The sequence below is a fragment of the Nicotiana tabacum genome, chromosome 3 (assembly GCF_000715075.1).
Source record: "Nicotiana tabacum cultivar K326 chromosome 3, ASM71507v2, whole genome shotgun sequence".
Lineage (NCBI taxonomy): Eukaryota > Viridiplantae > Streptophyta > Magnoliopsida > Solanales > Solanaceae > Nicotiana > Nicotiana tabacum.
The window spans coordinates 211304702-211375885 of NC_134082.1; the positions used below are offsets into that span (position 1 = coordinate 211304702).

Genomic DNA, 71184 nt, shown 5'->3' on the forward strand with positions numbered 1-71184 from the left:
ACCCATAAATACGCTAACGACCGGAAATCTCACAAATAGATGATCATTCAATCCAACTGTAGGCGGTGGGACTCTCCCACTTAGCTTGAAGCCACAATTACACGACTCGGGAATTCGCTAGGATTCTTTATCTCTTATTGACATAACCATGCGCAATCAACCGCCAAAATTCTCGGAATCTTTCTGTAAAACCCCTCTTTATACTCTGAATCACCAACCACATTCGCACTACCGATCTCTTTGTTGTATAACCAATAGAATTCTTCGCAGAAGCTTCGCCAACCGTGCGACCACCGATCTGCTCACTAGAGATAACCCACTTATGGAATTTACGTGTCGACATTTTCCAACGCTGCTGCACGGGGTACAATCACTACGACATCAATAACCCATCCTAAGTCCGAGCTCACTCTATAGCTACACAAGTCCATTCACCCCTCGTGGACATCAATTAAATGTGCAGCAACATCCTTCTAATTCAAAGTTATGTTGTATCCTTCTTCATTTCAAGCAGCTCCTTTCCGTTATATCAAATCTCCTGCCGCATAATAGCCCATACTTCAAATTAAATCCGTAGACCCCAATCACCAATCACTAAAATTCCCAAATCATTCCAAACTCTCCTTAATGAGCATAGTCATCCTACCACAAAGCCCATATTCAACTCCACCACTCTCCCACTTTGGCGGAACTCACCCATTTAATCGACTACTCGACCTTTGCTTCTTATACCTGGCCTTCTAGAAAATTTAACCACCGCCTGACACTCCCCACATGTCCTTCCTCGTCCTTTGTTGCTTAGTTGTTGCCTTAAATAACTAAACCCACAAATCGTTACTAACTTTAAACCTTTCCGAAGATCATCTTTCTCGGGCCGCCAACATTAAAAACACCGATTCCTTCCTGAACCACAGCACCCCGCGATATCTAACAATCGTTTCTCCAATATTATTTCACAATATCTTACCCTAAAGGCGAATTGCAAAAGACCATAACACCGACGAACTTAACACATACAATCGAGGATGAAGACACTACATCGCAGATGAAAATTCCTCCACGCTCGAAAATACCAAGTCTCGTTACTTCCTCTACCCAAACCTGTACATTCATAGGCCAATTGCTTTTCCTCCACCGAAAATAAAAATAAGGTACTGAATCTCAGAACCATGCACTGTGTAAACCTCATTTCAAGTCATTCACTGCCCCGACACATGGTCATGCATCCTACCATCACGTCACTACTGTGCGATAATCATTCATGAACATCAAAGCGACCTGTGCATGGACTCAAAGCTCTTAGAAGTGCAGATACTGAGCTGAAATGACAAGATATCCTTCCGCAAGGCGACGACAATAGCCCACTCAACTATACCGGGAGAAACATCCTGAACTACATCTGTAGTACCAATACGATTTTTTTTTCAATTCTCGATTTATAACAAGCGCTTTGTGTCGCATAAGATTGGGTAGGAAGGAAACATGGGCATAAGCCTCAAGAAATCAAATGGCACGATGAGGAATCAAGAAGGGAAGTGCTCCTAACAATCTTGTAGCCTCTCGAAGATAAGTACAGACGTCTCCGTACCGATCCGCAAGACTATACTAGACTCGCTCATGACTCGTGAGACCTAAGGGAACCTAGTGCTCCGATACCATATTGTCACGACCCAAAATCCACTAAGGGTCATGAGGGCGCTGGACACCGCTGTCAGGCAAGCCAACCAAAATATTTAATTTAATTCTCGTTTTAATAATTTTGAAAACTATGATTTTTCTTCAATTTCACTAGTAAAAGATAATAATTTCAAATCAAATATGAATGTTAAGAAGTTAATACAAGATACCCCATAATCATCCCAGAACCCGGTGTCACAAGTACATGAGTAATTTCTAGGAAATAATGTAATACAACAACCGGCCGGAATACAATATTGGACAGAAAGTAAATACAGTAATCTGAAAGAGACTCTGCTGGCTGCGGGTCGTCTCGAGAAGTGAAACTCACTTAAGTCTCAGTATCAACCATGCTGCTACGCCAACTAGGCCACTAGAGATGCATGTGCCTGTGCAACAAAAATGTACGGCAAATGTAGTATGAGTACGAAAACAACGTGTACCCAATGAGTATCCCGTCTAATCTCGAAGAAGAACAGACGAGTAGTCGACTTCGACACTTACTAGTGGTCCAATAATAATAGTTGTAAAAAAAAGGGAGGAGATCATGAATTTTTATAAAGCAATTATAAACTCATAAAGCCGGATAATAGGTAAACAACTTCTCAAATAATAATGGATTCCAAAGATTTACTTTTCATCATCTTTTATCAATTTATCTCCGGCCAGGAAAGGCAATTATCAACGTTTATAAATCTCAGACAAATAATACAATCATGCGCATATCATGTCGAGGTCGTACGACCCAATCCAACATAAATGTAAAATGTGCATTGCCGAGGGTCGAACGACACGAATCATAGATGCATCTATTACCCCGCTCGCGAATTATACATGCGACGCGGTCAACATAAATAAACAAACACCCTGCTCACGAATCATACAAGCGACGCAGGTACACATAGAAATACATGCTCAAACAGCAAATTAAGAATTTATCGGGGAACGTTTATCCAAATAAAAGCCAATTCTCTTTTAGCGATTTAAGAAAATGAAGTTTAATCCTTTTAGAAATTCATTTACCAATTCGATAAGATTTAAGCAATTCAACTGCCAACAAGATTACAGATATTCCAAGTATAACATGCTTTTGGGTCCTAGACTACCCGGACTTACACATAATAGTAGCTACGCACAGACTCTCGTCACCTCGTGCGTACGTAGCCCCCACAAATAGGAGCACATAATCAATTATATAACCTATGGGGACAATTCCCTCTTACAAGGTTAGAAAAGGAGACTCACCTCGCTTCGAAGATCCATAATCGGCATTCCACGCCCTTCCAAAGACTCGATTCGATGCTAAATGCTCCAAAACAAGCCAATAATTATGCAAATTCATTAATATATGTTCAATTACTCATTATAATCTAATTTATAACAATTCCTAACCCCAATCGAAAAATTAACAAAATTGCTCTCGGGCCCACATGCCCGGATTTCGAAATTTCTCGAAGATAAAGTTTACCCATGAACTCATGAACTCAAATATATAATTTTCTCCTAATTTCATACCCAAAATCGTGATCAAAATCCAAGAATATCAATTTTCTATGTTTTCCCTCAACCCCAAATTTCTACCAATTTTCATGCTCAAATCCCTAACAAAACCAGGTATTTAACCCACATGGGGTGAAATTAACTTACCTCGTGTTTGATGATGAAATCTCTCTCTTGAAACCCTCCAAAAATCGTCCAAACAAGAGTAAAATGGCCAAGACCCCCGATTTTTGAAGAACCTTACTGTTTCCAGCAATTCCGCACCTGCGGTCACACGACCACTTCTGCGGTTCCGCAGGTGCGGCCCCTCTACCGCTCATGTGGTTTCTCTCCGGGCTCCCATTTCCGTTTCTGTGCCTCGACTCCCGCAGATGCGGTCCCGCTTTTGCGGCGAGATGACCGCATCTGTGGTCCTTACAAAATCGCATATGCGGCTCTCCTGGCCGCTTCTACGGCTCCGCACCTGCGGCCCAAGCCCCGCAGGTGCAGTTACACCAGAAGACAGCTGCTGCACTTCCTCTTCCAATTTCCAAAATTGATCCGTTAACCATCCGGAATCCACCCGAGGCCCCCGGAACCCCAACCAATCATACCAACCAGTCCCAAAACACATTACGTACTTGCTCGAGGCCTCAAATCATATCAAACAACACTAAAGTCATTAATCGACCCACAATCCAAGCTTAAGGAACTTTAGAATTTTAAACTTCTACATCGATGACGAAACCTATCAAATCACGTCCGATTGACCTCAGATTTTGCACACAAGTCATATTTGACATTACGGACCTACTCCAACTTACGGAATTGGATTCTGACCTGGATATCAAAAATTCCACTTCCCGTCAAACTTCTCAAAAATCTTCAAATTACTATCTTTAGCCAAATGGCTTCAAAATGACCTACGGACCTCCGAATTCACTTTCGATGCGCTCCCAATACCAGAATCACCATACAGAGCTATTCCCATACTCGAAATCTCAAACGGACATTGATAATCCTGAAATGCACTTCAATCCAAACTTATGAGATTCTTCCAAAAATACTACCTTCCACAATAGCCGCCGAAACGTTCCCGGGTCTTCCAAAACCCATTCCGGACATATGCCCAAGTCCGAAATCATCGTACGAACCTGCTGGAACCTTCGAATCCCGATTCCGAGGTTGTTTACTCAAAAATCCAACCCTGGTCAATTCTTTCAACTTAAAGCTTCCGAAATGAGAATTCTCTTTCCAAATCAACTCCGAACTTTCCGGAATTCAATTCCGACCGTGCGCACAAGTCATAATACCTGAAGTGAAGCTGCTCATGGCCTCAAACTGCTGAACGATGCGCTAGAGCTCAAAACGACCGCTCGGGTCATTACATATTTTTATTCTTCTAGCTGAAATTTAAGCTGCTACAAGTTTATATTGGCAATGAAGGATGAGATTTAAAAGTTTTAGTTAGAAATCTCATGATCCTTGAGAAGAAATATAAAACAGAAAATCTATCAAGTCCCTAGTTGTCAAGGTTGCATTAAAATTGATTGAAATAGTCTATCAAAGTTGTAATTTAACTTGATTCCTATTAGCAAACAGAATGATAGAGGCAGAATGACGATCAATTTCTCCTTCATTTCATTCATATAAAAGTGAGTTCCACACTGACTATGGAAACTCTTACCATCTTTAGGGCTTCAGGCAAGTAATACTCTCGATGTAGTTAATAACTCCTGAATTCACACTGTTTTTGGAAACCCTCACCATCCACCATAATGAGACAAGTGTGTGCTTCGCCTCACTTAAGTTACACTTGAGTACAAGCTAGGCAGAAAGGCGTGTGCCTCATTGCTTATAAGTTTTATCTTTTTCACGAGTATAAGTATAAGTCAGTAGCGAAGCTAGATTTTTTTTAAGGTATTCAAACTTAAAAAAAGTAAAATAAATTCATGACAAAGAATATTCAATATATGTTATATACCTCTAAAACCTAATATTTTACCTATATACCTAGTATTATTTTCCGACGAAGGGTGGTGACCACCCTTACCCTAATGTAGCTTCGCCTATGAGTATAACTACCAAATACTTAAGTTTTAGTTGCCAAGGAACATGGGAATATGTGGGTGTTTCCAATTTAGCCTCTACCATAAAAGGTCAACAGGTCGCTGGTAAGAAATACGGCCTATTGCTAAATAACTATTTTTTTCTTTGGGGAAAATTGAAAGACCTCCAAAGAAAAGGTAAAAAATCCAACTGTCTTCGCATAATCATCAACTATAATATACTGAAATAATGATTAAGTAGAATATAAATTACAAGATCAAAAACCACTTACTATCGACCATTCCTCTTAATTTTAGTACTCAGTGTACTTACTTACCGCATTTAATTTGTACATAATGTGTTCGTAACTTATTAATTACCAAGAAATGCGCATCAATTTTAAGTCACATAATTTTAATATTCAATATAAAAATCACATAATTTTAATATTCAATATAAAAATCACATAATTTTAATATTCAATATAAAAATCACATAATTTTAATATTCAATATAAAAATCACATAATTTTAATATTCAATATAAAAATCACATAATTTTAATATTCAATATAAAAATCACATAATTTTAAGTCAAGGTTAAAATCTTGTTCGGTTCCTAATAAAATCATTTTTCAAAAGAACCACACTCCACATAAGTCTCACATTTACCATCTTCAATCAACTTTAACTATTTTGATTTTAAAAGCAAGTAACCCGGAGCTTTCGTATATTATATTTTATTAAAGATTAAACATGTCATAAACACCCATGTGCTTTGAAAGTCAGGAAAGTCAAATTAAACAATATTTAATCTAAAATTAAAATAAAAATTACACTATATAGCCACTCCAAAAAGAATATTCGTATTTGTTTGATTATTTGGCTAGCAAATGTAATAATTTTGATTGACTGGTCAAATATACAACTTGCCCAAATAAAAACATAATTTTCTAACCAAAAAATATTGAGAAATTTTTCAGAAACCACTATTGTTTAGTGACTATTAACTTTCTATACCTACCATATACATAATTACTTCCTATAGCTATTATTCAGTTGTTACGATAGCGTATTCGCTGTATTCACGTTGATGTATTCACGAATACAACATCAAAAAACGCCTAAAAACCAGGGCAGTCCAGCTATATGCGCATGTATTCACATGTATTCGCGCCATGTATTCATGAATGCAGCAGCAAAAAGCGCCTAAAATCAGGGCAGCCCAGCTGTACGCGCATGTATTCATATATATATTCGCGCTGTTGTATTCATGAATACAACAACAAAAAGCGCCTAAAATTAGGGCAGTCCAGATGTACGCACATGTATTCGCTCCATGTATTCATGAATACAATAAAGTTAATCACCTTAAAAATAGGTATGTCCAGCTATCTAATAACAGAAATAATATCAATTAACTGATGCACTCCTAATATAATTCAACAAAATCAATTTTAACATGCCTCATTATCAACCCAATTAATTAGAATATTTTTTTTAGTTGTATATAACTTTTGTATTTAGTGTGTTTCATTTTTTTTACTGTTGCACTTATTAGATTCAATGTTTGTATTTACTGTATTTACTATTTTTATATTCAATGTATTTATATGTATTTGTATTAACAATATTTTAGTTATTCCTAATACATGTTATTACTGTTGTATTTAGTATATTTCATTGATTGTATTAACTGTATTTCTTTTTGTATTCAGTGTATTTTATTGTATTTTAAAATTAAATGTATTGACTGTTTATATTCTGTTCTATTTTAATATTCAGTGTATTTCAATATTTATATCTGTATTCATGCATGGATACAGATGTATTCAACTGTATTGAAAAAATACAAACCTTCAAAATACATAAACAAGCAAAAAAAAAATATTTATGCAAAAATATAATATATTTATATCATTGTATGTGACTAAATAGCAAAAGGAGAAGAAAGTTTGCCGGAAATGACATTTTTCGGCCAAGCAAAATATTGTACACATTGTACTAAAGCTAAAAATGGAGACGAACAAAAACCCCAGCCCTCGAATCTTCACAGGCGTAAAAAATATTGTAGTATCCGTGTAGAGTAATCCATTGCAATATCCGGCATAGAAGAAAGCTGCAGTGGCCCTCTTGTTTCAAAGTTGTTGAATCAACCATTGAAGAGAAAATTTGAAGTTTTCTGCTGAAAACCTAACAATGATGAAGATTTTTTTTTAAAGTAAAAAGAAAAAGAAGAAGCTTGAACCGGCCAAAAACCCAAAAACTTTAACACATACAATGAATTTTCGGAGCAAAAACGTTGAAAGTGAGAGAGAGAATCGTTCTTCAAAAATCGCGAATACAATCTTGTTGTGAGAGAGAGAAAGAATAAATATTTTGTTATGATTTTGAGAGAGAATAACTGAAAGAATGAGAGAGAAAAATGGTATATAGCATATTTAATGCCTTAATGGTAGTGTATACCATAAATACCTATTTTGCTATAAAAAATAAAAGATAGTTATAGAAAATAATATTTTAAAAGAGTTTTGATTTATAATAAATAGGGTGTAAACCTTTTTTATAAGAGGTAAAATTTCCAAAAATATTTTGGTTATTTCAGGAAACGAGTTTCCCGAAGGCAAGCCCAGTTTCATTCTAGTTTGGGGTTTTATCACTTTTAGCCCGTGCCAGAAACTATTTACATTGGATATCCAAAAAAGTGTACAAATTTTGTATTATATATATATATATATATATATATATATATATATATATATATATCATTTTGAGAATGGCTATACAATATGAGAAACTTACACAAATGTCCCAAATAAGTTTCAACTTACCAACTTTTAGCCATTAATCATAGACTTATCAAAACTAGCCAAACACATATAAAAATTGAAAAACCAAATAAATAAGGTTCGTTCTCTCAAAGAATCATATGCAAAAATCTCCTTCCACATTTTTAAGCGTGATTAGCAACATTAGATGCAAGTCAGAAAAGAATTTCATGGATTAAGTAGCAAATAAGGTGATGAAATACAAAAAAAAGATACAATATTAAAAAAATCTAAGCAAAAAATGAACTTTTTCAATGGGTATAGTTGAAATTCATTGAAAACATATAGATAAGTCAATATACAAAATTTGATGAAGATTGTAGGTGATTTGGACGGATTTTGTATCAAAATTTGTAACTAAATTGAGTTCAAAAAATTCTTCTGCGACACCTGTATCAAACATGTATCACGCATGTATTTCACATATAGATATACATGGATATACATGTGATACACAATTGATACAACTATGATACACTAATGATACACATATCATTTTTTTCATGTTCAGTTTTTACTTCGAATTTTCAATTCAAACCACCTCAAAACTTCACCAAATTATTCCAAAACCGAGATTCAAGCTCCTTAAAATGTACCCAATCTATTATAATAACACCCACAAAAAAAAAGTAAAAACTTGATCTTTTTTTGTTATAAATAGCTAATTGGCTAATATTAGTAATATTTTATGATTTGGCCAATTTTTATAATGAGCTACTTATAAATGGACATAGGTGGTAGTTTCCCATACAATGTCACTTCAGATTAGGCCCAAGTAAATCGACGTTTCAGATTAAGCCCATATAGAGCCCACAATTAGGAACCGGATTCAAAACGTCCACCGAGAAGCGACAGCGACTTTGTCATCTTCAATTCATTTCTCAGAGGCAACTTCGTAAGAAACCCAAATAGGTAAACAAAGCAAACCAAAGCTTTCACTTCAATTCCATATCTACAAGTATAAATTCGATCAACTACTAATCGTCCACAAATTTGCGAACACTTTATATTTTTACATGATATAAACACATCAGATGAATACATCGCAGTACATGGATAAACAGATCATGGATCTATCCAATTCACAGAACAACAATAATGACTTCATCGATCTTGTTAATCCTCAAGTGGACCATCACATTAGCGGCGATCCGAAGAAAGAAGATATTGTTCCCAGTTACGAATTTCATCCAATTCGCCCAATTGGATCGTCATCGCCCAAGTCTAACGTTGATTCTAGTAATGTTGGGGCTGCAGCTAGGGCTTGGAATTCTGCTGATTCCAAAAACAATACTGAGAGTAGCATCAGAGTAATCCCTAATGCCTTCTCTATATCTATTTGCAATTTTGCATGCATACATTTATTTGTTATAAATTCTGAGGCGGATCTAAGATTTGACTTACTGGGTACAGACTATTGCAACAACGGTTTGTTTATGTGGGCTAATTAGTTAGTTAGTTAGTGTGTGTATTCAGATTCAGAATTTGAACTTTATGGGTTCGAGTTTGGGATTCTACCACAATTCATTTGATTTAATGTGTTTGAAATACTAATTTAGTGGACACATATAGAAGTCCGAGCCATGGTTACATATATAGGTGAATTTGCTATTATAGTTCAAAATGGTCTCTGCTGCTATAGAATTGATCAGCTCAAATGTGTGGAAGGATTTATGTGTCGTTATATCTTGCATTATGACGTATAAAGCTAAAGTAATGCAAGGTAATTTGTATTAAGAGTTGTTGCAAACAAGGAAACTTATTAGGCATATTCAGTATCTAACCAAGAAGGATAAGTGAATTGCAGGGTAAGGGGAGGGGGAAGGGAGGGATTATTGCATTCCTAAGCTGGCCTATTATGGCAAGTGCCCTGTTGTGCATCAATTTCTACACTCTACTACGATTAAAGAAGTTCTAATTTAGTTGAAGAAGAATCAACTAAGTTACTCAGCATATAACACCAACGCTTTTAGTAGCCCTGTTTTTTCCTCATGAAAGAAATCTGGCCTGTTGATCCTTTTTCTCTCTAGAATCTCTTTTGATGTTTTATGTATCTCTAATTATACAATACTAGCGAGAAAAGTTCATTTTTGTGGCTTCTCTTAGCATGTGCCCACTGTGCTCCTCCTATCTGGATTCCCACGACACAGAGCAGGCTAGTCAGTGTTTCTGACTTTTAATTTGTCTATTGCCAAGATGTAGATTCTCAATTAGTATTTTTGGTAAGAGAAGTTAATGCTTGGGGCTTCTCCTTACATGCTATTTGCATGTGCGTAACTAGTTACCATGGGACTTTTGAGCAGGGGGTCAAATCGGCAGCTTGGGTCAAATTTGGATGGGTTTAGACAAGTTGAGTCAATCAATGTGCCATTGTCGAGCCCAGTGTTTTTGAGAACGCGAAGCGCAAAAAAGCGACAAGGGCTCGCCTCGCTTCAAAAGCGAAGCGCACGCTTTATTAAAGTGAAGCGCAATTCTTAAAAAGCATAATGTAAAATTATAAATAATCAAAAACTTCAATTTAAATACTTAAAAGTAGGTACTAGGTACCACCAAATCATCCACAAACCATAGGACAAGCAAAATCAAAGCTACTAAATTACTATAATCAACATCTTATTCTTCTACTCTTCTTCTTCTTCTTCAAGATTGTCAAAATCTTGAATTCCTCTATTATCTTCATATTGCTCGTCATCTTCTTCTTCCCCCTCCTCTTCATGATCACTTTCATCTTCATCAATTAGGGATAGGGATCGACTTGTAGTAGCCACACTTTTTCCCTTCCTAATAGAGCTTGAACTTGGAGTATATCTCCTTAAATCATAAGGATTCTCCCCAACTCCACTACCAACCGCAACATCACCCCAAGTGAAATCGGAGTCGCCTTCAAATACTTCTTCATCTTCACAATTTTCGGGGACTCCGGTTAGCCACTCATTAGCCTCATCAATATTATCCAAAAGAATTGGATCTATTATATTGCGGTGGTTGTAGCGACGCCCCAATGCTCTATTGTATTTTATGAACACTAGATTATGGAGGCGCTTCAATGTTAGTCGATTCCTCTTCTTTGTATGAATCTGCAAAAAAGATGTGTCAACTAATTAGTAGGAGTTTGGACAATTGAGATATAATTTACTGTATCTCAAAACACGAAATAATTCTTTTTATTTCTCACGTGTTCAAAAACACTCCAGTTCCTTTCACATCCGAATGAGCTACAAGTTAAGCTTAGAACTTTGATGGCGAAAGCCTGTAACTCCGGAGTCTCTACACCATATTAGTCCCACCATTCAACTATAGAAGTCAAAAAAATGTTCAAGAGTTAATAAGTATAAAAAATACATTGAAGTTAGAGCTATAAAATATAGAAACACTTGGTCACCTGGCGACTTTGTCGTTCTTTGTTTAATAGCAAGTCGGAGCTTAAAAGGTCCTTCAGCTGCCTTGTAAGTAGCAAGCTGATCTACTATCTTTTCTTGCAAGTCTTCATCTGGGGTCAACTTGATAACAAGTTGATGGAATCCTATCCACACTTCTTTAAAAGAGTGATGGGTTCAGAATAAGTCCAGCTGCATGCAAAGGTCTATGAAGTTGCTCATTCCATCTTGCATCAATGATATGAAAGACCTTTGCATATTTCTGCTCATCACTGAATGATGCTTGAATAGCCTCCTTGGCCCTATTCATAGCTTCATAGAGGTAGTTCATTGGTGGTTTTTTCTCCCCATCCACCAAACGGAGTACTTTAACCAAAGGGCAACCAATTTTAAGAGTATGAAGGACATTATTCCAAAAAGAATAAGAAATAATGCGTGCAACCTCTTTCCCCGCACTTTCCTTTGCAAATTTACTCTTGCTCCATTCCTCTGAAGTGACCATCTTTCTTAAATTGTCTTTTTGCAAGTGGATACTATGCAAAGTCAAGAAAGCAGTGGCGAACCTTGTCTTATCCGGTTTCACCAAATTTTTTTGCATGGTGAATCTTCTCATCATATTCAATAACAAGGGCCGCTGAGAAATATAAGAATGTACCCTAACGCCCTGACCAAAAATTGTAGAGAAGGGTTTTTCCTTGAAAATGTCCCCGAACATAAGTTGATACAATGAGCCGCACATGGAGTCCAATAGATATTCTTGTACGCTCCTTCAATCATGCCACCCGCTTTCACATTTTCACTTGCATTATCAGTGACCACTTGAACAACTTTGCTTGGACCAATCTTTTCGATGGTGTTCTGAAACAAGGTGAACATTTTGATGTGGTCAGTGGATGAGTCGCTAGCATCAATGGACTCAAGAAACAAACTTCCCCGGGGAGAATTCACCAACACATTAATAATCATTTTTCCGTTCTTGCTGTCCACTTATCCATCATAATGGAGCAGCCGTACTTGTTCCACACAACTTTATGCTCCTCAACAATTTTACTAGTCTCCTCCACTTCCTTATTTAGATAAGGACCTCTTATTTCATGGTAAGTGGGAGGCTTCATTCCAGGTCCGTATTGACCAACGACCTCAATAAAGTCTCCAAAAGTGTCATAGTTGACACAATTGAAGGGGAGCCCAGCATCATAGACCCATCGTGCAAAAGCTCTAACTGCACGATCCCTCAAAATGTCTTTAGAAATTTTTTGTACATCTTTTCCACCGCCCTTTGCTTCCGGCTTCTTTGAGAAGTAGCAATCTATAGGACCTTTAGTCGATGATCCATGGCTTGACCCATCTCTTCCCCGTTTTGTTGGAAGTGACAATTCTTCAATATCATCATCATCAAGATTGGTTGATGAACCATTTGATTTTTTTGCTCCTTCTTCTTCTCAACAAAATTCTTTATTTCTTCCCTCACCTCCGGTGGACATTTCGGACAACTTGTGACGTTTCTATCGCCACCAATTAGATGGTATTTAAAGCGATAAATTCCACCCGTTGTAATCTTGTTGCAAAACTTGCATACAACATTTGTATTCTTCTCATTAACTCTCTAGCCATATCGCCAAGCCGGGTCTTTCTCTTTCAAACTTTGAGACATTTATATAAACTGAAATATACATTTAATCAATAAGCAAAAACATAAAAATACATATAATATATATAATAATTAATTATATAAACTGAAATATACATTTAAAAAATCACATAAACTAAGAATAATACATATATATAATTAATTTTATATGCTGAAATATAATAATAATTTAATTTTATATGCTGAAATATAATAATAAATGAAATACATATAATAATTAAATATATATGCTGAAATATACACAAACGAAAAGGAAAAAGAAAGAAAAAATGGTTCCTTACTCTGTTCTGGACTGGAGAAACAGAGAGAGAAAGAAAGAAGAAGAAGAAGAAGAATGAAAAAATAACGTGAAGAACTGAAGAAGAAAGGAGAAGAAAGAAAAAAGAAAAAAACGAGAAGAACTGAAGAAGAAAGGAGAAGAAATTACCTGGGTCGAGTCGCGAGAAGAACTGAAGAAGGGAGAAGTGTTCGAGCCTTCGAGGTCGACTGGTCGAGCGACTGAAGAAGATGGAACCCTAGCTTTTGTTTTGAGCCTCTGTTTTTGTTCGAGCCTCTGTTCGTGAAGGGGATTGAGGTTTTTTGTCGATTTAGGGTCTGTTTTGTCTCAGACCCAATGTTTTTTTTTTTTAAAAAAAGAACCCCCTGTGCTTTTTTCACAAAAGTGATCGCTTCATCGCTTTCTCTGCTTCCTTGCTTCATCGCTTTTTCCGGTGAAGCATGCGCTTCTGAAGATCGAGTCGCCTCAAGGAGCTGGAAGCGACACTGTGTCGCGTTGCGTCGTTTCGCGCTTTAAGCGACGAAGCACACACTTTTCTGTACATTGGTCGAGCCCACACAAACTTTTGCCTATTTCTTCACAGGACCGACTATCTTTCAACAAACCCGATAGATAGTATTTTGAAACAAATTTTTACATGAGGAACAAGAACCACAAAGAGAAATCGCTAAGCAGACTAGGAACAGAAGAAAAACAAGTTGAATCCACTAATCAACTGTTGTCGGGCTTGGTCGTGGTCGTAGCTCCATCCCTGGTAGAGAGGTAGATCCAAGAATTTAAGAAGATGGATGCACTGCTTCCGACTACAGAAGTTGGACTAGAGAAGAAAGACGGAAAATAGCAATTTTTCCCAGAAAAAAATGGGTTTTACGACAAACATGTAAAGATTTTATATTTTTCAATACTTAACACCATTTATAGATAACTGATTAGTAACATAGGTAAGATGACAAGTGAACTTGTGAAAAAGAAAGAAAAAAATAAAAGAGAAGAAAAGATCATCTTAGAGAAAGACCACAAATGTTATATCACTATTAGTTTAATGGTACCTTACAACACTTTTACATTATTAAAATATGAAGGCCCAAGCATAATATTCTACTAGTTTATAAGAGCTGTATTTTGAAAACGGTAAAGAAATAAGTCATGTTAAGAGGTTTCAACCCCTTTACGCAAATGCAGGTTGTTAATTCCTTGACCAACCACACGTCTTTGTTTAGTGCACCACATGCCTTTGTTTTATTGGGTTCCCAAGGATAGTATTGATGTGATCTATGAGAATCGTGTACAACATAGTATAGAACTTGGGGACTGAGCATGGGTTCACAGGAACCCAAAGCTTGAACGTGGATCCGCAACTGCCGGGTAGCGTGAGAAGGAGAGAAGAGAAGGTGCGACATATATATGTGTGTGTGTAGATAGATAGATTATTGCTATTTTCATTTTTCACGGGTTCTCTGGGGTTAGATCTTCAATATCCTAACGAGTCGACTTGGGTCGTCATAATAGTTCAAATTGATCCAACTTTTTAGACGGATAGCCCAAGCTATCCAGTTAATATTATTTTACTTGCTCAACACCATATGTGAATTCTACACCATTTTTCAGTTAATGGGGTTCTTTTGTATTTACGTTTCTACTTCTGTGCAGAATTATGGTTCTCTTGACTCGACTGAAGCTGCCAAAGTTAATATTATTTTACTTGCTCAACACCATATGTGAATTCTACACCATTTTTTTCAGTTAATGGGGTTCTTTTGTATTTACGTTTCTACTTCTGTGCAGAATTATGGTTCTCTTGACTCGACTGAAGCTGCCAAAGCTATTGTGGAGAAAGATTTGAGCAGTGTTTATTCATCTTTGTTATCGGAAATTGATCACACAGTTAAGAAGTATGCCGATAATCTTCTGCATGCAATGGAGGGAGTAAGTGCTCGGCTATCACAATTAGAAACTAGAAGTCGCCAGATTGATAACTCTGTTGATGAACTTAAGTTGTCTGTTGGTAACAACCACGGAGTCACTGATGGAAAATTGAGACAGTTGGAAAATATACTCAGACAGGTATCTGCAGTTCTTAGATTTATCATCTTGTTTCAATTAAGTTGCTCTTGATTTGGCACCAAAATGAAATATATCAAACTGCTCTAGAGTTGGGTATGTGTATGCTGCTTCTATGTTTCTTTCGTTGTTGAATAGACTAACTAGTATCTTTAGCACTTTTCAGTAGTTGTCCTTAGAATGAGAAATGCAAGCGAAGTGCCCCTTTTACCCTTGTTTCAAGACCACGGTCTTCGTGTCTTTATGTTATTTCCTCTTACCTCATCTATTTTTACCTATGCTGAGTACTGCAATATAGTTATACTTCTGACTTCTGGTATATACACTATGAATTGTTTCCTCAGAGGTTTAATTGTCTCTTTGTTTAATGACAGTGCAAGGACACCTTGATCCATGTATATAGATCTATTTATTTAAAAAAAAACATGTTTTTAAATCTAAAACTTTTAGATGCTGGAGAACCTTGGTACAACTCAATGACATGCGGGGAAAAGGGAGTGCTCATTAAGCACTGCATATCAATTACTACAAATTAAGTTGCATTGGGAGGTTGTGAATCGTTCTCTATTTGCTTCAGGTGATGATTTCAGTTCTGGAAGTCATTTGTGCCCTTGCTAGCTTTCTCCTTTGTGATATCAATTCACCCTGGCTTGTAGTGGGATGATCATTTTGAAGTCTTTGGTAAAAACTAATTTATCAAAATTTTGGAAAAAGCACGCATAATATTTAGGATATCATTCTGGTGGCGTGATGAACGGTATTATCATAAGGCTGATTGGTGATTATTTGGTGAGATAATTTTTCCATCTTGTCTGCTTTGCGCTTGACCCAGACCCCGCTATGTGGGATTATACTGGGAATGTTGTTGTTGCATCTGCTTTGCGCCAGAGAATGATGAAAAATTTGATATCCCATCAGTAAAGGATGAATTTTTATGTTTAATCTGGCGTGATGTATTCTTTTCCTTTTTGTTCTATCATGATGGTTGGAGGAATGTCTTAAATTAAGTCTGGCCTTGTATGTCTTCTCCCTCTCTCCCCTCCCCCCCTTCCCCCTCCCCCCACCCCAACCCTCATTTTTTTTTTTTTTTTTTGGTGTTATCAAGATGGATTGTTAGCTGCTTGTTTTATTAATTATCATGTAGGTGCAAGATGGTGTTCAGGTGATAAGAGATAAACAGGAAATAATGGATGCTCAGCTGCAGCTCATGAAATCGCAAGCTCCAAAGGTTGAGCAGGAAGCAGAAACCCACAATACTACACATAAGGATTCATCCCAACCTACAGCATCTGCTCCTCTTCAATCCCACCAGCAATTTCCTCATGTTGCTCTTACACAACCACCTTCTACCGTACCTCCTCCAAATGCTCCTCCGCCCCCTCCTCAACAGAATCCGCCATACCAAGTTCAACTTCAGAACCAGTTTCCTCAGAATCCAATTCCCTCCCATCCTCAGTCAGAAGCTTATTATCCCCCGGCTGGTCAAGCACCGGAAAACTTAAGTCAGCAGTACCAACTGCCTGCACCACAGCAGCATCAGACTCCACCACCACCTCCACATCAGCAATATCAGTCTACCCCTCCGCCAATGTACTCTCAGCCACCTCCACCTGCTCAACCACAACCCCCTCATTCCTCTGTTAATCCCTCACAACCTCAACCTCTAGTAGGCCATCATCGTGAAGAGACACCTTTTGTACCATCCCAGAATTATCCACCACCAAGCATCCGCCAACCTCCTCATCCATCAAGTGGAGCCCCTCCATCCCAGCAGTTATATGCAGCTCCCCCTAATATGTTTGAGCCCCCACCTAGCAGACCTGGTCCCGGATATTCTGGTGTATATCCAACATCCTCTGTGCATGGAGAACCTTATCCTTATAGCAGTTCCCCAGGTCAGTATGGCAGTGGCTCCTCAATGAAACCACCACAAGTTAACTTACCTGCAATGGGCCAGAGTGGTGGAAGTGGCTATCAGCAGCTCCCCACTGCAAGGATATTACCTCAAGCACTACCTACGGCTTCTGCTGTTAGTAGTGGGTCTAGTTCTCCCAGTACTGGTAATAGGGTTCCTATTGATGATGTTGTTGACAAAGTGACGAACATGGGATTTTCAAGAGACCAAGTAAGGGCAACGGTGCGGAGGTTGACTGAGAGTGGACAGGCTGTCGATTTGAATACAGTGTTGGACAAGTTGATGAATGATGGAGACGTTCAGCCACCACGAGGCTGGTTTGGTCGGTAGCATGTATCCTCTTGTTCAAGTTCCTGTATAGAAATCTGAGTTCAATGTCTAAATTTGCAAAAATTACTTTGCTTGGATTTAAGCGGCATTCTTTACTGGTTTAACGTTCTGCTTCTGACTGCTGAAACTTTATTCTTGTGCTCGCGAGACAGATTTGTTAATGTGTTTTGCTTTTTCCTTTCTTTTTTCTTGTACAGGACCTAAAAATTACTTTCATTTCCTTCTGCTCAACTGTGTTTCACTTTGTATCATACCCAATTTTTCTTCTTTTTAATTCTTATTTCAGTTCCTGCATGTTTCTTGTTTTTAATAATTCGAATAACAATAATTACACACCCAGCACTTTCTTTAGAACAGTAACTCAAATTGTAGTACGAGCTTATGATATAGGTTTAAGTTCGATCCCCCTCTTAGTTCATTAATTTGAACCTTTCTTTTCTAACATCTAAAAATCCATGACAATAAGAAAAAAAAAACATTTAATTGTAAATTGGGTTCCTTCATTTAACGATAAGTAATGCGAAATTTATTAGCCGTCTTTTCTTTTTGGGATGCTACATTCTTTGTTATCATCATTCTTGAATGAAACTAATCTATTCTATGTTAATACCTGTTTGGTAGCACGGTTGGTAGCATAGGTTATATCCAAGGCAATAGCTTGAAATATATTATTACAATAAGTTGGACTTCTAATTTCTGAATATACTTAGTGGGCGTTTGGACAGGTAAAATTCCTAAAAAAGTGAAAAACAAATTCAAGTAAAAATGGTATTTGAAAATTAGAGTTGTGCTTTGACATGAATATAATTTTGGATTGTTTTTGAAGTTTTGTGAGTGATATAAGTGAATTTTGAAAAATAGTTTTTTGGAGTTTTTCAAATTTTCGAAAAATTCCAAAATTCATCTTCAAGTGAAATTTGAAAATTTTATGGCCAAATACTGATTTCCAAAAAAGTGAATTTTTTTTATTGACATAAGAATTTTTTCACTTTTTTTAGAAATCAGTGTTTTGCCATAAAATTTTCAATTTTCACTTGAAGATGAGTTTTGGAATTTTTTGAAAATTTTTAAAACTCCAAAAAATTATTTTTCAAAATTTTCACTCAAATCATTCGCAAAACTTCAAAACTAACCTAAAATTATATTCATGTCCTAATACAACTCTAATTTTCAATTACCATTTTCACTTGAATTTTTTTCCCACCTTTTTTAAAATTTTACAATTCTTATATCCTAACGCCCACTTGTTCACACGTTTATTAACCAAAATGTTAGTTTAGTTAGAATTGAGAAAAATATATTGTTAAACAAAAATATTCTTTTTTGCCTTTAGATTGGTGGTATTAGCACCTTATTCCTATTATTTTGAAGATTCATATCAACATTCTAATAATAAATTAATAAATAGGTGCAAGAGTTAATCAATTTTGGGAAAGTAATAACAAACTGTTTCCCTTTTTTTTTTTTTTTTGTTGATATTTGAAGCAATTTATTAAGTATGTAGCCACGTGGCATCCCCCCCCCCCTCCCCCACACACAAAAAGAAGTAAGATCAGATTAATTCACAATCTCACCAAATAAGATAAACATAATATATTACTGTCACTATTTTGCAAATGAAGAAAACATAGGGGGTTGTACTGTGACCTCAAAACCCTCATTCTCAGGTTTTCTTTGTAGAAAACGAAGAAGAAGACAGAATAATTAAAAAAGGAAAACAGAAATAATAACAGATACATAAATATATTGCGGCCATTATTGAAGCCACACGAAGTATCTCATCGGCGATGTATACAACTTTTAGAAATTCAGACCGGTTAATCGAAACCCTAAAAGGCTCATGTTTAGAGGTTCGGTTCTTTTATCTTTTCTTTTCTTCATTAATTTATTATATTTGGAGCTTAGATGTTGTAATCCAGCTTGATATTCTTTTAATAATTTGATAAGTAATCGTAATTGAGTGACTGTGTTGCATTCGATTTAGTGATTGATTTTTATCTTTATTCGTTTTTACCATTTTGATACTTAAGACTGGAATGATTAGAGCTGGTTCATTTTAAAGAGCTTGCTTCCACTACGTTTTTAGCCAAAGGATTAACCCCCCCCCCCCCCCCAACCAACCAAAAAAACTACCATATTTTTTTGGCTCATCTGCAAATGATTTAATTGGCATTTTATGCCTGTTTCGATTGGCTTGGTTTGTTGCGTTTATCATTAGTCGACACCAAGCTTGATGTTTGCACATATTAGGCCAGGAGTTTTCACGCGCCTTCCCAGGATTCCACGAATGTGCCGTGTGTTAATGTGTCTAGGTTCCTAAAATACAATGACTTTATTGCCAGTACATTACTTCCACCAACTCGTGGTATTTGGATGCTGAAATTTTTTAGGAAAGAATCCAGTATTATCCAATGCAACAATAACTATTATGTCTCAATCCCAAACTCACCAGGTAAATGAGCTAAAGGTGCAAGGTGGAACTATTCTGTTTGTTTAGCTAGTTTAATTGTCGAGTGCTGAATGACAAAAGTATTAACACGGCTTTATCTTTCTTAGAGTTCTGTAGGCTTTGCCAGAGCTTGGTTTGATACACAGCTGGACGTAATTTAGGGTATTTTGTACTTGAGTCATTTTTTTTGAGAAGGTAACATATTCCATTTTAACTTTATTATTGGCTGCTAATGTCGTGGTCTGGAATTATATGCCTGTCCCATTATGAAAAATAATATGATTACTGTACTCACTATTGAATTGATTGAGCTGTGTGCAATCATTGGGAGGTCCATGAAATAATGATTCTATTGGATTGGATAAAGACATGTCAAAATGAGTTAGAAAACTGCGATGTAGTGGGTGTAACCATTGTAGCTCATATTGGGGATTGAGTTAGCTAACTAGCAGAACACCCTCACCTTCCACCATGTGGGAAGAGAGTTCAAATCCCATAAACAGCATTGGCTTCAAGCCTCCCTGATATAGTAATAAAAAAATTAAAAGAGAAAATCTTAGCATGTTCTATCCAATGATTTATGTTGTTTCACCAGTTTTAAAAACTCTACGTGCAAAGTATGTTGAAGATATATATGATTGTTGAGGATGCCCCCAGGGCTTTGGTCTAGCGGGTGATATGTGGGTCAGGCACACTTGCCAAATTTGTCTCGATACGCTTTCTTTTTGACACGGTGCTCTGAGCATGATCTGGGTATATAATTCAACGTCTTTGAATGGCCAAAACTTCAATATGTTTAACATTCAGGTAACTGCTAATGACTGAAGACTAAATGTTTTTGTTCTCATGGTGAAAGAAAGCTTCCATAGTTTATGAATATCATGTCCACCTTGGTATTCTTGCCTAGGAAGAAAACATTCATTAGTCTTTGAATCGAACTTGCAAGTCTGTGCATTCAGTTACATGGATGTCCTTTGACAGTCTTTTGGAACTATGCACATGCACCAGGTATCGCGTGATAGCTGATTGTGTCATTTTCTTTTTGGATGGATGTCGTGATAGTTCTTAAAACTATGCTCGTGCATCAGGTATAGCATGATAGCTGGTTGCTTCGTTATCTTTGTTAGATGGATGTCATGTGATAGTTTCTTGAAACTATCATTAGTAGCTTCAAGAAACTACTATCGCGTGATAGATGCACATGCACCAGGTATCGCGTGATAGCTGATTGTGTCATTTTCTTTTTGGATGGATGTCGTGATAGTTCTTAAAACTATGCTCGTGCATCAGGTATAGCATGATAGCTGGTTGCTTTGTTATCTTTGTTAGATGGATGTCATGTGATAGTTTCTTGAAACTATGCACATGCATCAGGTATCACATGATATCTGGTAGTGTCATTAGTAGCTTCTACAGCTCGAAGAAGCTCAATGTCATGTCATTTGGGGTATGTTTTATTACTCTTTTTCTGGGTTATCCTCTTCTCCAGATTGTTTGGATGAAGTAGGAAGAAACTTCTATAGGTTTCATGTGATTCAAGCCAACTAGTTCCTGATGCAGGAAAGTCCTACTTGTATTTTCTGTGCCTTCATGGAATTATGAAATACATCTTCTCATTTTCAGCGTGAACTGCAATTATTTATACCTTCCCCTTTGTTGATCCCCCCTTTTCAGGCAGTAGTAACTTTGTAGGTGATGATGGCAATCGAACTAGTTTGATTATCTCATGTAGATGAGGTAAAAGTTTCTATACAAGCAAGGTTGTCGACTCATGGAGCTTAAAGTTTCATCTCCAAAGCTGGTATTTTCAACTTCTGATTGCAATAGTGATCCCGAGGAGAAAGAAATTAGTGAAGATGATGATGATGATCGTAATCATAAACATCGTAGAAAGGATACACGTTCACAATCTACAGAGACAGAAGCTCTTGACCCAGCTTTAAGGAGACCATTCAGGAAACGGAACAAGCCGTTTGAAAATGGACATCCTTACCAGGAAGGAGATTCTCACTCGAGTGATACTAGGTTTGGGAAAAGACGAGGAATGGGTTCTTTTTCCAGGACACCTTCAGATTCATATCAGATGATGAGGCTAAATCAGTCCCTGTCTGGTCATGCTGGTCCTGGTAGGGGTCGAGGAAGAGAATCTGGTGCTTGGGGTCCGTGTGAATCTAGGTTCAGCACTATTGATATTGCGTCTCAATTTGTTCCACAAGGCCCTATTAATCCTCTTCTTTATACTGGAAGGGGGCCGCAAAATGTTTCCAGTGGACAGGGTGCGCCTTGGAATGCGTTTGGAATAGTTCCAGCAATACCTAATGGTGGTCTTGATACACTTCATACCCTTGGTTTACAGGGAACGCTTAGAACGTCCTTGAATCCTGCCATGACTATGGGCATTCCAAGGCAAAGGTGTAGAGACTTTGAGGAGCGTGGTTTTTGCCTAAGAGGAGATATGTGCCCTCTGGAGCATGGAGTAAATCGCATCGTTGTTGAAGATGTTCAGGTAGGCGTCTCAGCTGACAAATATTTGTATTTATCTTGTTCATTAAATTCAATGTCCTTAGGCACATTGATTCTGACTTTTTGTTTTCCAAATTGCAGAGCCTTTCTAAGTTTAATCTTCCTGTTTCACTTCCCGGTGCTCATATGGTGGGACCAGCTACTGCACAAGGATCTTTACCTGCAATAGGCCCCTCAAGCTCATTGGCTAATAAAGCTTTACATAACAAAAGTATCAACCCTCCAGTGATTGATAATGGATTAGGTTTGACTGATACTTTTGGTGGTGGTTCTGTGGCTGGGGGAGCTGATTTCTATGATCCTGATCAGCCTCTATGGTCAAATGATCATCCTGAAAATTCAGCAGCACTTGTGGATGTAAATCGGTCTAAAATTGATGATACAGGGCCGATGCTGGATGCAGACTCCTCTGATCAGGATCAGGTTGCGGTTTGTGATGGCTTTAAACTTGAGCGTCTAGATAGAGATGCTGGAGCAGCTTCAGGATCTCAAAGTGTGTGGGAAAGAACCAGTAGGTCTAAACATAAGTTGCAATCATTCAACAGCACTCAGGGTGTAAACCGTCATGGTAAGCAAACAAATGTAGATACCATAGACCCGCAAATGATGGAATCATCTTCAGAGCCCCAAAGTAGTTCTGGACTCAATATGCGAAAACCATCTCAAAAGGCACTCCGTACTCTATTTGTAAGTGGGATTCCGCAGAAAGACAACAAACCAGAAGCTCTTCTTTCACACTTTCAAAAATTCGGGGAGGTTATCGACATTTACATCCCGATGAATGGTGAACGAGCTTTTGTTCAATTTTCTAAGAGGGAAGAAGCTGAGGCTGCTTTAAAAGCACCAGATGCTGTGATGGGCAACCGCTTTATAAAGCTTTTCTGGGCAAACAGGGATAGCATTATGGATAATGGAGCAAGTGGTCCTAGTAATTTTCCATTAGCTCCCCGCGGTGGGACACCCAGTACGGTTCCACCCCATCTATTGGTTCCTCATAAAAGGAAAGACAATCTGCAGACTGTAGCCCGAAAAACTGCTGAACATGGTACTGTTGCTCCGTTAGCCACCTCTGATCTGCCCAAGCCTGTGGCTCAGAATGGTCTCAAAACTACACCACCTTTGAAGAGAAAACTGGAAACTTTAGAACTTCTGAAGGAAGAAATGCGCAAGAAGCAGGAGATGCTTGAGCAAAAGCGTAATGAGTTCCGACGCAAGTTGGATAAACTTGAGAAGCAAGTAATGGCCTCTTCTTAATATCAAAATAATAATAATTATTGTTTAAGCTTATAATCTCGCAATTACGGCTGCTTTACTTTTATGCTCGTCTTGTGAACTTAAAAATGTACCATTACATTCTCAGCCGGCATTTTTGCTGGTGTTGTCTGATTAGGTTCCTCATTGTTAATTTAGATGAGAAGTGGAAATTGGGGATCAATTTGGCTGCAGAATTTCGCTGTTATATCTTCCAAATAAAGTAATTGCTTGTGTAACATCAAATTGATCTTATATCTGCGGTAGTTTATTTGTTTACCTCCCAGTGTATGGTGATACAACTTCATTGATCTTTTTTTTTTTTTTTTTTTGTGTGGTTAATATTGGTCCGAAATGAGTTAGGTTAAATGGAGCTACACAGTCCGTGAAGATTCATATAGTCAGATCCCAACTTGCTTTGGATTCCCTTAGTAGTTGTTGTAAATATAACTTCTTTATTGTAAAAGCAACTGGCAGTTGAAACCCCCTTTTCTTCTGCGTCCTTTGTTATGCAGGCTGTGGGTGTGAAAGATGAAGCAGCGCCAGATCAGGCTATGAACAAACCAAAGGGAGGAGGAACAGTTTCCAACTCTGGTAAAGTGGAAAATTCAAGTCCCGTAGAACCTAGTAACACTGTGTCATCACCACCATCTGAAGCAACACCAGATAGTAGATCTACAGAGAATGCCGAACGCACTTGTTCAAAATCATCTTCGACTGTTGCACCGCGTGAAGCTTCGAACTTGAAGCAGTCAATTCGTCCATTGGCACCGGTGGGCGCACCTTTTATCTCAAATAGATACAAACTAGATAACCGGCCCACCGCATTCAAGATCCTTCCACCTCTACCAAGTGCTCTGGCAAACGTAATCTCTCTAACTCACTTCAGATAATTGCTATTTGTAAGAGATTCTTTCACAAGAGAAAAAGAATGCGGATATGCCTTTCTTTGTTTTCCCTATGCTGTTATGCTTTTTCCCTGACATGTTCTTTCACGTTTTAGACTTGAAATATGTAATATCAGCAAGAGTTTATTCTTTCCACACATATATGTTTTGCTGACTCTTCCAAAGCAAAGGTGTAAGGGTGTAAAACTATGCATATCTCTGCTATAACCTTGTGCTTCTTGTAATGAGGTGTGTTAGGTTGATGGTTTTCAATCTTTATAAATTAATAGTTTTAATTTGTTTTTAATGTACTCATAACTCACATGACTAAAGCAAGAGCACAGGGGGCTGCTGTTTGTTCGCATATTTTCACATCTTTGTTTTTCTGGAATTGGATATGTTTTATCCCCTTTGTCTAGTAAATGGTTCAGGTTAATTTGTAGATTCATTTGCTCTGGTTCCTGTATTCTCATTTATATATTGTAAATAATTTTCTATTTTTAGGTTGACGTCCTGAAGGAGCACTTTTCTACTTTTGGTGATCCTCCTTCTGTTGAGCTGGAGGATTTGGAACCTCAAGATTGTAATAATGGCTCAGAGGTGCAAAATACATCTGCTAGAATATCTTTCCGATCACGTCGTTCTGCTGAAAGAGCATTTCTGAATGGTAAATCCTGGCAAGGCCAAATTCTGCAGCTTATGTGGGTGCAATCCAGTAATCCTGCAAAGGATGTTGGTGTTGGAGAAAATGTTACTCCAGCTTCAAAGCAGCCTTCAGATGCTAATGGGCAATCCAATGCAAAAAATGGCGTGGTTGGTGTACCGGAAGGAAGTGTGGCAGGGAACCATGAACCTGACAATCAAGGAAGAAGAGAAGATGAATGAGATTCAAATCAAGCTCAGCTTCTGCGTCTGGTTAACAGTTAGCTCAATGTGATTGATCATGATGATGGCCTGATTTTAGGAGTTGTACAGCGAGATAAATTTTTAAACCATTTATATGTAATTTTAGGAGTTATTAGTAATCAACAAATTTCAGTTTCAATTTTGCTTTCACATTATCTGCAAAAGTAAAGAAGAATTTTTTGATTCTAAACCAGCTGTCCTGTTTGTAAGCTGTACTGAATTCTCTTTAGTAACTGGATGCTCAGACAGAGTCTAGGATTTACTGCAGTTCTTAAAAGAAAAGAAAAACAGAATTATGAAGATGAGATAGTGCCAGTCATTGTTGGCGTTTTACTTATTTCAAGTGACTTCCCACTGCAGCTTTCTACCAGAATTTGAGTTTCTAGTTCACAAATGTATGAGTTGAGGTGTTCAAATAGGAAAATTTGTTGAGGTGTTCAAATAGGAAAGTTATAAGTTCGTTTACCAAATTGGCAATTGGATTGTAAATTTAAGTGGCCAGGAGGCTATTCTGCCAATTATCATTTTTTTAAAAAATTATTAGGTGTATTGTTATTATCATTGTCATTTTTAGAAAGTCCAGGGAGTTAAACTGGGTAAGAGCATTTATTTATTTTCAAGCCATTTCTCATTCTTTACGGCGCTCAAACCCGAAACATCCTCACAATTTTGAGAAAATGACAATAATAGTCCCTTATTTTTGGAAGTAAGTTTACGGTGATCCTTTAAATATGCCCTTACCTGTTTTAGCCCTTTAAATTTGACAAAACTTAACAGTTTTGGTCCACATCTATTTTTTAAGTTAAATTTAACATTCCCATCACATGAGCCTCACGCGAGCCTCAAAATTAAGAAAATCGGCTCTCTCCCAATTTTTTCACGCACCTTACTTTCTTTTCCCCATATTTCTCTTAATAGCCTAGCTGTAATATGAAGCTAAAATCAATAAAAGAGTCAGGAAAACAAAATAGTCTACCTCTTCCTCTTAATCATGCCAATAACAAATGTCTGAAGGCATATTATTAAAGTATCTTCTCTTTCTTTAAAACGCACATGTTTGAATATTTGAATTTATGGTCTATCAGAGCCATCTGAGAACTTTTTGTAGCGAAGGAAACTAAGGATACATTTCAACCAGTAAATTTGTGATATTACTAGACCAGAAAGTTTTCTCCTTGATAGTGCACTCAACAACCCAATCTAGCAGCAATGACCACATATTTCTGTCACCAATAATACCAATTTAATAGAGTTTATTAAACCAATCAGTTTTAATAATTTTTCAAGAATAGTTTTTTGATGAGTGCCCTTCCTATATGCATCTCTCATACTTTGTCATGTGAGAGCTTTCAAGGAAGTGGGGAGAACTGTTAAAGTTAACTTTAAAAATGGATGGAGACCAAAACTGTTAAGTTTTGTCAAACTGAAAGGACTAGAACTAGTAGGGGCATATTTAAAGGTCCATAATAAACCTATTCCCAAAGATAAGGGACCATTTTTGTCATTTTCTCTCACAGTTCTATCCAAAAAGAACTTCGTTATCTTCTTTTGCCATTTTACGAGTGTTATCGTCTCGCGTGAAATGGCGGCATCTTCTCCTCTGATTTTGCATTCCTCGGCCTCCTCTTTCTACAGCGAATTTCCGGCCCATTCAATTCGATTGCCGGCCGTAAATGCTAAGGTTTTAGCCCTGCCCAATAAATTGACGGTGAAAGCCTCATCAGGAATAGTATTGGTGGAGAAAAGTGAAGCTGAAAAGGTTAATCGCCTGAAAACAAATTACCTCGAAAAGATTGTTCCAATGTTGAAGGAGGAATTCAATTACACCAATATTCACCAGGTATACTTACTTCTTACTCTTCTAATGTTACTCTGTTTTCTTTTTCTTTATGATTGGATTTAGAGTTGAAATACTGAGAAATAATTTGTTCTAGTTTATTCGGCACTAATATCATTTTCTGAGTAAAATATTTAAGTGCTTTGACTTAGCACAATTATTTAGTGTTACTTTGATATGGTATGTGGAATAATTGACTTGTAGGTTCCGAAGGTTGAAAAGATTGTGGTAAATTGTGGTATTGGAGATGCTGCACAAAATTCAAAGGGTTTGGATGCCGCAATGAATGATTTGGCACTAATTACTGGGCAAAGGCCAGTGAAGACGAGGGCTAAGAATGCTATTGCTACTTTCAAAATTAGAGAAGGTCAACCGCTTGGAATTGCTGTTACACTTCGAGGAAATGTATGTTGGCCTTTCTATTCTGCTTTTTAGCATTGCAATTTTTTTTTAAATTCCTTCTTTTAGCTAAAATTCACTTGCAATTCCATTTGTTCTATATGATATTATGTGATTTATATCTGGGTAGTTAGCGGACGAACATCCGTAATGTAATTATCTTACCAAAACATGTATAGGGAATTTAGGTGCAAGACTTGAGTTTTTGGGGTAAAGCCTTCTAAGATAAAGGAAAAGCAAGAAATAAGTCGTGCCTTTCAAATTTTGATCTATAATTTGTATGTCAAGTTTAATTTGATCTAATCCTAAATAAATATGATTTGTCACAGAGTAATCCTAAGCCATCATCAGCTAATTCCAGGCTAAACCTGGTTAGCATTTGCTAAACGATAGTGTATAATGTGGAAAGGGACCAGGCAACAAAAGAGAAGGACTAAATGAAAAGATGTTTTTCTTGGTCCGCCACACTATCAGACCTTTTGACCTATATCCCTAGGCATTCGTTTCTTCCTTTTGGAGGGGGAGATCTTCCTCCACAAAACTGAAAATGAAGCAGCAAAAAATACTGATTTTCACCCTAAAGCTAATTGATGCTCTAATGTGCTTTAATACGGAATTGCAAATTGGAGGAATATTCATTGTGTTGAAGCTTGTGAATCTGCTTCCATTTCTTCACACTCCAGGCATGTAGCGGCTGGCCTGTTAATGGCAGGTGGTAATTTGTGTTCTGATGCATTAAATTTGACCCTTTGAAAGAATTCTATCAATGGCCAATTTTGCTGGAGGAAGTTATTCAAAAGAAATCAAAGAAAGCCAGTGATATCTCTTCATTTAGTTGTTATTCTCCTATTGTGCCTGCCATCTTCTTTTGCCAACCCTCATCTGGGCCAAACTCTTTCACGCTACATTTGCAAATTGGACATAACGCAGCAGGCCCTTAATTTCAAGGCAAACAAGTTGGGTTTCTTTTAGCAGGAAGAGATGTAGAAATACTGCTTAGTTGAGCCATAGATGCAGGAATAAGAGGAATAACTTGAGGGGAAAGTTTAGTGGAATAGGGACTTGCTAAAAGAATCTTGTTAGGTAAGCAGAGTTTCAGAGAAGAAGGAAAAAGGTTGGCAGAAAAAGCGGAGAGGAACAGGTGAGATAACAAATAAATATCAAATCTCAATGAAATCTTTATTCGGAAATTGCTAAAACTATATGGTTTCATGACTCATGTGGGAGTTAACTGGGAGATATAGTAAACACTAACTAGTTAACACTTGGAGACCAAGCTAAACCTTTGACTTAGAAATCATGCTGCCTTATAGTTGCTGCCAGTCGAACATGGTGGCCAAGTTTTGAGTGGTTGTCAGAATTTCTTGTTGTTCAAGTTTCTATTTCATGAGCTGCTACCTGCAATAAAATGCCACTATACTACAAACTCAATCCCTAAAAAATCCAGAAAGAGTAAACAATAAAAGTAATGACCACTAAAAAGAAGGTAAAGAATTTTTTCCGGGTAAATAAAATAATCTTAAGTAATTTCTCTTGCACCTGTCAACTATTGTTGCAATATGTTTTACATCAGGGCAAATGGTTAGTATGTGAAGAGATGGTGCTAAGGTTATGGGAAATTTCCATTAGCTTGTTTTTTCGGGGGTGGGAGGGTGGGGCTGGGGTTGAGCGAGGTAGTGAGGGAATCTGGGATGGGTAAGGGTGCTGGCGATAGTGGAAATAGAGATGGGTAAGTATTTCGAGTGGATTGGAATTGATGGCTTCTCCCTTTTGCTGTAATGAGCTTGAGGACTAGTCATATTCGTTTTAGATGATCTTAGGACAGATGAAATATTAGGCACCCAGTCAAATTTTAAGCTTTACAACGGTGACCTTAAGTACCGTTGATTCTTTTGAACTTTTTGCACAAATGGAAGAGTTCAAAGATATAAAAATCACCTGTTAGTGTCAACCTCATATTAGCCGCTGGCATTTTTTATGCTAGCTATAGACCCTAGTCAGTACTGTGCTTGAAAGATCTTTGTGCATGCAAAACATTTGCATGGTGTTTGGGGTATTTTAGTAGTTTCTAAAAAAAGGTTTGCAATAACTATTTCTGCAAAAAGTTTTTGTTTGGTGACAAATTTGCAAAAAAGGTTCACTTTTTTTGTTTTTGGATATTTGATTTCCAAAAAGTTTTTGCAATAAAATTTTCCAATTAAAAATAAAAACTCCCATTGTTAAATATTTTTTTTTTTTTTTTGCAAAAACTCGCATACACGCCAGCTTGATCTTGATTGCAGAAAAACTAATTTTGTTGAAGTGACTTCAGCAAAACTTGAATTGCAATGATCAATGGCTGAAGTGAAATTCACATGGTCTGAACTTGGACAATCCATTTGCTGCTCTACCATCATATGTTATTTGCTTTTGTGCTGCAAACTCACATCTACTTCTTCTTGATAGGTGATGTTTTCTTTCCTTGACCGGTTAATTAATCTTGGGCTTCCTCGAACGAGGGACTTTCAAGGTGTAAACCCCAATAGCTTTGATGGTCATGGAAATTATAGCATTGGCTTTCGTGAACAGAGTGTCTTCCCAGAGCTAAGTTATGATGCTCTTGGTAAGCCAAGAGGAATGGATGTTTGCATAACAACAACAGCTGAGACAGATAAAGAGGCACATAGATTACTGGCCCTCATGGGTATGCCATTTAGAGAAGGTGCTGTTGGGCAGACAAATGTTATGCGAAAGAAAAAGCTTAGAGCTCACCATTTTGACTCAAAGGCAAAGCAAAGGTCTAGGAGATGAGGTTTATCCAATTTCATAATTGAGTTGATTTGTTGCATTTTTGCTCTTCCAGCATGGGTTTCGGCTTTTTTTAGTGTACAATTGGAATGGAAAAATCTGTACTTGCACATTTACTATCATGTTGGTGATATCTTGAAGATACATGATTTATGTTTTTCTCTTCATATTCCCACATCTTTTATGTGATTTCAGCAGTCACTGGTAGATGACTCCAATCTCATTGCTTTTAGTAATTCTTTTTTGTTATCAATTTTGAAATGTTACGGTAACTTTTGAATAACTCATTGAGTTAGGTTTTAACTAATTTAACTTAAAATTTTGCACTGTTTCATTTTCTTACTCTTCTCATGATGGATTGTACTTAAATACTAGTTCCTACTATTAGAAGCGGGAGTAAGCAGGACTTTGTCGTCCTGGTGCGGCTCAAAAGGTCAGTTTTACCCCTCTGTTTAGTTTACATTATTTCCTAGCTGAACGTAAATTGGGCCACTTTAGAGTCCTTTTAGGACTTAGGTAAAGAAAAGGTGGTGTTTGCCTTTTGCAATTCCTCTGTCTTCTTTCGGTCTCTCTGGGTTCTCCGATTTTTCTCTGCTTTCTTTGTTTCTGCTTATGAATTTATTGAGTTCTGTTGTTTCTATCATGGTCCGAAAACCAGTGGCAATGTAACGAGTATGGACATACAGTGGAACTTCACGGGAAGCCCATGTTTGTTTTTTTCCGGTGATGGTCACCCATGTGGAAGATAAATATGTCTACTATCTATAAAAGACTGGAACTTATAAGAAGACCGTCGAGTTTGACTGAGGGGGTTATTAAACTATTGTGGTCGATTTTGACGATAATTTTTTTTTTTCCCGACGGAGAAAAGTTATACAGTTTGAGTATCTTCTTAGCTTTCAGATGGCCTTTTTTGGTTTGAGAGTTTTAAAAAAGTATGCTAGAACTAAGGTAAGGTGCACTGAGTGTACTTCTGTCTTTTGCTTGTATTTGTTTCCCATGTGATTATAGTATCTTTCTGCACTTAGGATTGCCTTCAAAAGTTGTAAAGAGTTATTTTTTTAAAAGAGTCTTTGTGATTGTTCCAGAAGAAATGAAAGAACAGATATGGTAGAGCTAGGACAGTTATTGTATGAGGTTTACCCAATGCTAGATGCAGAGGCGCGTAATATCAATATGAACATCATGATCTGGGTAAATTTCAGTTTCAAATTTGCTTTCACATTATCTGCAAATGTAAAGAGGAATTTTCTGATTGTAAAGCAGCAGTACTGTTTGTTAAGCTGTACTGAATTCTCTTTAGTAACTGGATGCTCAGACAGAGTCTAGGACTTACTACAGCTCTGAAAAATAAAAAATAAAAGAAACACAACTATGCAGGTGAGATAGTGCTAGTCATTTTTGGCATTTTATTTTTTTGAAGTGACTTCCCACTCTTACGTTGTCATTGCAGCTTTCTGTCAGAATTTGGGTTCCTATGGCCTTTTCCAGGAATGCTTACATTTTGTTTCCACGTCCCTAAGCCTTTGATTGCGTATGTAAAATATTTAGTAATAAAAAAAGGGTCTCATATCGGTCACAATTGACGTGAAATTTGCACTTGTCTTCGCAGCTCTAAATATTATCTCCCCATTTATGCCGGCTGAAGTTGTGCATTGAGCTTTCTTTTGTAGATATTTGATAAATAGTAGCTGACATCTATCAGTCTCTCTAGGATCATATCGCGTCAATATCCCAGACATTGAGATATCATTTAGTCATTCGAAACATATTTGTTGAGAGAGTTGTTGGAAAATAAAGGAAAGGAGATACGAAGCATTTTCTTGTTTGTTTGGAAGGATAAGAAACAGTTAAAAATCATTTCTTTTAATAAAGCTTTAAAACGCTTTTTCACAACTTCTCCATGTATTGAACGCACAAATAGCGCATGGAATATTACTGTTCAATTCATTACATCATCCGACAGTAGTTTGCGTACATCCGTAAATATTGTTTTCCATCTAAGCAGCAATTTCCATGCAAAAGAACGGGCGGGTATGAGCAGTCTAGTGTTCGAGTCGATTGGTCAGACAATGACTATACCTCACTTACCATTTTAGCATTAGCCGCCTATTCTGAGGTTCAGAGACGCATACTGCTTTGCCGTCCATTGAAATGAATTAGTCAGGGGCTCAAAGCAGAGGTAGACTCTTCACATTGCAATTTAACCTTGCGTGTAACTCGTGGGCATCAATATTTGACGGTACCACCATGTTGGCAAGTTGAAGCTGCTTCTCTGGAGGCAGATGGTCTTTCAACGAGACACAAGCTTGATGCATCACTAGTAGGAGAAAGCAGGCTATATCATTTTCACTCGTGTCAATGGGCTGTGTATAAGATAAATAATCACCACCACCTTTTATTTGTTTGTTCCACTCATATATCCGCTCTGTCGACTTCCACAAACAAGAAACAACAGCATCTGCTACTACCATCCATGTGCTATCAGAGAGGAGGGATGTGAGCGTGACTGGCAGGTCGCTTAAAACAGTGAATTTGTTCGCAATTAACACAGGCCTATATACGCAGCAGCTGCCACATAGCAGGCCGATGAACTGCAGAGCCTATAGAAAAGCAGGGAGGAAGCAATCATTAGCTATGCACACATAGAAACTAACAGCTTCTACTACATCAAGAACATGAACGGTAGAAACAGTTCTGGCATAGAAAACGGATTATGGAAGTAACTTGAGTAGGGATACCTAATCTCAGAGTTGAACCTGATCTAGGAGAATGTAACATGATGCAGAGATTCTGAAAGAGGCAAAGGCCTGGAAATATAGCCCAAGTCTACCTCAACGAATTAGTATTATAGCTCTAGTGCTGGCAATTTGACCCATTTTATTCTAACCCGCCCATATTTACACGGGTTGGGTGAGTGACATTTAAAGATGGTCAAATATGGGTTGAGCCCATATTTCACCCGCATAAAAATGGGTAAACCATGGGTAAAGTATGGATTGGTTTCTATTCAACTCTTAACCCAAACGAAGAACTAGTGCGAGAAGCTATTGACCAAAACTTTAGTTCCTACACCTGTCCCGTTACTGAATGACTTTTAATCTTCTTTGACTGTCTTGGGCAAGTGACTTTTGGCCGGTAATTTTTTGTGTGAGAATTTTCAAAAGTTTTTACTACTTTTTAAAATTTTGTTGAATCAAATGAAAACTTCATAATTTTTATTGGCAAATAAAGTAGACTTTTATTTACCAAGTAGGAATGTACAGTTCAAAAGAAACTTCATAATTATAAGAAATAAAATAAAAAATTATCCAGTTCCATCATAATAATATTATTAATATTTTAAAATATGAATTTAGTTACCATTATTTATAAATGTTGAAATACTTAAGATTTTGGTAAAACTTTGTTTGAGAAATATTTCAAGTGAAATTAATAATTTTCACTACAAAGTTTTAACCTTCTTTTTCAAATGAAATTCATAATCAATTAGTACAACTTTTACTTTTAAGTACTCCTATCATTTTTAACTTTTAAAATATTTTCCAACTTTAGTAGAATATTATTAGATCTCCGAAGAGAACAAACTGAAGAAATTAAAATAACAGTGAGAGTATGAAACATCACAAATAACTATCTAAAAGTAAACATATTGAGCCAAAACTTATTTACTACATGAATTTTGTCAACGTCCAACTATTAATCAAAATATCTGAGTCAACTAGAAAGATCTTAACAAATGGAATAGTAGGAATTTTTACTGAACCTCTTTTGTTATTTTATCTAGTGGCTTATTTGCGATGAATATTAGTTTAAACGGGAACAATCAAGTTCTTGATATTTTATTAACTGTTAACGTTACCATATTATTAGTACAAAATTCTACACAAGTTTCATTATTTAATTAGTGTCCCTTAACCAAATACTTTCAATTTCCAATGATAAGGTGGAATGAAAGTAGAGTAACCCAGCAAATAGTACTCATTCATAGTAAATAGCTTCACCGTGTATAACAACTCCAATACCAGTTCAATGCTTTCCTTGTTTGCGTAATTCTTGTGTTAAATATGGGTTTGACCTGTACCCAACCCGTTTTTTACCCATATAAATATGGGTGGGTTGGATTATGACCCATTTTCTATTTAGCCCGTTTTCAACCCGCCTAAATTTTACCTAACCCGCCCGTTTGCCACCACTATATAGCTCCAAATGACATTTCTAACGTTGGGATCTGATCATGCCTATAAATTGATCTACAACAAGGAGTCCCGTTACAGATATTTTGGCTCACAGTAGAGCCTATGCTCACCAAAAACCACCAATTACCAGACACTGTTCACGGACATGCCTTTCTTTTCTCTTTATTGGAGAAGGGAAAAAAATGCACCATGGATATGTATGCAACATGGAAGAAAGTTGAGCCAACATTATGCATGAATATGTTAAACAATTGGAAGATTGACAGACTCACTGAGTTATATAGGGTCTTGGAACAGTTCAATGGAACCAATGCAAGCCAAGACCTTATCACGTGGCAAGGGAATGGGCAGGGAAAGTTCTCAGTTAGGAGTACAGACAAGGAATACAACATTTCTAATAATCAAATAGGATGTTGGCCATGGAAGATGATATAGAAAGTAAAAATTCCATACAAGGTTGCTTGCTTCACATGGTTATTGGCAAAAGATGCAGTCCTAACACAAGACAATTTAACAAAAAGAGGATTCCAACTGTGCTCTAGGTGTTACTTATGTGGGGATCAAGCAGAGACAATCAACCATCTTTTTTTGCATTGAAAATTCACTATTCAGATATGGAGGATTTTCATTAGTCTAAGGGGAATTTCATGGGCAATGCCGGGAAGAATCCTTGATATTCTAGCTACCTGGAATAAAGAGGGAGCACTTTCGAGAGACAGAGAGATGGAGAATTGTCCCAGCTTGCATTTGGTGGACAGTATGGGAAGAGAGAAATTAAAGATGCTTTGAAGATAATTTCAACAACATTCAGAGGATAAAGATGAAATGTGTAGCTCTTTTTTATTTTTGGTGTAAAGGGAATTTTTTTAGAGGATCATGAATCCATCTTAGATGCCCTAGATTCATTGTAAGAAGATCAAGGGTGACCAGTGTCCTTTTTGTTTTGTTTTGTATGGACACCCACATTGTAATTATGGATGACTTCGCAATTTCAGTGAAGTTTTTATATTAATACAAATTGTTACCTTACTCAAAAAAAAAAAAAAAAATTATGCATGAATATGAAGCAAATCATCTTACCGTGGAGGGAAAACTTGTCACACAACTAATTTCCAGTGCCTCAATGAGCCATTGTCTTTTGGCATTCCCTTCAGCATGTTGTACAGTTATTGCAACTTCAGTTAGAGCATCCCAGATATCTGTGCAGAAAGCTTGAAGCACTTAGAGACTACACAAAGCAGTTAGCATAATGCGCTTAAAAGTTGATAAATGAAAGTCCGAAGAATACAATTTTGCTAATTATTACACACATCATCTTCAAAAGTCTTAATAGAGTCTAACCTTGAGATCTGCAGTCCAAAAGATAAGTTTTCAGTTTACCAAGCACTGTCAATGACAGGGAACCACTTTGAACTAGTTTTGCTTTTGCTCGAACCTTTCTCACAGTTTCAAACGAGAGAGAGTCTGCGTTGGCGATGTTCACCTCTGAAACCTACATGGAGCAGAGAAACATATAGGTACTGAACTAGCACATTTCTATAACAATTTTTAAAGGAAAAAATAAAGTACAATTTTGTAACTAAAAAGTGATATACCAATGTAATTGGCACGCGTAAGCAATCAACTAATGTAAAATATGTCTATCATCCACAAGTAGCTTGGAGTGAATTATCTCTTAAATAGAATGGTGACTAATAATACTTGATCACCAAGTACTTCCCTAAAGAAGATATACAAACAGGTCCAACAATTATCATATTCAATATCAGATTTTCAATGATTCCATTTTCAGTTCAGTGAACTACTACAACCCAAAATCTCTTCCAAAAGAATGATATATATATATTAGAAAAAGAGAAGGATGGAGGAGAAGATGTTATTCCACACCTTTAGAAGATCCAATAGCCATTCTTGTTGAGTCTTCTCGAGACATCTAATTGCTTCACACCATTCTTCAAGAATTTTACCCTGACATAGCCCTTCAGTATGAGCTGAAGGCAGTGACGTAAAGAGCAACTCCATGCATTTTTCCATGCTAGATTTATACTCTTGAGTATGATGAGATGATTCATCCAAACACAGCTTAAGTCCCCTCCAGCACGAAATCCTAAATGAGCTTTTCTCTAAGGAGTCACAACTCTCAGAACAAATAGACGTTGACAATAAGTTAGCAACATCTTCAAATAATTTCACGACCCGAGAACCTGAGAAAATTTTAACTAGATCTGCCAAATGTGAAAGCAAAAAGAATTGCAGACGAGGCTCAAGCATCCTCAATCGAGGGATGTCACATTGCTCATCAAGGAAGCTAAGGAGAGGATCGAATTGCTTAGCATGTGATAATGAGAAAAGTAAGCATTCCCCCCTGAGATTTCCTCTCTCAAAACTTATGTCTTGCGTCAACAAGCCAGCAACTTGACCCTCATATCTCATGCACCGTCTGATGATTGCTCCCCAATCCAACGGTGGTAGCCTAGAAGCATGTGAAAGACACCGCAGAACACTAGAAACTGTGTTTACATGTGAAACAGCATCTGTCTAATCTCAAACATAAGAGGAGAAAAGGGTCAAACACATAGCCACTTTCTGTTATTGGCATGCCCCAAAATTTGCAAAGCAGAGCAAAAGGGAATTATCACAAAGTGGCTGAGAACAGCATCAAATGCAAAAGAGAACAGGAATCCTCTTTCCCCGATGTGCTAGTTCCAATATATTAAATGAATCTTCAGCACAAAGAAACTCTTTTGTGCTAGTATTGTTTAAAAGAATAGGAATAAAACTTAGAAGTAGCATACGGTCTGCAAATAATTTGCTTAAGATATGGAGTCACTTCTCCAGGAAGAATCTCACACTTAAAGCTTAAATTATGTGCCAACTAGTTATTCTTAACAAAATAAACTAGTTTCAGAATGAGACTTGTGCTGCTTAGGAAGAACAACAATTATTGCTAGCAAAATAAACCAGTGCTGTAGATATACGCAAAAACAAGTTCACTGCAAGGTTTTACGAGCTGATTGGAAGCTCAAATAAAGCGGCCAATAAAGAATGACAAATCTGTTGAAGCTCGAACAACTAAGAAAGAGAATGACAATTCCCTTACAGTTAATAAGAAGGAAGGGGGTTAGGAATCAAGAACCTAAGAGTACAGAACCAAAGTTTGATGATGAAATGGTTGTGGAGATTTGCCTCAGAAGAACAATCCTTATGGAAGGAGGTAGTTAGAGAAAAATATGGTATGGCAGGAAAATGGACAACAAAGCCTGGGAGAAATCCCTATGGGGTCAGCCTCTGGAAGTCTATCAGGAACCTTTGGCCTAAACTAATAAACAAGTCAAATTTCAGAGTGGGAAATGGTATGAAAATATCTTTCTGGGAAGAGAATTGGTTAGGTCAAGGATCATTGAAACACCTTTTCTCAGACATCTACACACTGAACCAGCAGAAAGAAGCTACAGTAGGTGAGGTTTGGTCAGATCAAGGTTGGAACCTGACTTTTAGAAGACTAATAAATGATTGGGAGATTGACAGATTCATAGAGTTTTACAAAACACTGGAGCAATTCAAAGGAACATCTACCTCTGAAGACTGCATGACATGGCAACGGAATGGGAGACAAAAGTTCTCAGTTAAAGCAGCCTACAAGGAATTCAACATCTCAAATAATCAGATAGGATGCTGGCCATGGAAGTTGATTTGGAAAGTTAAAATTCCCTATAAAGTTGCTTGTTTTTCATGGTTACTGGCGAAAGAGGCAGTTCTAACTCAGGATAATTTGATCAAAAGAGGTTACCAGCTATGTTCTAGATGTTACTTATGTGGGGAGGAGGCAGAGACAATCAATCATCTCTTTTTGCACTGCAGAATCACTTTACAACTATGGAGAATATTCATCAGCTTAAGAGGAATCTTGTGGGCTATGCCAAGAAGAATATCTGAAGTTCTAGCCTGCTGGAACAGAGAAGGGAACCAATCCAGTCTTAAAGAGAGATGGAGAATTGTCCGAACTTGCATTTGGTGGACAATATGGGAAGAAAGAAATCAAAGATGCTTTGAAGATAAGTCGAGCAGTATTCAGAAGATCAAAATGAAGTGTTTAGTTCTTTTCTATTTTTGGTGTAAAGGAGAGTACTTAGAAGATCATGAATCAATTTTTGATGTTTTAGAATCCTTGTGAGATAGACAAAGGATTGGAGAATTTTCTCCTGTATCCCACCTTGTAATTATGGGGGACTACACAACTTTTGTGTAGTCTACTTTATATATATAGAAATATGTTACCTTATCAAAAAAAAAAAGGTGGAAAAAAAAATAGGTTGTGCGTCTCATAACCCATAATGCAAGAAATGCCTACAGAACTCCACAGGAAGAATGCCGCTTAAACATAATAACACTGTCATTGAATAAAAGAATTTTACCCCGAGATAGTTCAGATGCATTAGCCACAAAGACAATTTCATGACAGTGCTGTCCTCGGGAAAACTATGTAAGACAGTCTTCAATCCAGCAGAATCATTCTCTGCGGTGGTTTCATCATTTTGAGGTTCTTTGAACCACAAATGCTGTCTAAGAAAAGAAATTGCCCATGCCGCATGCTGCTGTAACTGATGAGCATCAGAATTTTGCACAACTAGGAATATCTCTTGTACTAGTGAAGTTAACTCAGGCTCAAGAACAGCATTTGTAATTAAAGGACTAGATATATAAGAAGATTCCTGCAGACAACAGAAAAATCATAAGATAAAGAGATGAAACGATACAGGTCCATCTGGTTTTCCAATAGCTTTCATAAGCATTTGAAAAAATATATATGCTTATGTAACCAAGTTTTTCACCTTCTGATCAGAAGCAGCATGTGATGAGCTCAAAGGGTGGGGTTCAACCAGTGTCCCTGCACCTGCTCCTAATGCATTTACAACTCCAAGCATGGCACCCAGATGAACAAGAGGAGGATTGGAGTCAGAGTAACTTTTTCTGAACAACAAAAGCAATTCTTTAATGTGTTCAATTTTCAAAGGGTGCAACCCTTCATTCAAAACCACACCAATAAGGCTTCCTGCCCCCAAACAAGATGCCATCAATAAGCTCTGGTGGAAGGTGTCAAATCTTTTAACAGAGAGTAGCTCAGAGATAAGTTCCTTATAGCAACCCAATAGATATTCCATATCTGCATCATCAGTAAGTTCAAACCTCTGACACATGGCAATTGCAATAGGTACAGAAAGACATGAGCCCACAGATAATAAGATTTCGTGATTTTTGCTCATAGCGGTAATTTCAGTAGGGTGTGGAATCCACGAAATAAGTAAGGATTTCACATTGAGAACTGCATTATGAATCCCAGCTCTGTACATTGCACCAATACAATTACCCAAACCCAATACAAGCCCTGCAATGCCCCACACATCTTCCTCTAAATTCTCGCTGGTCGAACCAAGAAAACCAGAAATCTCTGAATTCAGATTATCTGATTCAAGAGGAAAAGATAGCGATAGAGTTTCAAGAACATCTGCTGAAGAAGGTGTGACTTGACAGATCAACTGGGATAAGGTCCTGATGATCTTTCTCAACAAGTCTGCTTCCTCTATCTTGTATCTCACTTTGCCCAGGTGAGCATTATCATCAGCATCAGCTCTGGCAAGAAGAGCTTGACATGAAAAACCTAATCCAGCTCCACAAGCTCCTTTCACAAGTGTGCTTTTGCTCACAGATGCAACCTGAAATGACCTCATTTTAAGCATGCTTAGGGCAATCTAACTTTTCTACAACTTCCATTGCTGCTTAATCAAGTATTATGTTCCTTCTGTTTCATTCAATTATTATAAACATTGCTAATTGCAAGAAAGATCCTACTTTCCACCGTCATAACAAGAAAAATTACCATTGACTACAATGATACATTTAATTTCTACCGAAACCTCTTATCCTCGAAAAAAATGCATATCCATATTTTTCATATTAAGGAACAACCGGACCTTAAATGCAGATACCAAGCAAATAGAAGCACTCTAATCTAGTATTGATAAGTACCACACGTACAAAAGCACGCATGTCTAATATTTTGATTCCAAACAAATGCAAACGAGTCTGAGAGGTCATAGGCAATAAACTAAAAAATGATTACCATAAAGAGATCAACAAGGCTAATCCAACCGTTTGTGATCAGTGAATATGAAAAATAACAAATGTGAATAACAAATCAACTTCATACCTCAAGCAGTGCATTGATATTCTCAAATTTCTGCTTGTGATCAGTGAGGTGTAGGCAACTTGATATCACACCAAGAGAGATTGCTGCTGACCACTGGCGATACTCATGTTCATGTTGGGACAACCAATCCAGCAAAAACTTCGAGGCGGTCGCTTTAACAACATGCGCAGAAGCGGGCAGCACCTGGAAGAAAGAAACATTGTCAAAGATACAATTAAAGCATACTTTTCCAAATACCAAGCAGCCTACAAAATAATAAAATACTAGTCCCTGAACTGATTTTAGACAAAAGGAATCCATGTCAGACTTCCTACTACTGTACAGCACAATATAAACTGCTGACAAAAGGTCTTATCTGGAATTTGTTCGTATCAAATTGATTTATATTCAGGATTAGCGATGCTGGTTTTAACAGCAAGCTATTTCACAAACGGAGTTTTCTTTTCCCTGACAGGATTATAGCTTGCTTGAAAGTATTACTCACAATCGTTAGTTTTTCCATTCTATCATATCTTTGGCAGTATATGCTAAGTTAATCTGCTTACTTAACATACACAAGCTGAATACTTGTGCCAGGGTAAAATGCACTTATGAGTAGATGGGATCTCATATCACGTTTTAGTCGCAATGAAAATCAATTTCAGGCTATGCTAGTATCTTGCCTTTAAATGACAATCCCTGTAAATACAAATCTCCTCTCAGGCTAACAGTGACCATTGTCTCCCTCCTTCCTCTCGGTCTTCTCGTCTGTACCTCTTATGAACCCATTCTCTATCACAAAACTTCAATCTCCCAAACATTCAAGTTTTTGTATGATAAGCTGAATTTTTGGCTCCTTCATGAGCTATACCCAGCTATCATTCCATCAAGTGTGAGACGATAAGCTGCTCTTCACATTGCATTTAGTTGAAGTACTTCATAAATCATGATGAGAAATACTTACTGAGGTGCCTTCAATCGTCATTCTTAGAGTATACATCAAATCTAACACCACAGATTAGATCAATCGTCCAAGAGGCTGATCCATTACCAAGGCCTTAAAGGATTCAAGAGGAAATGCATAGTAACAAGTATGCTCCCACTTAGAATGGTATTCTGGGCGAAAGGGTATCATCACTTTTGTGCTTACATACCCTTAATTCACGTTCAGCTATTCAAATACAGAAAGTCAATTCAAAATTGTTGCACTAAGAAACTCTTTTCATATTCCTTTCTCTTTGACTTTGGCTAAAAAGTTGTTTCCATCTAATGAAGAAAATTAATCCACTTAATTATTTCATTGCTTTTCAAGAAATTATTTAGCAAAAGACACTCCATCTAATCGATGAGTTGAAAACAAAATCAGACCCTCGAGTAGAATTGTTGTAAAAAGCAATGAGAAAAATAAATTACCAAACAAAGGGATCCAACAGCTAATGCGATATTCTCAGCAGATCGAGGGAGCATTCTCTCTGCAATTGCTATCATACTCTGCATTATAAAATGCAGACATGAAGTTCTATGATGCTGACAAATGAGCCCAAAATCAACAAAACATCAATAAACAAGTCGAGAGTACAAAAATACCTTCAGAATTTCCATACCAGCTTTAGGAGCTTTGTCCAGAACAGCAGTCTGCAACTTAGCATCAAGTAACAAGATATGGGCTCTCATCCACCTCCGCATGAAGGGCTTCCATGATTGCAAAGAAAGAATTGCTATCAATATATTTCTTGATAGTTGAAGAGATGTTGCTATATCGACCAGTGAGGCCTCATATTTAGCTTGTACATCTTGCAAGTCCTGAGCATCAAATAATGCACGTGAAGATTCCTCGCACTCGCAGAACACAAAGAAACAAAATCAGTAGTCCCATGTTTCAGTTATCTTACCTCTGCTGCTCCTGCCTTCCTTGAATCTTTCTTTGTGAAGGAAAGGCAAAAAAGAGCCGCACCAGGTAATTCTTTTTCTCTTCTTTCTTTTCCTTGATTGCCACAGATAAAAAAGGTATTTGAATATGGATGCAAAGAGTGAATAAAATATGATCTGCATTCTACTTTTGACACAATTTATAACACACACCAGATCTTCAGGATAAAGCTCACTTCATTATCAAGATATCTATAGACCCATTCAGATGCTACATGTTAGACTTATTTGCATTTAGTCAAGGAGTCAAATGATCATTTCTATGCGATTAAGGATATTGTAAACAAAGAGTTAGTTATAAAAATATGCTACCTAGGTGCTGTGAGGGGAAAAATACCCCACCAACAAGAAAAGCATATTTGATTCATGGCAAGCCAGATGACAAGCTCCAGAGCAAATAACTGGGCATATAGAGGAACAGTATGCCGGTACCTGAAGCGAAGATGAGACGCGGGAAGACATCTAACAGCTTCTCAATTTTGTTGGCAGACACCCTTTTCTGCTTTACTAATCTTCGACGGGTGCTGCAAAAATAAAAGCAGTAGTTTGGCATCTTTGATAATTTTTTAATCTAAAAAGAAGAAAATAACTACGGTGTGTCTCACGTGTGCTCAAAAGTTAAAATTTTGACTTCAAATCCTTCCACGGCAGTAAGCACTTCAGGGTCAGTCTCGGACACAAGAAACTCCAAATTTTTGTCCTTGAAATCTGGAATACTTCTTTCGAGATGCTCTACCTAAGGATATGCAGATTTTGGGACAACAGTTATGAGATAAGGGAGTTATCAATTAGAAAACTCAAATGAACTGAGCACATGAGACACAAGTTGCTGTAAGTCATGGGAAAGTAACATGATTGCCATATTGATTAAGACGTATCCAGAGTGGTTTTTAAAGATCTTAGCTACTCATTTATAGCCTTAGGGATCGCTTGGGGATAATCACTGTACTATCTCCATTTGTTATTAGATGTCTGGTTAATCGAATAAAATCTAGCTGTAAAGAGTATAATTTAAAACAAGTGTTTGGTTATATATTTGATAAAGATTTGTTTTCGCTAATATCTTTGACCTATTTGCATTACTTTATCCAATTTAATATTTACTTTTATTATCATATGTAATAAAAAATAATTAGCAAACTTTAATTAAAAATTAAAATATAATTCTGTCTATTATCTCAAATAAGAACATTTTATAATGAAATATAAAAAGAGGATATTCTACAGTATCAGATGAATGAATAAATACATATTGAATTCCTCTTCTGGGCACGAAAAATTTGTTCTTAAGCAGCTTCTTAAAAAATCAATCAATACTACAAATATTATTGGAAACAACTGAGAGATAACAAATAAGATATTAACGAAACAAGTTCTAATATAAAGGACATTTTTTTTCATTTACGTACTCTTATTGCTAATATTCTGTTATATTGTTCCACATTAATTTTGGTGTAAAATAATATAGGTATTTTTCCATAATTAACATGGGCATTAGTATGAAAACCAAAAATGGCAACAAAACAGCCGAAAATTAATGTGGAATTTGAGTAGGATTTTTTCCAGTAAACAAGTAACCAAACTGCCCTTCAGATTTGGATGCTTAAATTCTGTGACATGATATCAAAGCTAACCTTTGGTAAAGTGTTCTCATACTCGAGTCTGCATCCAAATCCAGTTTGAACTTCAAAAGAATGTTACAAATATGAGAGACTGTTGGATACATGTAACGCCGCACATTTGAGTATACAAGGACATCCGAAATGGTTCATATATGTTTGGGGTTACTTCACCTATTTCATTAAAGATTTTCGGTTAGATGCTAAGATTCTTTATCAGGCAAGAGCACAATGAACTCAAGGGGCCCAAGCATATTTGAGATTTGTCTATTAGAATATTGGAGTACGTAGCAAGGGCAATTACGAGATCTACCTCATAACAGGCTAATGCCACAAAGGCAGATGCCCGAGCTTTGGACCATAAGGAAGCCTGCCTGAAGTCTTGGGAGGTTCCAATATCCCACAGTATCTTCAACACATTTACTGATGCTTCAGGGTATGCTTGAGCATCCATCGCACCCCATGTCAAAAGAAAACAGAGGCTGACAATTGAGATAGCACGAAAAAGTTTGAAATGATTGTTCATTTTGGTAATAAATATGGAGAGTATATGAGTACATGCAATGCTCATGAATAGAGTAAATGATGAAAAAGGAAGACAGAAGCTAGAAAGAAATGAACAGAACTTTCAAACATGCACCTTCAAATTATACAACAACAACAACAACAATAATAAACCCAATGAAATGCCACAAGTGGGGTCTGAGGAGGGTAGTGTGTATACAGACCTATTCCTACCTTATGAGGGTAGAGAGGTTGTTTTCGGTAGACCCTCGGCTCAGGAACAGAAAAAGGATTAACAAACAGACAATAGCAACAACAATGTAATATGATTATATGACAATGAAAGCAAATGGCCATGTAATAGCAAAGATCTAGCAATAGGAAAATACAAGAATAGTGCCAACACTACCAGTAAGAATGACACACCGTGTACCAACAAGGAACTAGGAATAGTAAACTAGGACTAGTACTAATACTGCTTGTGAGACTAGGAAAAACTCTCGACTACCTATCAACCCACAACCCTAATACTCGACCTCTACACCTTCCTATCGAGGGTCATGCCCTCGGTAATCTGAAGTAGTGTCAGGTCCTGCCTAATCACCTCTCCCCAGTACTTCCTAGGCCTCCCTCTACCCCACTTCTGACCCGCCATGGTCAACCTCTCACACCTCTTAACCGAGGCATCGGTGTCTCTCCAGTTCACATGCCCGAACCATCTCATCCTCGATTCCCATAACTTATCTTCCAAAGAAGCCACGCCCACCTTCACCCTAATAACCTCATTCCTAATCTTATCTTTACTGGTATACGCACATCCATCTCAACATCCTCATTTCCGTTACTTTCATCTTCTGGACATGAGACTTTTTGACTAGCCAACACTTTGCTCCATACAACATAGCCGGTCTAACTACCGCCCCGTAGAACTTGCCGTTAAGACTTGGTGGTACATTCCTATCACACAAAACACCATATGCGAGTCTTCATTTCATCCATCCTGCTCCAATACGATGAGTAACATACTCGTCAATCTCCCCACTACCTTGTATTACAAACCCAAGGTATTTAAAACTATCTCTCTTGGGAATGACTTGTGTATCAAGCTTCACTTCCACATCAGCTTCATGCGTCCCAACACTGAACTTGCACTCCAAGTATTCTGTTTTCGTCCTACTCAACTTGAAACCTTTAGACTCTAGACAAGTTTTACACAAGAAAACTCAAATTTGTAAGTGATCGTACAAGTAATCACAGAGAAAACTTACAACTACCATACAGCAAATATTTGAGTAACTTGTTCATTTCCAGGAGATATAGCAAAACTAATTATCGGAGTTATCATTCTGAGATTTGATCAGTGGAAACAGATTCTGGATAGTCACTTTTCCACGGTTTACTAAATATGTGATAACCTTTACTTGCCTGTGAGCAACCATGGCGTTTGCTGAGTAGTTTAGCACATGCTTTGCAATCACATCCCAGGCGGAATAAAAATCTGAAACAAGTCATGACATAATTGGTGTCCACGCAAATACTAGAAGAGAAATTTGAAAAGGATATTGTATGTGAAAAGAAAGAGGGTCAAAAAGCACACTAGAGTTTATAGGTTGCAAGGACATAGAGAATCAATCAATACCTCTTGACCACATCTAAGGTTTTTACTTTCTCAAAAGAAAGCAATGGAATGACAAATAAAGAAGCAGAAGAACACATGTTATCCTCCAAATTCTAATAAGGAAATATTGCGGGAAAGCTGCATTCAGTCTCTTCCTAGATCTGTCAACACTACATCTTTGATGAGATCTATCATTCCAACACAACAAAAATAGCTAAAACGTACCTATCTTTTCCAGCACACAAATTAGATGCATTATAACAATCTCGGAGACGTTGTGTTAACCAGCAAATCTATTTTCTTTTTCATGGGGAAGTATATTTTCCAGTTCAAAAGAAGGCAATCTTTTTTAGTTGCAGACGCATCTAGGATGGATCTGGAGGGGTTATGTCAAATTACCAACATCTCTTACGAAATTGACCTTTGAAGATATAGCACAAATTTGTAGGTTTACCAATGGCATCAGCTTCACAGAGGTGGCCAAGGCTTTGGAGACCCAGAGACTGAATTAATGGATCTTGTTTCTCGATACAAGCCTGTTAATTGAAACAATATTACTAAGGAGTTTGGAATTACAATGTACTAAATAATCTAACTAGAAGAGCATACCGCAATAGATAAAATAAGGTCCACTCCACGATCAGGATTTCTTCTGCAGATATCACAAATGGAAACAGCCATACTAATGCAGATATCTCTTTGAGATGCAAACCGAGTAAATCTATCTGCAAGTAATACTCCCTAGTTTTCACCAGAAGAAGAAAAACAATGAATATCTGTGCAGCATAATAAGTGTAATCTAACATACTGACATGGGAACTTCAAAAATTAAAATTACAACTTCAGAACTATCTATCATATTTATCTACCTATCTTCAGTTTGAATCAATTTATTACGAGATAGTTCATGGTTCATCAATTTTTATTCAGATAACACAGAGTAACATGTATTTATTCTTCAATCATCAAAGAAAACTTTGACTGATATATTCATTCTAGTCGATAATTTTCTGGTGTCATACCACAGTAGCTGCTAAAACTATTCCTTTTTATAAGATTGGATTATACCATTCCAAGTCACTTTGTCTAAAATTTGATAAAAGAAAACTATGACCAAACCAATAGAAACTCTCGGTCTAGTAGAGGATTTGCAATGAGGAAATAAGTTCATCTGTTAGATGGCTTATATCTTTAGGGATTTTCCAATCACTTCCTGCATTTGGTTACACAGCGCTAGGAGCCTTTCTGTATGATATGTTTTGCTTATTAAAAAAGAGAGATTAACGATTCAAGCTGACTAGGGTAGAGAATGCAATATATATTGAAAATTGGGGCCTCAGGAGAAAAGCTTCTTTATCAGGTAACCAAGTATGCCACAAAGTTAACACCATACAATTAACTTGGCCATGGAAGCATCAAATCATTGAAAAAAATGCAAGAAGATGATAGTTATATAGCCAGTACTTTTTTTTTGTGGGAACAAGTACTACATAGTCAATATATTTTTTGAGTAACTTAAATAAATCTTTTTAGAAAGGGAACCTTGGAGCAATGGTAAAGTTGTCTCCATAATGCTTGCATTAGGGTAGGTTGTCTACATCACACCCCTTGGGTACGGCCCTTCCCCGGACCCTGCGTGAATGCGGGATTCCTTGTGCACCGGGCTGCCCTTTTAAATAAATCTTTCTGTTACATTCTGGACATTTAAGACTTTAAGCACATAATGTGGCACCATAGGCACCAGGATAAAACAGTCTTCAAGGGCAAATCATCCTCTCCTAGCAAGTAATCTATTCATCAACGGTCTAAAGCTACTGTATAGTTGTCCGAGGCAAAGACATTTGTCTCAGAGGCCAAGTATGTGATGAGAGAAAGTAAAGAAATTTCATTTCAGAACTCCCCTTAAGTTTAATTCCTCATGTTTAGTGCATATAACAAGCTCATTACGAGCAAGCAGTGAAAGAAGCACAAATAGTGATAGTTATGAAATGATTATAAGGTTGATAATCTTGCCTGCAAGGTCCCAAAGACACGGTCATTGAGCTCCCAGGTCTTGCAAAGTAGACGAATTGCAGTGGCAAATAGAACGCTATAAGGCAAAAAACATACATCAAGAGTACTATCAGATAAACTTATGAACAGCATATCCCCCCATATTCAGTAGAATGTATACTATCAGAAACCTTAGATCATTAACAAGTATGCTAATATCCTATCATTCTCACCAGCTCTAGTAATAAAAGGCTATAAATAGCAAATAAACTTTGATCAGGAGAAGCACGGCATGTATGCATGTGAGACATAGAGGGTGTTTGGATTGGCTTATAAAAAGTAGCTTTTAAGCTAAAAGCCAAACGTCATAAGTTGGTAATACCCAACTTTTGGCTTTTGGCTTATTTTTGTACTTTTTATGCCTAAAAGTAAGTGCTTTTAAGCACTTTTTATCATTGTCAAACACCACACGAAATAAAAAAGTGCTTAAAAGCCAATAAGCACTTAAAATAAGCCAATCCAAACACCCTCATAACCGATCTCTATCACGTTGTGATGTAATCAACTTACTCACGAATAAACTACCAGTAAAAAAGTAAGAGTAGCAGAAGTCAAGATGGTGCAGCTAGCTGTTACCCTACTTATCAATAGTCACGTACATGGAAAGAAAACTATTAGCTAGATAACTGATGAGTTTCATAACCAATCATTTTATACCCTTAAAAGCAAGCAATGCACAACATAGTGATAATTGACCATAACTCTAAGACCATCAAAGTTCATATATTTCTCATGCAAATAGCTAGTTGCCAATCTTCCACATGAACTGTTTGACGTAATGATAAACAATTTACATACAACATTTTTCATGAGAAAGACAACTTATATGCTGAAAAGAAATGATCAAATAATACAACACATATCCATACTCCATAGGCAATAAGATATATCCACCTGCTAAAAAACAACAGATATCAAAAGAGAGTAATAGTCAGCATACGGTTTCTTATCATTCTGAAGCATAGGCAACAGTGTCTGAATAATGAGAGGTATGATTGCAGGATGAGACGCAAGTAACGGTAGCATTTCCAGAAGTTTTAGCTGCACATTTTTTGAAACAGAAAAGTGAACATCAGTCCTCCAAACTCCAAAATAAAACCAAGCAAAAGATCTCCAATGGTTCCATTTGAAGTTTCCAAGTAATGAGAAGTCACCCACCAGAAAATACAGAAGATTAATAAATATGGCTAATAAATCTTGACGTACCAGAACTTCATGACAATCAGCACCTGTGTTCGTGGAAAATATATGGTTGTAGAACTGAATGACCAGCAACAAAGGGACACCAAGTTTAGGATCCACATTGCTGCTATTAGACAAGATATCAACAGAAGAGCTTCCATATGTTTGATGCGTGAGGAGGACACAGGCAACCGCACTGAATATCATGGGCATATCTGAGGATACAACAGATATTGTAGATTTTTAACCAAATTTTGCAAGTGCAACCTAAATTCAACAGGAAGAGCTTATTAGAAATTAACTGGTTGGAAAGATCTCCTGAGACTGTGAGATGGATAAGGACTTTCTTCTTGCAATAATGTGATGCATGTGGTCGGTTACCAAGGAGCTCCAAGTTTTTGATACATAGTGCTTGTCTTTAATGGAAGTGTCATGACCAGGCACATAATTTGGATAAAAAGAACCAGATAATGGAGATAGGTCCTGAAAAAAACACTCGTTAGAGGGGAAGTACTTAACATACTTCCAATAGGAGCAGCATTAGCGAAAAATAACATGTAAATAAATGCTTCACTTGCCCCTAGACATCACTGAGTCTATGCGACGCTTAAAAATAAGGACAAGAATCTTGCAAAGTTTGATTGATCCATTAAACACTCTATCATTGCTAACATAGAATGTTATTGGAATAAACTGATGGAATATAGTTCTACCTCTTGCAATTCAAGCGTGAAATTAGCTTTATTCTTTTTCCCTCTTCTTTTGTCTTTTTCTTTTTGCGCGTTTGAGATATATATATATATATTTATTTTATTTTATTTTATTTTATTTTTTTTGTGGGGGTTGCTTAGAGGAAGTCTTGTAAGATGATCTAGTAAAAATTGACAAGAAACACATATGTCAATGTCCCTTTCACTTACCAAGTATAGGTGTCATAACTAACAGTACAATTTATATAGGTGTCATAACTAATAGTACAATTTACACACTTTAACAAAGAATATATAATTTTGAGGTCCATGACAATGAAATAAACCTGAAGCCACAAGTGCTGCAAGAGTCTGAAGACTATGTACTTGGGTGTACTAATGGAAGGAAATTTCATTGCATTTGGCTGTCCAGTCTTTTGTGCAATAAGTAGCTTATTCGAAAGCTTTCCCAAAATATGAAGCAAATCGGTTGCAGCTTGTTTTACTATTTTAGATGGAGAAGAAAGAAGGCTGATAGCAGGGAAGATGAATAAGAGCTCTTCATTCAAATCATATGCATCTCTCTGGACATCATGCTCTGCAAAAGTAGTTTAACAATTTTATTTAGCTAGTGGCGAAAAATAAGCAACACAGATAGGTATTATATATATTCTCAAAAGAGAATGTGTTCATAAACTCACTATTTTGCTTTTTGAACTATTTTACACATCTTTAAACATTCAATTGATAGTGAACAGACTTAGGGGATATCTTCTAGGCTACAAGGATAAGAAATAGCACCTTACTACTCAAATATGTATAAAGGAAGGCAATTGTAACATTGTGCATATATATATATATATATATATATATATATATATATATGGAAAAAGGTTACGGCGTTATATGTGTATATATATGTATACATATCCAACCTTTTCCAGAAAATCAACTTATACTAGTAACCATACCATTCTCATATTTCCACTTCAACAGAAATAGGATAAGTTTCACCGCCAAGAACTGTTCGTGTTCAAGTTCAGACTGCACAAGTATCATAAACAAGGACAGAGTAATGGTTGATAATTCAGGCACATAACCGAAACCAAGATCTTTTTGCACAATCAATATGCGCCTTGATACTTCTAAAATGTTCTCAACTGAACTCGTGTGCTTTGGATTCATACACAACATAGCATCCAGTAGCTCCACACCACATAACTGAGCTTCGTGAAGCAGCTGCTAGCATTGATGATCACACTTGCAATTAGTAAGTCTAGACCGCAATATAAATCTTAAAAATGTAATAAAATGTAAATTTATATTAAAAATTCAATAAAATTCAAAAAATGGTAAAGAAAAAGGAAAGACCAGTTAATATACCGATCCCATTTCCACCAATTGTTGCAAGACCACCACATATGCATCTACAATGCATTCAAGGCAGTGTGAAATATTAGTAAAATCCTGCACAATAACCACAGGACTTAAGCACTTAAATACTGATGGCAAAACTTCTACCAGAAAGCAAGCATCCATCGGACGAACAGATACTGTGCCGAGAATAAAAAGGAATCAACACACTTTGCATAATAAATTAATACACTTACTTCTGAATTATTGCATGGAAAGAACTTCAAACGCCCAATGAGGAGCTCAATAATAGGAATGGCCTCCCCAGGAATCGAACAACAAAGTCCAGCTAATGACGATATCAAACTTCTTATAAATGAAGAAACTGATACAGAGGAGGGCATCCTAACAATTGAATAATTCAAGACAGGTACCAAGAATTCACAGGCTTCCACCATTCCCAAATGTTTGCTTTGCACTATAAAAATAATCACTTGTTGCACTAGCTCCGTCTGAACCTCCACGCGACAAGAAAGAACCTGCCCAGCCGTTAAATGATTCGCATCAGATTTGAGATTTTTAAGGCAATAAACTCATCAGACACTAATTGCTCAAAAACTGCCAGAATAAGCACGATTGTTACTATTAACAAATAAGTTTCTTGCTCAGTCAAAGTTTGATGCACCACGCTACCAAACTACTTCCGTCCCAATTTATGATATGATATTTCTTTTTTAGTTTGTCCCAAAAAAGAATGATACATTTCTATATTTAGAAATAATATTTACCTTTAAACTACTCATGTTACCCTTAATGAAATGATTTATAACCACACATGTATCTATGACTTGTTTTAGACCACGAAAGCCTGTTTTCTTTCTAAATTACCCAGTCAAAAACGACGACATTAATTGGGAAGGAATGAGTAACACCTATCCCGTTTAGTACTCCAGGTGCCTCTACTGTGTGTAAAATGTATCCTCAAGCACAATTAGTGATCCATTCTAAGCTCTGCGATTAATTGAACTTAGCCCTAGCACCGCGGACGGAAGACTCAAAATTTAAAACTGCAAAGGTTCACATTGTATTTAACTGTGCTGACGTGCTAATTACCTTGACAAATGGATGAGTCTCTGAAGCTAGAAACCGCAAAGAGTTCTTCTGGAACCCTAACCGAGCGAGAAACCCTATGCCTTTGACGAAAAGGTTGACGAAGCGTGAATCTGAACCTTCGAGAGCAGACTGGAGCTCCAGTAACCCGCGAGAGATGTCCAATTTGGAGTCTCTGACGAGGCGGCATAGTTCTCGAACGGATTGATCAAGGACAGAAGCTGAGGTGGAATGAAGGCACTGAGTGATAGCGTCTGTTCCAGGGCCGGAGTCGGAGTCCAAGTGCGGCGGAGCCGATCGAAGCTTCTCGAAGATCGAGATGACTGCGAATTTTTGTAGTGATGGTTGAGGGATTCGAATTTTCTCCAGTAGTTGAGTGTAAGAGTCCATTTTTCGTATAACATGCGAAAGTCCAGTGCAAGCATAGATTTTGCAGAACGAAAATTGAGAAGGAAGTCTGGCGGGTAAGCAAAGCAGTAGCGGTATAAATTCTTTGCAAATAACCCAGCGTGGAGTTGTAATTATGAAATGCTGTATATAATAGTAGTACGTTATATCAATTAATTTAGGAAAAAATCATAATTTACCCTTTAAACTTGGATGAAAATTATTTAAATCCCCAAGTTTATTTTAGAAATCAAAAGCATCGTCCAACTTTAAACAACTATGATTCTACTTCTCATATCAAAATTAACTTCTTAAAATACCTATTTTACCCTCTGCAATTTTTATCTCTTATTTTTATTCTTTAATGATATATAGTTTTTTATTTTAATTTACGTTATCGACTTACCTATAGATAAATTTTAAAAAAATTGAAATAAAAAAAATTAAGAATTAATAGTCAAGCATATAAGTTAATGATGTTCAATAGTGAAATAAATGAGAAAAATAAAAAACTACAATAAATAATTTATTATCAGTAATTTTATTAATAGCAATCATAATTCAATCTATTTACAAAATTGAGAATAAAAGACAGAAAATTTTATAAATTATACAATACATTTTTGACTTTTCGGGAATATCTTAGCTGATGAATTAGTAGTTGTTGTTCTTGTTTCTTTAATATCTTTAGTAGTTCCTATACCTACAGGTAAAAACAAAATAATGGGTGTAAAATAGAGGTAAATTTTATAATAAATTTATAAAATTATCTATTTACACTTTACATGAACTTTAATTAAATTTTAGAAAAATATCTAGTAATAACAATTAAAACTCAAAAATTTATATACACATAGAGAATAATAAAAATAGTAAAACTTAAAATCTCACACACACACCCCGACATACATTATATATATATATATTAAAAAAGTAGAAATATATTTTGTAATAAATTCAAAATAATATTATTTTATTTATAATATTATTGAACTTAGATTAAATTATATAACAAAATATAATATTTTTAATTTATGAATAAATGCTCGCATTAAAATATTTTTAAATAATATATAAAAGGAATTATATATATATATATGAGAAGGTGAAAATGTCAAATAGATATTGCGTAAGATGAAAGGTTGAAAATAATAAATGTTCAAAGTTGGAGTAAGATGAAAGGATGAAAATAATAATTGTTCAAAGTTAGGAGGATTAGTTTGATTTTTAGGGTAAACGCATGTAAATGATTTTCATCCTTTACAACTTGTCTCAAAAAACATTAAATATTCTAATTTTACGGTAATCCTTTACTCCTCTTATTTTCATTAAAACAGAATTTATTCACCGGCCCCTAAATGTAAAACTGAATTTATTTACTCCTAAATGGTCAGAACCAGATCCCATGTGTCAAGAAGAAAAATGCATAGGTTAACCATTTGCATTTGTTTACGTACGTATGCGTCGTTTTTGCCTTCCTTTTCATAAAGCTTACTACACATTTTTAAGTTGAGGTTTTGGATATGTCCTTTAATTAGTTTATTGAAATTGTGAACATTTTTAAGTCGAGGTCTTGGATATTTCCTTTGATTAGTTCATAGAAAATGTCAGTACACACATAAGAATTATGGCACGCTGTTCTATGAACATTTTCAATCTAAAGAATTCAATTTGATGCACAACTTTGAAATAGTATAAACTAAAGCATAAGACACAGACAGTACTAGTAGAAAGCTCAAGAGAACATGCCCAAAAACTGCATGTTCATCAACATTTTTATTTCAACATAACATATAGTCGTAATTAGTAAGATCAAGCTAAGTAGTCCTGGCGCCTTCTTTCCCTTCATGTGCTTTGTTCTGAATATTTTGTCCCACATCCTTAGTCTTCTGTCCTAGTTGCACTGCAGCATCTTGCATGCGTCTCTTCACCGCATCCAAATTCTCGGGCACAGACTTACCTGTTGCAAATACAAATAACTAAATAAATATAATGCGTGCTCTCTATTAATACTATTAAATAAAGCCATACGCTGCAAATAATCCCATTACTCGAACGAGATTTTTTAAACCACTTTTTAAATTAAGGCAAATGATTCATTTCATTCTTTTCCCGTTAGCTCACTGTTGGACTAATAAATTTATCGGGAAGAAAAGAAAAATGGGATTTTTATACTGTATAACTTCCCCTCCAAAAAAAATAGAGGGCAAGTATATATTTTTATGTGAAATTTACGTAAATTGACTAGTATATATTATTTGGCCGAGCGGTCAAATTTGTAAGAAAATGCATCTAATAACTAGTTTAAATGCGAAATTTAGCCCATTCTCGTCAAAAGAAACTCATCCGGGGGCATAATTTAGGCAATTGGACTAACGTAGAACAGAATTTAAAGAGTGCACGGTAAAAATATGATTTTTTTCACTTTTAGTACGTACTAGAAATTACGTTTGATAGCTGAAAAAGTATAAAATTTATATAATTTTTGTATATATAAAATACAAAATCATCAAAAGATGTGGTGCCCCTCAACTAGGGGTCTCGAATTCGAGATCTAGGGATTTTTCCAGGAAAAATCCTTGGTAGGAGCGCAAGCACTTTCCAACCGAATGGGGCCATACGTGGCACGAATCCGGATATAGTCGAGTTCTAATGCTGGTACCAAACACCGAATGGGAAACCAAAAAAATATATAAAATATAGAATGTATGTATGTATATATATATATACACAAAATATTCTCTCTCTTTTTTGTTATTAATTTGAGAGCGGCTACAGTATCATTTTCCAGTAAAAATATGCAAATAATTGATCCCATTATATACCTTGCCTAAAGTAATTGAGAATCCAAGAGAGAGATGAGAGGCCAGTAACACCAAAAGCACCAGAAATCAAGAAACCAGCAACAGCAAGGCCAACAGTGAGAATAGCAGGTACAAGAACTGGGCTAAAGAGGAGAAAAACAGGGGTGGCAACAGCAAGCCCAAATAAACTGCCGATAAGAGTAATGCCAGCTAGGCAGAAAAGGGTCCCACCAACAGGAAGAAGAGTTACAATTGCTAGTACTTGTGTAGCTGAAGGACCTCTTTGAGGGAGAAGACTTTTGATCATACCACCAGCTTCATGAGTTGTACGGTGTGGGTGCACTTGAATTTGGTGTGGGTATTGGTGAGTTTGAATCTGGCCATGTCCGTGACGGTCACCCATATTTTGTAAGTAGTGATTTTTTTTCTAAGTGTTAAAATGACGGTGAAAGTGAAGGATGGTTTTTTCAAGAGAAGGGAAGATGTTTTAAAGGGGAAGAGAGGGTGCAACGTGTTGGAATGCATGTGAAGTAAGAGTGCATGAGGAACAAGTAAGCAATTGCAGGAAGGGAATCTGTGTCTTTTCCCTCTATGTTGGATTTTGAAATTTTACTGGTCCTACTCCTCCGATAGGGCCTAAACAAAATCAGTCAAACCATGTCAATAGGTTAATTTTCTTGGTACTCCATCTCTTTCTTGTAGATGAGGTAGTTTCACTCGTAACAGCTTGTTTGGATGATTGTTAAGTATCGTTTAATAATGTATTGTATCGTATTGTATTATATTGTACTGTATTATTTGATAAATATAATATTTGAATAGATTATGTCATTTACCATCGTTTCATAATATCACACACTAGCAATATAAAAAATAATCTTGCAATATTATGAAAAAAAATTATGATACAGGATAAAATATTATATAAAAGGTAGGTTAATGATAACGATAGATTGAGAGAAAAAAATAAGATAACTACGCGTCCACACTAAATCGGTCATTACATAAAGTGACATATTTCATCGTTATGTAACGATAGATTTAACGGTATGATACAATAAAATTTAAGTAACAATCAAAACAAACATCGTATTTAAAGTAACAATACAGTACAATACAATGAGTAACAACCATCCAAACAAGTTGTAAGAGAAAAGAAAAATTTGTAGTCTTAAAAGTTTAAGGTGTAAAAATTTAAAAGGGCTATAATATTTGTGTGGTTGTATAAGCTTCTCATTAAGAAAAAATGGGTAAAATGAAAATTTTAAAATTGAATTATTTCCAATTATATAAACATATTATCCTTTTTGGAACAGACTAATAAAGAAAGTGTGTCATCTAAATTGAAAAAAGGAAGTAAAATTTTCTTTTCAATATAATTTGACACTTTGAACACAATATGATAAGGATTATAAATTATATGCATTAATCAAATAAGAAATGACAAAATTAAGTTACTTAAAACTAAGTATAATCCTTTTTTTAGTGAATTAATAATCTAATAAAATAATATTTAATATGTTTCATACGTAAATTAAATGATAGTAATTCTTTTAAATTATTGTATATAATTTAAATCCAACAATAAACTGTAGCAATAAAATAAACTCGTACAATCGTTAAAAGAGTGTGAGCAAAAGCTCAACCAAGGAGTTTTGGTTTAGAGATTTTTTATATTCGACCTAGTGGTTTTTTTCCCCTTTTGGGTGTTGCATCTGTTTGTTTTTTTTTCGGGGAAATAAAGTATGTATTAATCAAACCCGACAGTCAATGATACAAAACCAGATGAAGTCTCGTTGACAATCCAAACAGGAAAATTGTCAAACTAAGAGACTTCACTAAGTAGTGAGAAAGAAAATTTAACTAATTTATGGCTACAAGTATTAAACTCTCTACTTAGATACTTAAAAGATACATCAATCAGATGATGTTGAAGTGTCCAAATATCTTCGCAAACAGTATTAACCTCCCACAAATGACTTCTGCTTCCATTAAGCATTTAAACCATTGTTAAGGAATCATACAAGATATGTATATTTTTCCATCCATACTTCATCGCCAGTTGAATTGCTTTCCTTATTGCCAATACTTCAGCTATTATAGTTTTTCCAATAAAATGAATTGAACAACCATATGCATAAAGCACGTCACTATTAGCCTTTAAGGCTACCATTCCAATATTCGTTTTGCGAGTCTTTAGATCCAAACCTGCATCTACATAAAGCAACACTTTTTCCGAAGAAAGAGGTAGTAATGGTGTGTTAGTAGAAGCATCTCTCTTAGTGTTAACATGTTCCTTCGCAACCGTAAATTCATTAAAATCAAATAGTGCTTTAGATAAAATATCATTTTCACTCCATATCACCGAATTAAAAATATAATCATTCCTAACCTTCCACATCATCCATAAAATAGACACTGCTTATTAATTTTCGAGAATCTTTTTGTGTTTAACACTAATTTATACCACCGTGTAGCAAAATCAAAGATCAAATGCAAATTTGGCTAACGAATTGGACTCATTTTCCACACATTAATTGATCTAGGACATTTAAAGAACATGTGCTCTAAAGTTTCAGGTTCCATCCCACAAATAGGACACATGTCATCCATAGAGTGAATTCTTTCTGTAATAATATTCTTAACAGACAATGTATTTAATACACACTTCCTTAAGAAATGTTTGAGCTTGTTTTTAATATTTAAATACCATAAATAGTTCCAAAAGAATTTCGGGAACACATGAGAACTACTTTCCGCACGATTACCCAAATTTCTATCATTTGCGAGGAGTAATTTCGCTAGATAATAATCACTTCATGTTTACCTGAATTGGTAAAATACCAAATCAGCCGATCATTGCCCTCCACGGAAGAAACTGAAATAGTTAAAATAGATTCGACATCATCTTCGGTAAATAAAGTATTTAAAATCTGAATATTCCATGTGTTAGTACTGTCATCAATAAGTTCTGATACTTTCAGATTTGTAGCAGTACTTAAGGGGTAAAAGGAACTATCTCGTGGCAGCCATGGATCTCTCCATACTATTACAAATTTACCATTTGAAATATTCCATCTAACAACTCTACTTAATAGATCTCGCCCCCATAAAATACTTTTACATACCCAAGATGTAGATCTATTGGTCGGTGTTGTAAGAAAGATTCCTTAGGAAAATGTTTACCTTTAAGGACTTGAGAAACTAACAAATCCGATTCAGTCAGAATTCGCCATGCTAGTTTGGCTAAAAGTGTCATATTAAAAGCCTTTAAATCCCGAAAGCCTAACCCCCCTTAAATTTTGGTTCACATAGGTTTTCCCACTTTTCAAAATGCATCTTTCTCTTATCATCATTTGTACCTCACCAGAAGTTTAAAAATAAACTAGTGATTTCCTTACATAGCCCATCAGGTATCTGAAAACAAGACATAACATATGAGGGAATAGCAGCTAAAACAAACTTTAATAAAACCTCCTCCCCTGCTTGACTTAAAATCTTTCCTTTCCAACTCTTTATTTTAGATAAAATTTTATCCTTTATGAAAGCCAACATTTCTTTTTTAGATCTTCCCACAATAGCAGGCAACCCTAAATACATCACCCTTTCACATATTCATATATTATTCAACGAAGAACATATTGTAATTTTTCCCTCCTCCATAGTATTCTTACTAAAACGGATTGTAGATTTTTCAAAATTAATTATCTGTCTTGAGCATCTTGCATATATGTCCAAAATTTTATTAATCGTAGCAACACTATTCATATCAGCTCTACAAAAGATAAATGAGTCGCCTGCAAAAAATAAATGAGAAACAGAAGGACTACTTCTCCCTAATGTGAACCATTTTACCATTCCTTGTGTGACGACCCAAAGGGTCATCACCGGTTTTCTCCCTTTTTCTGTGCTTTCGAGTCCTTGAAAACCTTACCTTTAGTTGTCTCGATTTACGTGCGCAGTCCGTACGCGTAGCCGAAAAAGCTTATGTGTTAAATTATGTGAAATTTGATAAATTTTGGCTTTAAAATGGTTAAAGTTGACTTTGGTCAATATTTTGGGTAAACGAACCCTGACCCATGATTTGACGGTCCCGGAGGGTCTGTAAAAAAATATGGGACTCGAGCGTATGCCCAGAATCGAAATCCGAGGTCCCGAGCCCGAGAAATAAATTTTTAAAAGAAATTGTTTTTCTGAAATTTATTTGGAAATTTGAAATGAAAATGAATCAGAAAGCATTGGTATCAGGCCCGTATTTTGGTTCCGGCACCCGGTACAAGTCTTATATGTGGTTTAAGCGCTTTCTGTGAAAGGTGGTCGAAATCGGACGTCGTTTGACGTGATTCGGACTTGAATTCCTAAATTTGAAAGTTTATGAAGTTTGATAAAAAATGATGATTTTGAGGCTTGATTCATTGATTTTGATGTTATTTTGGCAATTTGATCGCTCGAGTAAGTTTGTAGGATGTTATTGAGTTAGCGAGTGTGTTTGGTTAGGAGCACCGAGGGCTCGGGAGTGATTCGGAGGCGGTTCGGGGTGTTTTTGGCCTTAGGAAGTGTTGCAGAATTTCTGCAGTCAGTGCCCAGTCATTTTCTTCTATGCGATCGCATATGTATATTTGCGATCGCGTAGAGTTATTTTGGAGTTGCCCAGTTTTGTTCTATGCGATCGCGTTATAGGCCATGCGATCGCGTACCTCTGCAAACTCGTTCTATGCGATCGCACACTCCCTTCTGCGATCGCAATTCACAAAAGGCCAGCCCCACTTTGACCCTCTATGCTATCGCACTCGTTATTTCCGCGATCGCAGTGACCAGACCTTACCCTATGCGATCGCATTCCCTTTCCCGCGATCGCATAGGGAAATTCCGCCCAGTTATTTTAAAAGTCCAAAACATACCCATTACGAGAGTTCTACCATTTTTCATAAAACTTGTCTTCTCCAAGCTCTAGGGGCGATTTTTGAAGCTCTTCTTCATCAAAGATTTGTGGGTAAGTAATTTCCCACCTATTTCCTTCACTCTTCTTCATTAATTACTGAAATCCTAGACCTAAATCATGAAATCAAAGTAGAAATTAGGGGTTTTGGGTAGAGTTAGGTATTTTTTTTAGAATTTTGAGTGATTCAACCTCAATTTGGGGTCGGATCTTAAAATAAATTGTATATTTGAACTCGTGGGGTTATAGGTAATCGGGTTTTAGTCCGAGCCTCATGTTTGGACCATGTGGGCCCGGGGTCGAATTTTGGTATTTTTGGAAGAATGCTAGGAACTTCATATCTAAGTTATGAGATTTTGTTATCGAGTCTTTATTGATATTATTGAATTAATTATGCCTAGATATCGTTGTTTCGGAGTCGTATTATAAAAGGAAAGGCGGTATTTGAGGGTTGATTATTATTCTTTGGACCGAGGTAAGTGTTTGTTCTAACTTTGGCTTAAGTGAATAGGATTAGAGTATTGTTTGCTATTTGCTAATTGTTGAGTACGGTGTATAGGCATGGTGACGAGTATCTATACACCGGAGTCTAGCATGACCGTGAGTCTTATTTGTGTTTATTCGGATTTGTGATACCCCTTCTTTGTTAAATTGATAAATTTCATATAATGTGAAGAGTTTGAGGAAGAATTATGATTTGTACATTCTTGGAGCATAAGCTCGAGTATATCATAAAGCGTGAAAGTATATGAAATGATTGAACCCCTTTGGAGCGTTGTCTCAGGTGGTAAAGTGAGATAAGAGGTAAAAGTGAAAGAAAGAGAAAGAATTATTGAATTGCTCCCTTGTCGGGATGCTTGTTGCTTTGTTGACTATCTCCCTTGCCGGGATGCTGAGATTATTGATATTGTTCCCTTGCCGGGTTTTTAATTGCTTAATTGTGCTCCCTTGCCGGGAGTTAGCTATTTATTTGTATTCCCTTACCGGGATTTCTATAATTATTTGTCCACTCCCTTGCCCCTTGTTTGTGATTGTTGCTTGGGTGAGGAAGAGTGATAAAGCACGAAGGGTGATGCCGTGCATTGTTTGCTATTGTGAGGAAAGAGTGTAAAGCACGAAGGGTGATGCTGTGCCGCATGATGTACCATTCCGTGCCGATTTTATTAATTATATGGTGAGGAAAGAGAGTAAAATCACGAAGGGTGATGCCGTGCATATTTTATTTATATGATTGCTTGGTGAGGGCGAGAGTAAAAGCACGAAGGGTGATGTCGTGCATTTCTTGCTTTCTGACTCTTTGTTGATATTCGAGTTATGTTGTTTCTTTCATTACTTGTTGTTATTTGATTTACTTCGAGGTTATAGATCCCCTTACCCTATTTCCCTTGTGATTGTTGTTTGGGTGAGGAAGAGCGTAAAACACGAAGGGTGATGCCGTGTATTGTTTTGGTGAGGACGAGAGTAAAAGCACGAAGGGTGATGCCGTGTAAATTGTTTATTTTTTATTCTTGTTGACATTCTGGCTTTGTTACTCCTTTCTGTTATTGAGGATTTCTATTTGAAACTGTTAGCTCCCAATAGCATGTCCCCCCTCTTAGCTGTTTAAATTCTGTATATTTCCTTTTATTGCATATATCTGCACAGGTTGTTTTTGGTAGGTCCTGTCTAGCCTCGTCACTACTTCGCCGGGGTTAGGCCAGACACTTACCAGCATATGGGGTCGGTTGTGCTGATGCTACATATCTGTGCATCTTTTTTCACAGATCCCGGAGCAACTTTTGGACCTCAGCGGTAGGATTTAATCGGGAGCTGACTTCAATACAAAGACACCGAGGTAGCCTTGCTGACGTCCGCAGGCCCGAAGTCTCTCTCTCTCTTTATTCAGTTTGTTATCTTTGTACCGAAACAAACAATTTATAATTTTCTTTCAGACGATTGTATTTAGTAAATCTTAGAAGTTCGTGAGCATTGTGATACCAAATCTTGGGTAGAGGATTATGTTAAACTTTTCGCAAATTTCTATTTAGTTTTTATGTAAGTTAAGACTCTGCTTTTATTTAATTGTCTCGTTTTGTTTATATTATTGCGAATGTTATCAGAAATGTTTTAATACTTGGGTGGCCTAGCTCCAATAGTAGGCGCCATCACGACTCCCGATGGTGGGAAATCCGGGTCGTGACAAGTTGGTATCAGAGCAGTAGGTTACTTAGGTCTCACAACTCACGGACAAGCTCGGTAGAGTCTGAGGGATCGGTACGGAGACGTCTGTATTTATCCCGCAGAGGCTACTGAGTTAGGAAACCTTCACATCTGTTCTTTCTTGTCGTGCGGTTCTGTTTCCCCAATACTAATTGAATTTCTACTCCATTCTTTCGTAGATGGCGAGGACACACACTTCCTCATCGACCGCGTAGCAGCCCGAGCCCCTAGCAGTAGCTCCTATTAGGGGCAGAGGGCGAGTCCGAGGCCATGCCAGAGGCCGAGGCAGGGGCAGAGCTCAGCCCCGAGCAGCATTTCTAGAGGTGGAGCCTCATGTTGACTATGATGATGAGGTTCCAGCTCCAGCAGCTCCGGTGGGCCCAGCTCAGGTCCCAGAGGGTTTCATTGCCACCCCAATTCTTTAGGACGCTCTGGTTCGATTGGTGGGCCTTATGGAGAGAGTCACCCGAACAGGTTTGCTTCTGGTAGCACCAACCACTTCTTAGGCTGGAGGAGGGGCTCAAACTCCTGCTACACGCACTCCGGAGCAGGTAGCTCCCCAGATTCAGACTCTAGCGGTTTAGCTAGTTGGGTAGTTCAGCCGGGTGCCATTGCTCAGACCGGCGATGGAGTGGCTATGTCCGCCGATACTTTGTGGAGACTGGATAGGTTCACCAAGCTCTTCACTTCTACTTTTGTCGGTGCATCTACTGAGGATCCCCAGGATTATCTAGACAGCTGCCACGAGGTTCTCAGAAATATGGGTATTGTTGAGACCAATGGGGTTGATTTTGCTACATTTTGCTTGTCTGGATCCGCCAAGACTTGGTGGAGGGATTATTTCTCAGCGAGACCAGCTGGATCGCCATCTTTGACTTGGGAGCAGTTTACAGTGTTGTTTCTAGAGAAGTTTCTCTCCGTTACTCAGAGAGAGGCCTATCGGAGGCAGTTTGAGCACCTCCAACAAGGTTCTATGATTGTTACCCAATATGAGACCAGGTTCATCGATTTAACTCGCCATGCTCTCATCATACTTCTCACCGAGAGAGAGAGGGTGAGAAGGTTCATTGATGGTCTTATTCTGCCGATTCGTCTTCAGATGACCAAGGAGGCCAGGAGCAAGATCACATTTCAGGAGGTGTCCAATGTGGCCTGCAGAGTTGAGATGGTTCTGTCACAGAGAGGTGGTCATGGGTCGGATAAGAGGCCCCGTCATTCAGGCAGATTTAGTGGTACCTCGTCTGGAGGTAGAGATTCGTATGGTAGAGGCCATCCTCCTAGGCCTTTTCAGTCAGCTCTCCAGGTATCACATGGTACCTCAGGTGGTCGTGCTTCTCAGACACATTATTTGGATCAGCAGTCCTTCAGTGCACCACCAGCTCCCATCAATGCACCGCCGCTTCAGAGTTTCCGAGGTGGTCATTCAGGGCGATAGGGTCAGCAGTCTCAACAGCCGAGGGCTTGTTACACTTGTGGTGATATGGGTGACATATCTAGGTTTTGCCCTCGCGCTTCGGGTAGTTCTCAGCAGCAGGGTCCTCGTCCTATGATTCAGGCACTAGTTGCTCCACAGCCTGCCCAGCCACCTAGAGGCGGGGGAAGAGGACATAGAGGTAGAGGTAGAGGTCATAGAGGTGGAGCTCAGACCGCCAGAGGTAGGGGTCAGCCAGCAGCCGATCATCCCAAGGATGTGATTTATGGAGGTGGGGTCCAGCCCCGATGTTATGCTTTGCCAGCCAGGCCAGAGGCTGAGTCATCCGATGCTATTATTACAGGTACTATTTTGGTCTGTGATAGAGGTGCTTCAGTGCTATTTGACCCTAGATCTACGTATTCATATGTGTCGTCCTATTTTGCACCCTACCTGGTTATGCCTAGTGAGGCCTTGAGTATTCCTATATATGTATCTACACCAGTGGGTGATTCTATAGTGGTTGATCGGGTTCATCGTTCCTGTGTTGTGGTGTTTAGGGGTCTTGAGACCCGTGTTGATTTGTTGCTCTTAGATATGGTGGATTTTGACGTTATATTAGGGATGGATTGGTTGTCCCCGTATCATGCGATCTTGGATTGTCATGCCAAGACTGTGACTTTAGCCTTACCGAATTTTCCCCGTTTAGAGTGGAGAAGGACTCTTGGTCATTCTACCCGCAGTGTTATTTCGTATATGAAGACTCGGTGTATGGTCGAGAAGGGGTGTTTGGCCTACTTGGCTTATGTTCGTGATTCTAGTGCTGAGATTCCCTCTATTGATTCTGTGCCCGTGGTTCGTGAGTTTCCTGAGATTTTCCCATCAGACTTGCCAGGGATGCCACCAGATAGGGATATTGATTTTTGCATCGATTTGGCTCCGGGCACTCAGCCCATTTCTATTCCGCCATATCGCATGGCTCCGCCAGAGTTGAAAGAGTTGAAAGAGCAGTTGCAAGACTTGTTCGTGAAGTGTTTCATTAGACCTAGTGTATCGCCTTGGGGTGCGCCAGTTCTGTTTGTAAAGAAAAAGGATGGCTCGATGAGAATGTGCATTGATTACCGACAATTGAACAATGTTACAATTAAGAATAAGTATCCATTGCCGAGGATAGATGACTTGTTCGATCAGCTTCAGGGTGCCAAGGTATTTTCAAAGATTGACTTGAGATCTGGCTACCATCAGTTGAGGATTAGGGCATCCGATGTCCCTAAGACAGCATTCCGCACTCGGTACGGGCATTATAAGTTCTTGGTTATGTCATTTGGATTGACCAATGCCCCAACAACCTTTATGGATTTGATGAACCGAGTGTTCAGGCCTTATTTGGACTCGTTCGTGATAGTCTTCATTGATGATATTTTGATATATTCCCGCAGCCGGGAGGAGCGAGCAACATCTTAGAGTGGTTCTTCAGACCTTGAGGGATAGTCAGTTATATGCTAAGTTCTCGAAGTGCGAGTTCTGGTTGAGCTCGGTTGCATTTCTGGGTCATGTTGTATTAGCAGAGGGTATTCAGGTTGATCCAAAAAAGATTGAGGCAGTCAAGAACTGGCGTAGACCAGCCTCAGCCACAGAGATTCGGAGTTTCTTGGGGTTAGCAGGATACTATCGTCGGTTCGTGGAGGGTTCTCGTCTATTGCAGCCCTGATAACCAGGTTGACCCAGAAGGGTACCCAGTTCAGATGGTCAGACGAGTGTGAGGCGAGCTTTCAGAAGCTCAAGACAGCTCTGATAGTGGCACCGGTATTGGTTTTACCCACAGGTTCAGGGCCTTATACAGTCTGTTGTGATGCATCTTGTATTGGACTTGGTGCAGTGTTGATGCAGGATGGCAAGGTCATTGCCTATGCTTCGAGGCAGTTGAAGGTTTATGAGAAGAACTATCCAGTGCATAATTTGGAGTTGGCAGCCATTGTTCACGCATTGAAGATTTGGAGGCACTATTTGTATGGCATGACGTGTGAGGTGTTCCCGGATCATAAGAGTCTTCAGTATTTGTTTAAGCAAAAGGAGTTGAATTTGAGGCAGAGAAGGTGGTTGGAGTTGTTGAAAGATTATGACATCACTATCTTATATCACCCGGGAAAGGCCAATGTGGTGGTCGATGCCTTGAGTAGGAAGTCAGCCAGTATGGGCAGTCTTGCTTATATTCCGGTCGATGAGAGACCGCTTGCTTTGGACGTTCAGGCTTTGGCCAATCAGTTAGTGAGGCTGGATATTTCTGAGCCTAGTAGAGTATTGGCTAGCACAATCGCCCGTTTTTCGTTATTAGAGCGTATCCGTGATCGGCAGTTTGATGATCCCCATTTGTGTGTCCTTAGGGACACGGTACAGCGTGGAGATGCCAAGCAGGTTACCTTGGATGCTGATGGAGTTTTGAGATTGCAGGGTCGAGTTTGTGTGCCTGAGGTGGATGGGCTTCGAGAGTTGATTTTAGAGAAGGCCCATAGCTCCCGGTACTCTATTCATCCGGGCGTCGCGAAGATGTATCAGGACTTGCGACAACATTATTGGTGGCGTAGAATGAAGAAGGATATCGTTGCCTATGTGGCCCAGTGTTTAATTGTCAGCAGGTTAAGTAAGAGCATTAGAGGCCTATTGGTTTATTTCAGAGGATTGAGCTTCCCGAGTGGAAGTGGGAGCGGATCACTATGGACTTCGTTGTTGGGCTCCGGCAGACTCGGAGGAAGTTCGACGCAGTTTGGGTCATTATTGATAGGCTGACCAAGTCAGCACATTTCATTCCTGTGGCAGTCTCCTATTCATTCGAGAAGTTAGCTGAGATCTATTTTCGGGAGATTGTTCGCCTTCATGGTGTGCCGGTATCTATCATCTCGGACCGGGGTATACATTTTACCTCACATTTCTGGAAAGCTGTCCAGCGAGAGTTAGGCACCCAGGTTGAGTTGAGTACAACATTTCATCCTCAGACGGACGGGCAGTCCGAGCGAACTATTCAGATATTGGAGGATATGCTCTAAGCTTGTGTATTTGACTTTGGAGGTTCGTGGGATCAATTCTTGCCTTTAGTAGAGTTTGTCTACAACAACAGCTATTAGTCGAGTATCCAAATGGCTCCTTATGAGGCTTTGTATGGTAGGCGATGTCGATATCCGGTTGGATGGTTTGAGTCGGGAGAGGCTCGGTTGTTAGGTACAGATTTGGTTCAGGAGGCTTTGGACAAGGTCAGGATCATTCAGGATAGACTTCGTACAGCTTAGTCCAGGCAAAAGAGCTATGCAGATCGAAAGGTTCGAAATGTGGCTTTATGGTTGGTGAGCAGGTATTGCTCCGAGTGTCACCTATGAAGGGCATGATGAAATTTGGTAAGAAGGGCAAGCTTAGCCCTAGGTTCATTGGTCCATTTGAGATTCTTAATCGAGTGGGACAGGTGGCTTATAAACTTGCATTGTCACCGAGCTTATCAGCCGTACATCCAGTGTTTCATTTATCCATGCTTTGGAAATATCACGGCGATCCATCCCACGTGTTAGATTTCAGTACTGTCCAATTGGACAAGCACTTATCTTATGAGGAAGAGCCGGTAGCTATTCTAGACCGGCAGGTTCGCCAGTTGAGGTCAAGAGTTTTCCTTCGGTTCGTATTCAGTGGAGAGGTCACCCTCCTGAGGCATCAACCTGGGAGTCCGAGTCCGATATGCGGGACCGTTATCCTCACCTTTTCCCCGACTTAGGTACTTCCTTCTTATGTCCCTAATGTGAACCATTTTACCTTTCCTTGTGTGACGACCCAAAGGGTCATCACCAGTTTTCTCCCTTTTTCCATACTTTCGAGTCCTTGAAAACCTCACCTTTAGTTGCCTCGATTTACGTGTGCAGTTCGGACGCGTAGCCAAAAAAGCTTATGTGTTAAATTATGTGAAATTTGATAAATTATAGCTTTAAAATGGTTAAAGTTGACTTTGGTCAACATTTTGGGTAAACGGACCCAGACCCATGATTTGACGGTCCCTGAGGGTCCGTAGAAAAATATGGGACTCGGGCGTATGCCCAGAATCGAAATCCGAGGTCCCGAGCCCGAGAAATGAATTTTTAAAAGAAATTGTTTTTCTGAAATTTATTTGGAAATTTGAAATGAAAATGAATCAGAAAGCATTTGTACCGGGCCCGTATTTTGGTTCCGGCGCCCGATACAGGTCTTATATGTGGTTTAAGCACTTTCTGTGAAAGTTGGTCAAAATCGGACGTCGTTTGACGTGATTCGGACTTGAATTCCTAAATTTGAAAGTTTTATGAAGTTTGATAAAAAAAATGATGATTTTGAGGCTTGATTCATTGATTTTGATGTTATTTTGGAGATTTGATCGCTCGAGTAAGTTCGTAGGATGTTATTGAGTTAGTGAGTGTGTTTGGTTAGGAGCCCCGAGGGCTCGGGAGTGATTTGGAGGCGGTTCGGGGTGTTTTTGGCCTTAGGAAGTGTTGCAGAATTTCTGCAGTCAGTCCCCAGTCATTTTCTTCTATGCGATCGCATATGTATATTTGTGATCGCGTAGAGTTATTTTGGAGTCGCCCAATTTTGTTCTATGCGATCGCGTTATATGCCATGTGATGCGTACCTCTGCAAACTCATTCTATGCGATCGCACACTCCCTTTTGCGATCGCAATTCACAAAAGGCCAGCCCCACTTTGACCCTCTATGCTATCGCACTCGTTATCCCGCGATCGCAGTGACCATCCCACCTTACGCTATGCGATCGCATAGGACAATTCCGCCCAGTTATTTTAAAAGTCCAAAACAGACCCATTACGGGAGTTCTATCATTTTTCATAAAACTTGTCTTCTCCAAGCTCTAGGAACGATTTTTGAAGCTCTTCTTCATCAAAGTCTTTTTGGTAAGTAATTTCCCATCTATTTCCTTCACTCTTCTTCATTAATTATTGAAATCCTAGACCTAAATCATTAAATCAAAGTATAAATTAGGGGTTTTTGGTAGAGTTAGGTTTTTGGGAATTTTGAGTGATTCAACCTCAATTTGTGGTCGGATCTTAAAATAAATTATATATTTGAACTCATGGGGTTATAGGTAATCTGGTTTTAGTCCGAGCCTCGTGTTTGGACCATGTGGGCTCGGGGTCAAATTTTGGTATTTTTGGAAGAATGCTAGGAACTTCATATCTAAGCTATCGAATTTTGTTATCAAGTCTTTATTGATATTATTGAATTAATTATGCCTAGATATCGTTGTTTCGGAGTCGGATTATAAAGGAAAGGCGGTATTTGAGGGTTGATTGCTATTCTTTGGACCGAGGTAAGTGTTTGTTCTAACTTTCGCTTGAGGGAATAGGATTAGAGTGTTGTTTGCTATTTGCTAATTGTTGAGTACGGTGTATAGGCATGGTGACGAGTATCTATACACTGGAGTCTAGCATGACCGTGAGTCTTATTTGTGTTTATTCGGATTTGTGATACCCCTTCCTTGTTAAATTGATAAATTTCATATAATGTGAAGAGTTTGAGGAAGAATTATGATTTGTACATTCTTTGAGCATTGGCTCGAGTATATCATAAAGCGTGAAAGTATATGAAATGATTGAACCCCTTTGGAGCGTTGGCTCAGGTGGTAAAGTGAGATAAGAGGTAAAAGTGAAAGAAAGAGAAAGAATTATTGAATTGCTCCCTTGCCGGGATGCTTGTTGCTTTGTTGACTATCTCCCTTGCCGGGATGCTGAGATTATTGATATTGTTCCCTTGCCTGGTTTTTAACTACTTAATTGTGCTTCCTTGCCGGGAGTTAGCTATTTATTTGTATTCCCTTGCCGTGATTTCTATCATCATTTGTCTACTCCCTTGCCTCTTGTTTGTGATTTTTGCTTGGGTAAGGAAGAGTGATAAAGCACGAAGGGTGATGCCGTGCATTGTTTGCTATTGTGAGGAAAGAGTGTAAAGCACGAAGGGTGATGTCGTGCCGCACGATGTACCATTCCATGCTAATTTTATTGATTATATGGTGAGGAAAGAGAGTAAAAGCACGAAGGGTGATGCCGTGCATATTTCATTTATATGATTGCTTTGGTGAGGACGAGAGTAAAAGCACGAAGGGTGATGCCGTGCATTTGTTGCTTTCTGATTCTTTGTTGATATCCGAGTTATGTTGTTTCTTTCATTACTTGTTGTTATTTGATTTACTTCGAGGTTATAGATCCTCTTACCCTATTTATCTTGTGATTGTTGTTTGGGTGAGGAAGAGCATAAAACACGAAGGGTGATGCCGTGTATTATTTTGGTGAGGACGAGA

The 71184-nt window shown here is 37.5% G+C and overlaps 5 protein-coding genes across 8 annotated transcripts; 3 read left to right on the top strand and 2 right to left on the bottom strand.

Annotated features, from left to right (window-relative positions):
• The first annotated feature begins 8885 nt into the window (after positions 1 to 8885).
• On the top strand, positions 8886 to 17874 carry LOC107785335 (uncharacterized). Its single transcript, XM_075250539.1, has 3 exons — positions 8886 to 9342; positions 15123 to 15401; positions 16543 to 17874. Exons 1-3 carry the CDS (start codon positions 9067 to 9069, stop codon positions 17641 to 17643), a joined length of 1656 nt encoding a protein of 551 aa, XP_075106640.1. The 5' UTR covers positions 8886 to 9066; the 3' UTR covers positions 17644 to 17874.
• Positions 17875 to 19215: 1341 nt separating this feature from the next.
• Positions 19216 to 25849, top strand: LOC107828537 (zinc finger CCCH domain-containing protein 41). 2 transcript variants are annotated; one of them, XM_075250541.1, is made up of 6 exons: positions 19270 to 19493; positions 20200 to 20287; positions 21767 to 22598; positions 22697 to 23851; positions 24382 to 24732; positions 25258 to 25849. In XM_075250541.1, the coding sequence occupies exons 3-6, from the start codon at positions 21864 to 21866 to the stop codon at positions 25636 to 25638; spliced, it is 2622 nt and encodes an 873-aa protein (XP_075106642.1). In that variant the 5' UTR covers positions 19270 to 19493; positions 20200 to 20287; positions 21767 to 21863; the 3' UTR covers positions 25639 to 25849. The 2 variants fall into 2 exon arrangements, with proteins under 2 accessions (XP_075106641.1, XP_075106642.1); XM_075250540.1 differs by lacking the exon at positions 20200 to 20287 and having other exon boundaries at positions 19216 to 19493.
• A 1355-nt stretch (positions 25850 to 27204) lies between these two features.
• LOC107828527 (large ribosomal subunit protein uL5c-like) lies at positions 27205 to 30849 on the top strand. Its single transcript, XM_075250543.1, has 3 exons — positions 27205 to 27499; positions 27701 to 27901; positions 30341 to 30849. Exons 1-3 carry the CDS (start codon positions 27242 to 27244, stop codon positions 30683 to 30685), a joined length of 804 nt encoding a protein of 267 aa, XP_075106644.1. The 5' UTR covers positions 27205 to 27241; the 3' UTR covers positions 30686 to 30849.
• Positions 30850 to 32568: 1719 nt separating this feature from the next.
• Positions 32569 to 53640, bottom strand: LOC107807007 (protein RST1). 3 transcript variants are annotated; one of them, XM_016631283.2, is made up of 25 exons: positions 53128 to 53640; positions 52272 to 52553; positions 52045 to 52128; positions 51633 to 51900; positions 51009 to 51259; positions 50275 to 50455; positions 49997 to 50187; positions 49731 to 49831; positions 48752 to 48827; positions 47348 to 47479; positions 47193 to 47274; positions 46546 to 46618; positions 44930 to 45098; positions 43603 to 43733; positions 43430 to 43521; positions 42961 to 43052; positions 42656 to 42871; positions 42482 to 42559; positions 41090 to 41272; positions 39714 to 40595; positions 39297 to 39593; positions 36769 to 37419; positions 36223 to 36373; positions 35962 to 36080; positions 32569 to 33285 (listed from the first exon to the last, which is right to left on the bottom strand). In XM_016631283.2, exons 1-25 carry the CDS (start codon positions 53512 to 53514, stop codon positions 32854 to 32856), a joined length of 5601 nt encoding a protein of 1866 aa, XP_016486769.1. In that variant the 5' UTR covers positions 53515 to 53640; the 3' UTR covers positions 32569 to 32853. The 3 variants fall into 3 exon arrangements, with proteins under 3 accessions (XP_016486769.1, XP_075106643.1, XP_016486773.1); XM_075250542.1 differs by having other exon boundaries at positions 42961 to 43046; positions 53128 to 53630; XM_016631287.2 differs by lacking the exon at positions 53128 to 53640 and having other exon boundaries at positions 52045 to 52088; positions 52272 to 52354.
• Positions 53641 to 55235: 1595 nt separating this feature from the next.
• Positions 55236 to 56781, bottom strand: LOC107807006 (oleosin Cor a 12-like). Its single transcript, XM_016631281.2, has 2 exons — positions 56337 to 56781; positions 55236 to 55471 (listed from the first exon to the last, which is right to left on the bottom strand). Exons 1-2 carry the CDS (start codon positions 56716 to 56718, stop codon positions 55329 to 55331), a joined length of 525 nt encoding a protein of 174 aa, XP_016486767.2. The 5' UTR covers positions 56719 to 56781; the 3' UTR covers positions 55236 to 55328.
• Between the last annotated feature and the right edge of the window lie 14403 nt (positions 56782 to 71184).

Bases quoted from the DNA above. Each gene is read 5' to 3' on its own strand.
- LOC107785335 (XM_075250539.1), top strand. From the start codon at position 9,067: ATGAATACATCGCAGTACATGGATAAACAGATCATGGATCTATCCAAT. The intron at 9,343-15,122 runs GTAATCCCTAAT...ACTTCTGTGCAG, and splicing joins ATACTGAGAGTAGCATCAGA to AATTATGGTTCTCTTGACTC. The intron at 15,402-16,542 runs GTATCTGCAGTT...ATTATCATGTAG, and splicing joins TGGAAAATATACTCAGACAG to GTGCAAGATGGTGTTCAGGT.
- LOC107828537 (XM_075250540.1), top strand. From the start codon at position 21,864: ATGGAGCTTAAAGTTTCATCTCCAAAGCTGGTATTTTCAACTTCTGAT. The intron at 23,852-24,381 runs GTAATGGCCTCT...TTTGTTATGCAG, and splicing joins TGGATAAACTTGAGAAGCAA to GCTGTGGGTGTGAAAGATGA. The intron at 24,733-25,257 runs GTAATCTCTCTA...TTCTATTTTTAG, and splicing joins TACCAAGTGCTCTGGCAAAC to GTTGACGTCCTGAAGGAGCA.
- LOC107828527 (XM_075250543.1), top strand. From the start codon at position 27,242: ATGGCGGCATCTTCTCCTCTGATTTTGCATTCCTCGGCCTCCTCTTTC. The intron at 27,500-27,700 runs GTATACTTACTT...ATTGACTTGTAG, and splicing joins ATTACACCAATATTCACCAG to GTTCCGAAGGTTGAAAAGAT. The intron at 27,902-30,340 runs GTATGTTGGCCT...TCTTCTTGATAG, and splicing joins CTGTTACACTTCGAGGAAAT to GTGATGTTTTCTTTCCTTGA.
- LOC107807007 (XM_016631283.2), bottom strand. From the start codon at position 53,514: ATGGACTCTTACACTCAACTACTGGAGAAAATTCGAATCCCTCAACCA. The intron at 49,832-49,996 runs GTACGTCAAGAT...AAAAATGTGCAG, and splicing joins CTGATTGTCATGAAGTTCTG to CTAAAACTTCTGGAAATGCT. The intron at 47,275-47,347 runs GTATGCTCTTCT...TTCAATTAACAG, and splicing joins ACCTTATTTTATCTATTGCG to GCTTGTATCGAGAAACAAGA.
- LOC107807006 (XM_016631281.2), bottom strand. From the start codon at position 56,718: ATGGGTGACCGTCACGGACATGGCCAGATTCAAACTCACCAATACCCA. The intron at 55,472-56,336 runs GTATATAATGGG...TATTTGCAACAG, and splicing joins TCTCAATTACTTTAGGCAAG to GTAAGTCTGTGCCCGAGAAT.